Below are 71,743 nucleotides of genomic sequence, written 5' to 3' on the forward strand. Positions count from 1 at the left end.
AATGGATGGATACACCAAAATATTACAGACTAGCAGACTTAAAGCTAAAGACAAATTCATGTTCATATGAAAGTTGGAGATGCTGATTACTTCATAAACCTGTATAAATGTCTAGATAAATAAGATATAAATATATTCATAGCGATTTATATGAGTTTGTGTTTTAAATGGATAGTTCACCCAAAAATTCAAATTCTGCCATTAACATCCATTGTAATGAAAAAAAACACTCAGTAATTCCTCAAAATATCTTGTTCCAAAGAACAACAAGAGTCACGTACAGTTTCTGAATGACACAAATAAACGATGAAATCCCGTTTAATTTGTATAACCTGCACATTCAGATCTTGTCTTATAACCCATTAAAACGTTTTCATCATGACAGAGGTACAGGTCAACGTTCAAATAGTCCTTGAGCAACTTTTGAGCGAGAGAGGGTGGCGGCAGACTGTATCTCCGTTGAAAGCCACTGAATTTATGATGAGGGAGAAAAAACGTTTTTTTTCCAGAACATGCAGACTTCTGCCCAAGTCTTCAAAGCAGTTTCTGGCAAACAGAGAACGTCTTGTGTTCTGTACCTGGTTTATACAGAGCCACAGCAAACCTGTTGATTTACTGCCCCCAACATGTTTAAAGCTTCAGTGTATTGAATGTCCTGCTGTTTTTTTCAATCACAGATTCTTGTGTTAGTACTTGAAAGAAGGCATTATTAATATCCTACAGGAAAATGAAAAGTCGACACACGCAAAAGGTCTAAAGTACATCAAGAGTTGACTTGTTTGCAGTTTTTTTCTGCCGAGTCTACTTCCTCTGTGTATTGCATTGACCCATATTGCACTAATGGCTTTGAGCTGGACTATGCAAACACATTTTGTAGTCAAACATGACATGAGAGAAGACCGAAGCATACGTTTACCTACTTTGGGTAACATGCTAATGGGTAATAAATGTTGGTTATTTAACTGCCCTCTTTTTGGTGCACCACAATCTATTAGCAAGAAACTACAGAAGCAGCCCCCCCCCCAAAAAAACTAGAGGCATTTGATTTGAAAGTGCAGGAAAGTTGAAGGGTTAGTTCACCCAAAAAAATGTAATCTGTCATCATTTACTCACCTCGCCCTCTTGTCATTTCAACCCGAAACAAGATATTTGGAAGAATATGAATAGCCGAACAGGGTGGCACCCATTCACTTCTATTGTATAGACGCAAAACCAATGCATGTCAATGGGTACCGCCGTTGCTCGATTACCAACATTCTTCGATATATCTTCTTTTGTGTTCTGCAGAATAAAGGAAGTCAAACAGGTTTGAAACGACAAGAGGTTGAGTAAACGATGACAGAATTTTCATTTGGGGTGAACAATCTCTTAAAGGGCGGTAATGATGATAATCAGCATATAGAGAAAATTGCCCCAGTCCTGGAAAAATAAAGTTAGATTTTCTTCAAAAACCTGTTTTCCTACTACAATTGTAATAATGAACAAAAAGTGTTGGCGTTCCAGACGGCAACAACTCTGAATACATGTCAAGGTGACAACTGAAAGCTTTTCTTTATTTTTGTATTGAACCTGGAACACACCCATGCCAGTTAAAAAATACAAAAGTGTGTCTCAGACATGTTATTTTGTCTTATCTGATGAGTGTCGAGGGCGGCGTTGGCTATTTCTTTTCAGCGCAAAGATAAACATCAGGCTCTTAAACATTTGGTCAGATGTTGTATTGAAAGCACACAGATGCTTCAGTGTGGGTGCCAGCAAATGTTGATGACGTGCTGCGCTGGAGCCAAAGGTGTCCTACGGTGCGCTTTAGGCCAGTGAACAGAACAGTGTTGCCGTTATCTGATCAAGGGGGCCTTGCGGGGCCGGTATAGCCAGCAAAATGGGGGAGGAGGGCAATTTCTGCTCCATTAAGATTGCATGCAAGAGGCCCCATGCCACTCTGCAGTGAGGGGGCTTCTCAACCAAACTGCTTTCAAGAGCCTTTCATCTGCGATCACCCTGCACAACACAAACACGCAGAAGAGACTCATATACCTAAGTACACTTAGCAAGCAGACAAGCGGTTGAGATCAATGTCAAACTAAAACAATGACGATCTATAATATCTTGAAGCTGGAAGCACACTAAAGGGATGATGTTGGCGGGGGTGAAAATAGCCGGGTAGCGTCACAAAGGAAAATGACTCGGAGTTGAGGGAACGAGAGAGAGCAAAGTTACCTTCAGTCTTTAATACTGTGCCAGGGTGGCTCCCTCAATACTGGTTGATGAGTTCAGGCCTAACAGAGCTGTGCATTTAAAGCGAATAGTATTGAAAGCAGGATATGTATAGCGGTAGAGCTTGGAAATAAAATCCATTTCTACGTAAAGCCAGAACACAAGCACTTTACAGGGAGATGAAGGCCTCTGAGATTATGCAACAGACCCTCCGAAAGAACAAAGGGGCTGGCGCATGTTTTCACAGTGTTGGTTCACTACAGTTCTGAGCCGTTCGTGACATCATAACACTGCTGATATGTCTGTGAAAACACTCTTAAGATTAAGTAAATGCACAGCAGACTATAACGGCTAGATTTATGTTCCCTTTACAACCGGTACAGCTAGTTGCACTTGACTGGTCGCATCACTCCTTACATCCAGATTTCCTCCCAACCAACTCTGAAACTTAATTTCATTGAGAATCAACTTAGATACCAGTACTATGGTATATTGATATGATATGTGCTATAGTACAGAATGATTGCCATATTTATGTGCCATGACATTTGAAAAGTACACAAAAAAGAAGATGAATCCAGAGAATACATAATCCTATTCTATTTCTTATCAATGTTATAAAAATGCAGAAGAAACACAATAAAGAAACATTTCCTGCAATATTTTAAGGGTGTAAAGATTTATTTGCGGAATACCTCCTGCCTGCCCCCTTGATGAAATAACATAAGGGTGAGTAAATGATAAAAGATTTTTCATTTCTTTAACAATGTTTAGAAAAACACGATGGCATTCAGCATGTTTAACTTCTATATAACAGTGCCCCTTCTTTTCAGTCTTTTTAGTCTGAATGCTAAAAAGCTGTTGTTTCTTAACCTCTCAAATCCAATAGTTTTCGTTGCTGTTTGTCAGGGCAGTGCGAGCTAGCCCTATAATGTTTTGCTAGGCGAAGTCAGAACCACAGAAGTTACACTTTTCCTTGCTTTACTACGGTATAACCTAAGGTCTTTTAGTGTTTTTCTCTCTGGCTATATTTTGCCCACTTGTTGCTCATGTTTTCAGATTTGAAAGCATCGTGAATCCCGAAGCTGCTGGGAAAATCAATATGGAGCACTTGTTGAGATACAGAACAGCAACCAACCAAACCTCCAATTTACTAAGATAAATCGCCACAAGAGCACTGAAAGTAAATGGCTCTCCAGTCAAAGCTCATGGATCGAATTCACTTAACTTCACTCCACTTTTTTATGCCTCTCGTATCCTGCACCGAGCGTCTTTGTTCGAGGAAAGAAAGAGCATCAAGACTGCTTTTGAAGTAACCAGCTATGATGTGCAATGTTCAATGTTAAGACTCATAAATGGTTTCTTCAGAAGGATGTGGTCAGTTTCTGTCATCCTTAATTTTAAAACACTAGACTGTACTTGAGGGTGAGGGGACTTTTTGTTTGTCCCACAACAAACACAGAATAATGTCCCTGCTTTATCCGAGTGATGACAAGCGCTGGGTAAACGCCTGAAGATTCTCAGTCATGTGGTGACTTAACAATCTCTTTAAAAAGCTCCTTCAACTGAAATCGGGGTCTGCAGAATGACTGGACCAAAGACAATAGTTTGACTACAGCTTGAATAACAGATAAAAACACAGTCATAAGACGGCATAAGCATCTCCTAGATATGTTGCTGCCCATAAGCTACCAATTAAACAAACAATGAATTTGTTTAGTGCACAGGACTTCCTGGGGTGCTTGTACCACCCCATTCATCACAGGATAGTCTTGTGAGAACTCGATCATGCTTAAAGAAAAAATGTTCTCCGCTTCTATCAGCTGATGAAATGGAGGTCATGAAAAAAGCCACAATGTATGTACAGGTATATTATGTGCAACAAATTTAAGTGTACACTGAGTATGTGTGTTGGGTAAACAAGTGTATGTAAATATAAATAGTGTAGTGTATTCCACGGTTATATCAAGTTATAGATATAAACACATGCACACACACCCTTTGGCAAGCTGTGCTAAAGAGAGCGAGCCACAGGCTGTGGGCTTCAAGCCATAGAAGCCCAGCACAACCACACAATACTGAATATCTGTAATGAAACCCAGACCAGAGCACAGAACACCACAGTATAGGTCATAACAGCTGAGCGTGCAGCTAAACTGAAGAAAATTCAATTTTTACAGATTGTCCACGTTTAATGTAAAAAAACACCTTTACACACGTAAAATTACAGAAAAAGACGGCAAATTTACAGGAAAAACTTAATTAATAAAACTATAAAACTGTTAATTTAACAGTTTATTTCTGGCGGCCCAAAACTTTTTTAAAGATTTTTTAAATACAGTAGAAAAAAGTACATTTATAGAAAAATACTCTTATATACAAGAAAAACATTTAATTTTACAGGAACGTTTTTTATTTTACCACCCTGTGATATTTTTTTACATTTAATTACATGAAATATTTTGCTATTTACACCGTCACGTTTTGGATGTACATTACTGCCCTTTTTGTTGATGTGATTGCTTTTATTGTTTGCCTCCTATGTAAGTCACTTTGAATAAAGCTGCTAAATGAATAAATGGAAATAAAAATGGAAATATTCAAGATATGAGATTAATAGATACATTAAAGAAGAGCATTCGAAATAATATAAAAAATATTATTTTATTATTGAACACAAGTTAATTACCTCAATGCAGATTTTCTATAACAGTTTAACAAACACAGCAGTGGTTGTTGGGAGTAAGGCATTTTTGCTGTTGTTTAAATGGGTCTATACTATAAAACAATTTCTTATAGAAAACATTAGATGAAGCACATACTGCCAAACGTTACATTTTTCACCCATGTAAATAAAAATAATATTTTGTATAGCCGTCTATGAGTCGACACATGATCTCTTCATATAAACACAAAACATTTACATGCCTAAAACCCATGTAAACTACTGCCTTCATTTGTTATGTTTTACACTTTTTGAAAAGAGAGAACATAACCTCTGTTTACATTATTGCATTTGGTGTTTTCCATTGGAGAGGGACTTTGTCCACGGCCTTTGTTGTCAGTAAATAGGGGCTGTAACCAGGTATCAATGGAAGCTTTGGTGGTGGTGACACAACATTAGATCTCACCTGCCGACGGCACCAGAACAAGGGCTGCTTGTTCAGCCATGCAACGACAGCATTCAGACATCTGTTATATATTTCAAATGCCAATAACATTCACAGACTGTAATTTTCTAAAGCAACTGTAGGACGCACCCTTTGTAACTTCACCGCAAAGCTGATATTGTTAGTGACACAAATTTTGCTCATCCCCCAAGACTGCTTTGATTTGAGGCTTGGTTGCGTCATGAATTAATTTACAGACATGCCACAAACAGATGCCCTCGCTTGGGATGGCCCGGTGCGCAATCCCGAACATCTGCTTCCAGGCATTTCATGGAATCTCAGTTTCTCTATAGGGAGAGGGTACATCTGGAGATTCATGTTCTTTGACATCCACCATGCTGCCACAAGGTTTTGGGAGTTCCCGCTGAGGTCTGGGGAGGGTCAAAGTTGGAGAACTGGCCTGAGTCAGAACGTTATGAAACACAGAGACACACAGCTGGACAGTCTCTCACCGTTGTGGCACGGCAACACACTAATCTCCTTACATATCTGCCGCTCATGCCAGACGGAACCCATCCAGAGGTACAACCACATCTGGTGGAACCAAACAGTGGAATAATTTTGGCTCGTGCTGCGAGAAGCACAGGTCAGGGGCCCAGACGCGGATCTGACGGACGCCCCTGACTCCCTGCAGGAACGGCAGGGGAGGGGGTGGAGCCGTGATGAGATGATCAAAAATCAAAGAATGGCCCCACGTTATCAACCCAACCCCTTACTCACCTCATGGAAACTTCTAAAGTGAACTGTCACAGGAGTTTATCCGCATTAATGAGATCTTTCACAAATGTATGATGCTACATTATATGCTGTAGTTATGCACCAACAAAGGATTCATTTGTGAATGTGCAAACCTCACTTCGAGACAGCTGTATGCAATCATTCGGAGAGCATGATATGAATAACAAATCATTAAATATCCAAGGCCATATGGATTCACTGAAAGTCAGCGATCTCTTCCAGGAAGTCCATTCTTTAACACACATGTATAGACACACCACACACGCATCCTCTACTTTGTGATATTCATCTCTCTCTCACCTAGTATGCGATATTTATCTCTCTCTCACCTTCCCTGCAAATAAAACATATGGGAGCTATTTGCGTCTGGTTCTAAGCCCTCCCTTCACTCCCACATTCCTAAATTTGCTTTGGAGAACCTCCACAGAACTGCCTTATTGTTGCTTTCATAGTGTTTTTAAAATAGAACCAGGGTTTGAGACCCGGTGTATGAATTCAAGCCACATGCTCCAGTAGGTACGTGTTTACACATCAGGCTACTTGCAATCGGCAGGCACTTTTATCCAAAACAGCGTACAATACACCTGGGTATTGAACCTGTGTCTTTGGCATTCCTATAGGGCCAGTTCAAGCAAATGTTCCCTCAGTTTTTATACTCATGAAGCCATTATCTTCCCAAGGACATAATGAGTATTGTCAAGTCTTGATGCAACAGTCTTATTCCGGATTTCAGATAACGTCAAGCTGTTTTGCATGAACTAAAATTACTGTAATAAATAATCGTATGTAATCCAAAGAATTTGTGTGTAATGTGTAACTTTGATGACGTATTTTTGACAGTCTCTTCGCACACAGTGCTTCGTGGTCATAAATCGCACGTCGTGCATGTGCAGGGTTGTGATTGCGTCTGTAAAATGTCGTAGAATTTGAAGAAGTACTCTAACAAACAAACCCAAATGCCGTACTTGTAAACTGTCGTGGTCGTAGATTGTGGAATCCACGTCTCACAAAAAGCAGAATGACATACAATTGTTTTAAAATTAAGTAAGTAAAATAATATTACCCACAATTTATTTGGATTACGTATGTTTATTTTTGACAGAAATTTTATTTCACAGTATGTTGTACATAGTTACGGGCACCATTTATGTGTAAACGCATATTAATCAAATGTTTAGCTGCAATGGCGAAAAGATTTCGGCTGTGTCTCTGAGATCCTGTTTTTTTAGTGTGTATCAGTTGTACGTTGACCTTTCAATCAGGACACGTGGTTGTGCTTTCCCTGGCAACTGTATTTCTGTTCGATTCAGTTTGAAGACCTTCTATCAAAGTGAGAATGAAAATGTAGCTAATAAAATGTCTTGAAGCGCTTTTCCCCTAAGGATAATTTCTGTGTGCCAAAAAAATTATGATTGTTCTGCAAATGGAAACAATTTAATTGTCTCATTTTCTGATGTTTGGAGATTGTACTAAGTTTTAAGAAGTCGGGCTACAAACATACACATGAATGCAGGAATAAAGACATGAATGTTTGGTCAATGCACTGCAACAATTCTGAATTCTTGTGTTGATGACTGTGTTGATAACAAACCTCCTGTGCTCGCAACACCAGGGTAATGGATTCGATTACCGGGAATGCACAGACTGATTAGAAGTAAACTTCAAATGTAAGTTCGGCTAAAAGCGGCTCCCGAATGCATAAACGTAATGCACTTCACAAGTGCACAACACAAGCATTGTTTTCAAACGTCTATGCCATAAACAGATTATAAGTAGATATAATGCATAATATGCTTCAAATGGGCTCATCGAGCCTACCTTTCTTGCCTTAATAATTCATTGATCAGTTAGTAAAGGGAGTAAGTGCATGTAAAAGTGGATATGTGACATAAAAGAAAACTATACAGACAGAAAAAGGAAACAACTTGAGATACAATAAAACTGCCCAAAACCCAATACATGTGTAAGTGGATTAGGCGAGAGTGGATTATGGTGGTATGCACAGCTCAAGCGGCTCTTACACAAACTGCAAATGATGACAAGCTGAAAGTGCTCTGAATGATTTATGGATGTCAACCCACATGAAACAGAGCGAAGATGATGCTGATGCAGGAAATGGTAACGGCGTCCAGCACTGGTCAGCAGACTGGGAGTGGACCGCGGAACAATGCGGCCACGCCTAATGCTTTTATCAGACAGGAAGCGCTCCGGCCGAGGGGTGGCCACAACAAAGTAGTGACAGGAATCTCTGGCACTTAAAAACAGGATGTTATTCTTAGACCTCAGAGCTGGAACTCCACCTATTTTATGACGGAAGGGTATGTGCATTGGACACCCTCATGGGGGAATTTAGGAAAATATTATTTGGGCCATAAAAAACACTGTTAAAGAATGATGGCAGAAGGGGATGTTATTGATTGGCCACGTTACGGGGTGGATTTCAGGTCAGCCTTACACATAATCCACAGCAGGCCTGTGGGAGGCCGTGACTCGGACAGGAAACAAGAGCAGCAGATAGGCACAGCTGCCAACGGTTGTGTGCGGCTTTATTCTTATGAGTCAGATATACCGCAACCCCTGGATCTCAATTTGGATACGCGTGCCAGGGTCGGCAAGGTTCGCTAACACGTGGAATGTCTCCAGGCCTGTAATGTGTACGTGCATGTGTGACTTCGAATACCTCTTGACGTATTACAAAAGCCAAGTTTTGGTGGCTGTTTTTTTGTTGTTGTACACAAGCGTAAACCTGCGGTTTGTACTTGAGCTCCATCTGACAATCACTGAATGTTTGGTCCATTTAAGCTTATTTAGATCTCGAGACAGGAAGACCAAATAAAGGATAAGCCCAAAAAGTCCATTCAAGATTTTAGATTATGCATTCAGCTGGAGGAGACAAGGTTGCTTATCAGGAGACTTAAAGGTAGTGATGACATCATTTACAGGACATCAAAAGTATCCTGACCCCTATTGAAATACACAGGGAATGCTTTTATCATAAAAGTATCTTTAGGGTAGCAGATTTCCAGACATTTCAGATTATGATTATATTACATTTATGCACTTGGCAGACATACACTTATATCCAAAGCACTTACAGTTGGAAATTAACCTATGACCTTGGTGTTATTACTGCTAGCGATATCTATACGTACATTTTAATTCCACAAGCCCCATATACAACAAAAAACATTCCATCAATGTTTGAGCGTCTGTATCCAACCCTGGCAAAAATAGCAGCAGTCACACAGTTCGGGCCACACCTGCAGTCAGAGATGGGCAGACAGAAACTGCCTCATGTTGGTCCCTCAGGGTGATGTTTCTCTGACTGGTCTGACAGGGTGACAGGCCTCAGCATGAAGCCGACCTAAAATAATCACATGAGGGACACTGGTGAGGTGATTTGAAATGAATATGCCCTTTACTATTTTCCTCTTCTTTAGTGATGCTTGCTTAAGTAAACATCACAATAACTGAGGCTCAAACATAAGCCTGGGTGTTTGAACACAATACTTAACCCAGATAAATTTGGATGTGCTGGACTATGATGATTTGAACATGCAAGACTCACTTATAGTTGTAAAAAATCCCACAATTACTATGTGTTTGTAGGTAACAAACAACCAGATAGATTAATCTTGAACTGAATTTGTACTGCATCGTGACCAAAGCCTGGTAAAATCCAATAGGAGGACGTAGGGGGTGGTTGTGATTTGTCATGTGTGTCGGGGGAAGAAGAGTCAAGCCGCCCATGGACCTAATCTGTGCCACAGTGTAATGGGTTTACGGAGGAATACAGAGCCTAAGAGCTTACAGACATGGGAGGAGTGATCGGGTGCATTGTTGCTGGACAGAACTGCGACAAAACAAGACACTTTCAAAGATGTGTTTGATGCGTGCCGGACCACAAATAGAAAGTCTCACACAATGAACATGCCAGCTTTTCTAAAACAGGATGACAAGGAGAGCATCAAAGGCCACAGTTATGTCTGATCTCTCTCCTCAGGAAATACCAAAGGAACGTCAGTTTTGCCTCGGGAGGTGGATGTACTCTCAAGGTCTAATATTCAAAGTTTTATGGAGAATCTTGTGGTGGATCCGCTTCAGTTTGCTTGACATCGACATGTAATGATACAGACATGTGTGAACCACACACAGTTCGGATCACCTGAGACATCTACCAATATTAACAAGTGAGGGTTTGGTCGCCTTGACTAAGGGACTGGCCAACTTGTGAAGTCTAATTCCATCAGAGCCTGGTGGTGACAGATGTATGGTGCAGTGACTTCTAAAAAGAGGAATGATTTGAGAGGTTGGGGGATAAATAGCGATTTAGTCATATAACTGATTTCTCTATATCCTTTCTTCATATCAATGCCTGTCAAGCATGAGAAAAGAGATCTTTTTTTTTTTAAACTATTTGTTTTTGCCTCTCAAAATGCTTGCTACGGTTTGTAAAAATCCAATAAATCTTAAGCACATTTACAATCCACAGCAACGTTGAAAGAGTTGCACCAAGAAGATCTTTTCGTGTTTCACTCACTCACATTCAATGTATAGGATAATGCAATGTAAGTCGCTTTGGACAAAAGCGTCTGCCAAATGCCTAAATGTAATGTAAATGTACAACATGGCATTTCTGAATAGTAAAGCTTTCTAAGGAAAGTACGGCTCATTCTCTTGGATAGACAAATCCCTAATCTATATACAGTATACATTTTTAGTGTGTGTATACCATTTGTGCTACACGCATCAAAATATGTGGTGGGTTCAACAAACATTCAGAAGAGGTGTGCTATTTGTTTTATAAATTATTGGAGTCCCCTGGCCATCTATAAAAAGGGACCCAAGACATTCAGCAGAAGTTTTATAAATTGTGTTTAGCACCAACATACAGTAGGTATGTGTTAAAAATAACTCAGGACATGTTTGGAAAATCACAATGACTGTCGTCAAATGTACAAATCTTGTTTTATGATGCATTGCAGATGATTTTTCAACTATTTTTCTACAGTCTCCTGAATACCTCTGCAAAGATGCCCTCATTCTAACCACCCTGACTCAGACAAAGATACAGGGTTCAGTCAATGCATCTGGTTATCCGCACAATCTTGGATCAGATAAAATAATCATGTCCTTTTGGTGAAGCCCAATACAGCATACCTGGAAACATGTTCGTCAGTTTCCCATAAATGAAATGATGCATAACCAGAAATGAACAAAAGAGGACGGCTAATAGTAAAATATATGTCAAGCATGTCTAGCTTCAGTCAGTTTAGAGTCATTAGAAACACTGAAAGTGTTATCCTTAAACCACAAAACATCAGAACATGTTTCTTCAATATTTCATTTTCCACTGTTGACTCATTACCAAGTCTCTAACATTGTAAAACTGTTAATTACATTTTACATTGAGTCTTTGAAAGCATGCTCTTCGTTGGTCAGTTCAACAGGAAGGGGTATGCTGTGCATTTAATATTTTATAGTAATTACAGTATGAATGAAATCTCCTCATGTGCTGCAAGCTCTGTCAATGTAAAATAGTAATTGGAGATTAAACATACAATACAAATTATTTAATAACTCAGCAGCTTGAATACAGCCACATATCATGTAATTTATTACTGTGGTTTATGTAGCACAGTTCAGAAATGGCAACCAGGATTATGACCCATGTGATTTGCAAATCATTATTTTAGAAATACACATTAAAATGCCCACTATAATGAATCCTTAAAGAGGGTTTTAAATGGACAGTGAAACAGGTGTGCTTCTTCAACCTGCACTTCTAAAGTGAACACATGAAATCATCATAGATCCTAGATTTCTCTGTTAGTGGACTTTTGGTGAATGCATGTCAATCCACATTCAAATGTTTTGGCTTTGTAATCTTTAATCGAAATCTGAAATTGTACTTTTGCTATGTTGAGGGAATCTGATACAGTAAACAGATTGTCTCACTTGCTCTTTTAAACTTTTACAACACAATGAAACAAATGTATTTCTACTGTAGATTTACCCATGGGCCATTGTTTTATTGTGATGAAAATAAAACATTCTTGCAGTAAGAAATTGCAATTGAAAATTGCTTATATTGTCTTAAAATAAATTTAAAAATCTGTGACAAAGAAGCATATATGAAGAGTTTGGTTCCAAAATGAGAGAACTTCAAAATTTTCAAAACTGCCGTTGGTTTGTTTTAATTTAAGCCATAATAACTCAAAAATACAGCTAATTTACATAATAAAAAACATGATTTTTTGTTATCTCATTTTGGAACCAAACTCTTCACATGTAAAGTATAGCACAACTGTTCTCGTGTGTGTGAACAAATGTATGGTCAACTGTTAGAAAATAGTGAATTGGTCAATGAATATCTGCTATATAAATATACAAGTCTTAATTCTAAAAATAGCACCGTGATAATGAGAGTGAGTCTGTTATAAAACGTCTTTCTGATGCTTTGTGGGTCAGGATTAGAAAATGTGGGTCATAAACCGAGATGTACTTACAGTGGGTCTAACTTCTTGTAATCTTTAAGCTTCTTTCGACTAGTCCCATTATGACATACGCTTACTGCTAAACTTTCTTCATCTTCTTTTCTGTTTAAAAGAGAAGTGCAAAGCCCATAGTTCTTTAATATCTGATAAAAGATGAAACAGATCTGCCACACATGAAAAAGAATAACCAGTGACTATAACTTTACCGACAATCCTGTCAGTGGTATACTGAAGTTTGAGTCTGGGTAGGAATGCAAACATTATAAATGATAAATGTATAACACATTCAAACTTCATCTTAATCCTCGTATCCTAGTTTGTGTGTTCATATATTCTATATGTCGCTGCGTTATTATGGTCAAAGCACAAATATTTGCGTGAACACTGTAATGTTAGTAAACTATCAATATGTCGTGCCCATGTAAACATTCAGACATACGTCATACACGAACCCTATAAAAAGAGGTCCGATTAGGTTAGTTACCTCATCCAGGTCTAGATAAAACTGCGGCAATCCCTTGACCTGCACATATAAAGCTGCTTTTGTTGCATGTTTTTGAACTCAAGCGTGCGTGATTTTGAAAGTTAAATACTGCATGTCACCCCCCCTCCTCTGTGGTCGTCCAATGACAACGGTCCAAACGAAACTCCATTTCCTACTATGGCCCAGAGCCTGTTTATGAATATTAAACACGTCCCGCACGCGTTGCTAAGTTACCTTCCAATAGTGAGTGCTGTGCTCATGTATATTAATCGCCACAGGCAGGAGTTTTCCACGATCTTCCAATAGCGACCGCGTGCTCGTGAATATGAATCGCACAGAGGCGCGTGACTCTCCAATGGCGAACGTTTGGCTTATGAATATTAACAAGCAAACCGTTATCGTAGTAGGGTTGGCAAGAGTGCGGTCGGGCCCCTTGAAGAGGGCTGTGGGGGAGGGTCACGTGACGTGTGTACACACACACACACACACACACACACTCACTCACTCTAGAGTTCAGCACCAGTCGATTCGTAGTAAGATCATCAGCGTCCTCCCCTTTCCAGAACAAGCTTTGGCGGACCACAGGCGAATATACCGTATGCAAGTGTGTTTACTTCACAAATCGGCGCTTTAATCGATCGCATTTTGCGCGTTTAATCTCACACGGAGTCCGAGCGGCGCACGTAGCGCTTTGGGAGCTTTTGTCAAAGTATCTGAGGAGAAATGTCAATGGAAATACAGCAGAATCCGATGCCTCCGTAGAGCTGTCTCTCTGTGCCAAGAACCGGTCCTCCGGTGAGTAGCTTCGCCGATATCTCCTTATATCGACTTGTTGTTGAAGTTGAAGTTTGTTTTATCGTTACATTTTGCCCTCAGCGAAGAGAGAGCGCGTTTCAATATCCACACTTTTCAACTCTTCGCCGCGCGCGCCGTGTGACATATTTGTGACAGTTGAGTAAAATCAGCCAGGTTAAACTTCAGCCTGTTATCCCGTACGAACACGCAAAATGACGGCTAGCTCTTTCAAGACGCCCGCTACATCTCAAGAACGCTTCCTTTTTACAGATAAGTTAATGTATCAGATTTCGTCATCGTTTTCAATATGTTTAGCGCAAAGAGCGAAGGGATTTGAACGTCCTGTGCACATCAACGGTGAGTCTGAGGAACTGATGTACGGGGTGTACGCTGCTACCATTAACTTCTCGTTTTGTTAACTTATAATGAAACAAAGCGGAATATTTATAGAGCGAATAACACATTTATTATATTTAATATAGCATATGATATATACATCGAAATATTACACTACCTTTGACTTTGACTTCACCTTGCTCTTGGTGAGAACTTATGAGTGAATGTGTTTTTCACCAAGAGCAAGGTGAAGTCAAAGTTGGTTATGAACAAGATAACATTTCGATATTTTGATGTATACTATATTGAATATAATAAAGGTGTTGTTTGCTCTATAAATCTAGTGTTATTGAAATGTGACCGTGTTCATGTTGAGTTGTAGGGAAGCACATTCAAAACAACAACAACAACAAAATCCCAAGCATGTTGTTTATTGCGTGAGGTTTAGTCATACTATGAGGCATACGTTTATGTTGCAATGTAACCGAGTACAGATTATGTTTCTGGGAAGTCATCCCATCACTTATTACCCTAAACAACAAGAAAGCAGCATTTCCATCGGGTCTGTGTCATTGGGGGCTTGTAAGAGATATGGGGTGAAGATTATAGCATCATATGAGACAGCCGAGAAACATTTGCCTGAAGACGCTAGAGAGTGCTTTACACCCAAGGACGGTCTGGGCTGCCCAGCTGGACAGGAGAGGATTACATAACCTGTTATCCAATTTTCTCATAGATGTCTACTTTGAGGCTTGTTTGATGTTCTTTTTAGGCTTTACGCTTCAGTGTGTTTGTTTATCAGATTTAATGAACAAGGACTGGACTAATGGAAGCTGTTTAAGTCCACACCCTGACAACTCTGAATACTCCCACGAGGTCTCTCTGTATCCAGTGAGCTCTATCGAGACACGATGTACGTGCTAAAATGTAAGGCTCACCTGTGATGTGCCTCGCGCACCAGCGAGCGTAACCAAATCGTGGCTAAGCAAATTCTGAATCTGTTTGTCAAATCAGGGAAGCTCACAGCATTTGTTTTTCCATGCGTGCCATACACAAAACGGCGATCGCTCCTGCTGATGAGTGTGCAGAGAAAGACAACACGCCTTCCCAGGGGTCAGCCTAGCTGAGGTGATGGCGGGCAGACTTCATTTTCATTCAGCGAGGGTTTTCGTTGTGCCGTTAAATGTTTTTGAACTTCCAGGAAAGTTTCGCTGACCTTCTTAGACACATGTACGCTGCGTGAAACATGTTAGATAAGTGTCCTCAATGTCTACTGCTTATGAAGAATGAAAAGCATGTTGCTGTGGGTGGATAAAAGGTTGAAACAGGTATAGTCAGTCTTTAATAAAATAACTTGGCACTGCAAATTTTCTCGGCAGCACTTTCAGTTTATCTACAAGACAGCTGTGGAGTATCCATTTTTTTATTTGACTTAACTATTCAATATTTTGATAGATTCTTAATATTATAAAAAAATGATGAGGCACACTTTGATGTTTCAACCATGGATATATTGCCATCATTTATTTTATAATTAGCATTCATGGAATGAAGATGCTGCCACCTTTGGATATTATTGTAAAGAGTATTGTAAATTGAATGTTTTTATTTAAAGTGCAATTCTTTGGTTAAAAAACGATTATCGATAAAAACTGCCTCTTGATTCACAACGTTATCTTATAACAAAGATTAAGGATTCATATTTATTTAGTAGGAAATAAGCATGTAAATAATCTGCAGTTTTTGGTTTCCAACAGAGGTGTGGGGCAAAATGTTCGTTTGCATCATTGGTGTTGTAACATAAAAGCGGTAAATCCATTGCAACATTTTTGGTTAACTGGAAATGCTTGTTCCTCAGTTTGCTTTCTGTATCTATGTATCCTTGTAGTTGAAACGAAGTGAAAAATGTATCACCGCGCAGCAGCGCTACATGTTCTGACTGTAAAACACTCTCCATTTGTTATTCGTTACTTAAACCCTTACAGCTAGCACGCCCAAAGCTCAAAAAATGCAATCATGTGACATCACTCAGCAGATTCTGAGAATTTGCTGTACATTCCAGCTAGGATACGAGGGGTGTGGAGCAGCCCTCCTCACATCCTCCCTGAGGATCTCCTTAAAAACCGTCAAGTGCAGTTAGCTTTACTCCCACAACACCCATCACCCAGATGCACGGTCGGCCAAGATGTTGTTTTATTGAATAAATTGATCAATTACGGTGATTATTAGTATTTACAGAATGCGGTAGATGGATGTTTACATCGGTGTGTATGAGCCGCGAGCTGCAGGTGTTACAAAGCCTCTCCAAATGACATGCTTTGGGAGCGTGTTATCTTTTGCACCCTCTCAGGAATGCTTCAAGCTACCGGCCTAGGTCATGTTTGGTTAAAGTCCGTCGACAAGATGCATCCAAGTTTAAAAAACATGAGAGACTTTTGAATCACTAAACAAGAATCACAAAACAACGTCCACTGGCGGAGTAATTAAGAAACATTTTGTTGCAACTTGCAGCTGAAACGCAGCAATTCTGTGCGTATTTTGATCCGTCGGTTGCCACAGGAAGAATTGACGGGAAGATGACTGTTTTTAAGTGAGAGAAATTGAGTGTTAGGTAATGAATAGGTGTCGTAGGCTTGTCTGCCCAGTGGCAGTGAAGTCCTTTTGCAAAGATATTTCGTTTTTTGGTTATTTGAAGGTATTCAAGCGGAAAAGCCTGGCATGGCCTTCAAAGACACCTGCCCTTTAAAAACAATGTCCCCACGACTCGTAGCCAGCAGAACCAGCTCTAGATGAATTTGCCTGTAAAGCGAACAATGCGGCAGACCAAGCAAGATCAAAGAACCTTGAGGAGTTATTTTACCTCCAGATGAGAGTTTAACGTTCTTTAGAGGGCTGAGATGATACTTGTAGATATATACTGGTTAGACCGTGACATAAAATGCTCGTACAGACAGAACTGTTTATGCAATAGCAAGTTTTTAACTGTGGTTCGCTGCAGGTGTGTGACTACAAGGTGAAAAGGACAAATCAGAGTTTCCGCCCTCGAGACATAGAGGAGCAATCCGCGACTGTCTGTCTCCAGGCCAAAACAATTCTGTCTATGGCTCGGTTACATAAGCCGGCAGAGGAACCCTCACTCAACAGTCATTATTTATGCTCGACATCCTCTGAGAAGACTCCAGGTCTACTGATAAATACATCATGCTGACAAAACATCAAAGCCTTGCCGTCACAAAGATTAATACACATTTACATTTTTTTAAGGTTTTAGTTGACAAATAAAGTATGCTTTTTCATAACTGTAATCTTTAATTCCAGGAGCATACTGTATTTTTTGTAGAAAACATTTAATCAGTATTGGAGATTGTGTCCGTAATCAAATCCATCTCTATTTTCATTAGCTTTTAATCTATCCTTAAGCAAATGTCATTTGCAATTCACTTTCCTTTTTGGAAAACAGGCGAAGCGGTAATTAATACCTTATCTGGCATGACACACATTTTTGTCCACTCATATGCTCTCTAGGTAACGTTAGAGATGTAATGCTACGCCATCTTAGTACCAGGTAGCAAATAAACCTCTTTGATATGTCTCGCACAAACTTCCTGTTTCAATAGGAAGCATTCATACACAGAAAAGAAACAATCGTTCTACACACAGTTTCACTGGTCCTTGATTATAAGGGTCAAAAGAGCGAGCCGCAGAGATTACGTGTTTTTATAGGCCAACCTGGAAGGATATTACTGCAGTGGTGTCCCAGCGACTGAAAACGTGTGCATTTTTCCCATAGACTTTGGGAAGATCGCAAAAAATAAGCTCTGTTAACAAAGGTTTATGATGTTTACACAATTTGTCTATCAAGATAATCTTAACAAATTAACCCAACATTTGTTACTTTTGAAGCCGAAATACAATCGACAGAGGTAAAAAGCTAACAGGATGCTATAAACAGTCGGACACTTAAGGTCGCTCTATCATCGTCACCACCACCAAACCGCCGACGACTCTTTCAAACTTAAATAAAAATGTGTTTTCCCTGGTAAGTAATTACTCAGTGAATGAATCCGCATATACGTTTTAAGAGATTTGTGCCCATGTTGCATTATTTATTTGTGAGCTTTATATGCACGATGACGTGTAACGTCCCCGCCAAAGGAAGTAGTCACTTTTAGCAACTGTTTTAAAGGAATAGTTCACCCAAAACAAAAAATTCTGTAATCATTTACACACCCTCGTGTTATTTCATATCTGTATAAATTACTTTGTTATGATGAACACAGAGAAAAATATTTGGAAGAATTTACGTAATTTTGAGTTGACATCATTGGCTAACATAGTAGGAAAAATGTAATGGTAGTCAAGGGTGCCCCTGAACTGTTTGTTTTCGTGAATTTGTCAAAATATCTAATTTTGTGTTCAACAAAACAAATATAAATACAATATTGTTTTTCCTACTATGGTAGTAAACGGTTTCCCAGAACCTAAAATTGCTAACATTCTTCCAAATATATTTCTTTGTGTTCAGTAGAACAGATACATTTATACAGGTTTGAAACAGCCGAACTATCCCTTTGAGAAACAACAAAGCTTTAAAAAAATCACAAGCGGGTTATAATTGGTGTGTTTTATCTCATAGAATAAACGTGACAATATTTAGAGGTTTTGTTTACCACAGACCTTGTTTCAGGCGATTTACCAAAAACCCATTAAAGACCCATAGAATTTGGAGTGACGGAAAGTCTTAAAATGCTAACTCGCTTCCGGGGTTTACATACAAAAATCTCTGCAGCTCCCTATTGTGGCACATTCTACAGCATTTATGCTCACAGGGCCATCAGATAAAATAACAATAATGTAATTTAACCAAATACAAATGTCAGGTTAATGTTTCCATTGTCTTTGGATAAGGCGTTAGATAATTCATTCGTTCAAAACACAATAATGTTGTGACAAATAAACTGCAGTTGGGCTCTCTGCATGTGCACATGCTGTGACCTCATCCTGAACTCTATCCTCACACAAGCATCCACTCCACCCTTGACATGCTACATCTCATCCCATAAATCTGCACGATTTACAATCCTAGACCTGAATCACGGCAGCCTTTGGTCACAGCATGTGCATTGCCGCCGCCCAACAGGCCTGGATGCTGAGGCGCTTTCATTTTGGAATCCGTTGTAATAGAAAGAAGTTTGTCCGCAGTCTCAGACAGTGTTTTTTCACTTATTTTATGAAACATAAGCCTCACTAGCATGTACTGAGATGTTTTAGAAAACCCTTATTTAGCTGTCTTTTTGTTTGCTCTGTTTAAATAGCTTTCCAGTGGTGCAATACATGTTTTTCTACATACAAAAGTTTTTAATAAAGAAAGCACTTTTGACAAACGCATGAGTTCTTGGTCATATCAAAAAGCGCCCAGAAACAGATGTTTTTTTGTGTAAAGTTGCTCTGCCACATCATAGGGACCATGATGTATTCCAGAAAATGTAAATTTTTGTTGTTTGCTGGTCAATCTATATTAACATGTCATAATTTATCCAAGCATAAAGTGTAATATGGTTTCATTTCAGATTACAAAACAGTAAAACATTTATCTCTAAATAATTGTAAATGATTTCAGTGGGTAAAACTGATGTTGTCAACTGTTCATAAACACACAAAATTATCTTTTGCAAACCTTGCATTAATACAATTGTTCTGTCTTGCAGCTTATTCAGACAAACACAGTGGACACCTTTGGAAGTATAGCAATGTGGAGCTGCATGGTTTACAATGAGACAGACGACAGCGTGGACCTCCGGCTCTGCCAGGATTTTGGACTCATCCTGTCAGTCTTCTCTCTGGTGTACCTCATCGTCTGCTTTCCAGTGGGGCTGTGCTACAATGCCTTGCTGGTGGTAGTCAACCTTTCCAACAAGGTCACCATGACCATGCCCGACGTCTACTTTGTAAACATAGCCATCGCTGGCCTGGTGCTCAACCTGGTGGCTCCGGTGGAGCTGCTGGGTCCCAGTTTTACACGCTGGCCCATGTGGGAGTACAACAACGAGATCTACATCACCCTACTGATCCTCTTTAACATTTCTTCCCTAGTCATCATGTACTCCACCACCTTACTCAGTCTGGACTACTACATCGAACGGGCTCTTCCACGCACCTACATGTCCAGCGTGTACAACACCAAGCACGTCTGCGGCTTCATCTGGGGCGGTGCTGTGCTCACCAGCTTCTCTTCACTGCTGTTCTACGTGTGCAACCACGTCTCCACCAAGATCGTCGAGTGCACCAAGATGCAGAACAAGGAAGCGGCCGACGCCATAATGATGTTTATCGGGTACGTGGTGCCGGCGTTGGCCGTGCTTTATGCGTTCGTACTTATCCTCCGCATTAGGAAGGAATCCACCCCTTTGGACCAGGATTCTGGGCGACTCGACCCCTCGATCCACAGGTTGCTGCTGGCCTCCGTGTGCATGCAGTTTCTGCTGTGGACTCCGTATTACTTGACCTTACTACCTAACACGGTGGCCGCGGCTTCTGCGAGTCAGTCAATCACATACTTCTTTCTGAGATGTTTAGCCGAACTGCTAGCATTCTGTAGCAGCTTTGTCATTCCCCTCATGTACAGGCAAATGAATAAGAACTTCTCCCATAAACTCCAGCGGCTTCTAAAGAGGCTGCATTGCGGGGACCAGTCGTGTCCTCACGAACGGTCTGCAGTCCAGCAGGTGGTCACATGACTTCTGTCCAATCTCTGTCACTGGCACTTACTACGAAAGCCCCGGAAGTCGAGCCAGCCCATGACCCTGGATATATTGTGTGGTGAAAGGAAGTATTTTGCTCACCACAAGGAGTGGAATGTGTCTCTGTGAAAATGTGGAACCTATATAACACTTAAAGACTTAATTTTATTCGTCCATCTCTGCGGTGAATGGTCGACCAAGAAACCACTAAGTGCTGTTTGTGTGTAAGCTATGTCTGTTCTCTGGAACTTGAGTTCCTGGGGAAACGTCAGCCCATCTATTGTCCCTTTCGGTGGACGGTGGAAAGTTGAACTCATTTGTAATCTGTTACAGGAAATGCTGCAGAGCCTTTTAATGTGATGCTTACAGACCAATCCGTTCCTTTTTAGCTCAAGGCCATATTTCGCTCCAGGCATTCTCTGTTGTTATCCGCAGCGTCATAAGCTCTTCAGTCTGGATGGAGTTTTCTGGTCACACTTTCCATAAAAGCTCAATGGTAGATGCTAGTAAACGCAATATAATTACCTCAATTTCACACACCAACGGGCATTACATTGGAACGGTCTAAACAACCTTTATAACACTAAGAAATACCTAGTGAGACTGATGTCAGGTAGCGTTGAAGGTGCGAGTTTGTGTTTGTTTATGGGTATGTTTCTGAGTGCTTGCTGCTAAGGTGATCATAACTGCACAGCTGCTCAGCCATTTTATTCCCAACATTTTAAGATAAAGAAATAAAAAATCAGTATATCCAGAAAAATAAAGAGAATATCCAGTTTTTAGGTTCAGCTAGTTAGAGTTTCAATCTATGTTTTCAATCATTTGTCTGCTACTTTAATTATTATGTGTGGACCATAAGAAAGTTATTTGCTCAAATGTTTGAGGATCCAGTTGTCCAGTTAATCATTATTTGGATAGCGAACAAAGTTCTGTTGATACAGCTCTAAAGTTCCATTGAAACATATTTGAAAGCAAACAAAAGATTTGATTGACAGTGACGGCTTTATGAAACTAGATTATAATGTAAAACCATTACAATTTGTGCTGTATTGAACATCATTAATGATTTGTCAAAATATTGATTCGACTTAAAAATGTCTTTGTGCGCATACAAAAGAAACCTTTATTGAGATTAGTTTGCATGAGCGGTTTAATTGAATGCATTTATAGAGCGATATGCATAAATGCTCCCAAAGTGGGAGAATATCTTTTCCAGGAAATAATTCCCGGAGCGCAGATGAGGAATAGCACCGTTTAAGCTAGTAAATGGCATGTCATTACGAAAATGTCTTTTATTTTCTTGGCGCAAAGTCGATTGATGCAAAATGAGTATTCTGGAAAGAAAGCACTGTATCGGAGCAACGGAGTGCAAAGTAACATTGAAATCCACTCATGTGAGCAAGGGAAAGAATGTATTTCAAGTCATGAAGGGGATTAAAAAGGATTACCCTCAATCATAAACGTGGAAACGGCAATCGCAATGTTACGGCTGTAATTAGCATGCTAATGCCAGTGTGTATAATAATAAAAAAGATGTATATATTGTACTGCAGAGATTTACTGGAAGAAAACAGACATGCCATTTTAGATTACAGTATTATTTTCTCAGAGATTTATTTAGATACTAAAGTGTCTGTCATCCTTTGTCCCATACTGAGTCAAAGACTTGTTCAATAAACTAACATAAATATAAATCTGCTTGACTGTTTCATTGACTGACCAAATCTGACAGCGTCTTTCCGAATGACAAATGAAGCGTGTTTGTATCAACAAAACAGGTATGCATGAGTACACGCCTTCATTTATACCAAAGAAAATAAATATGGTTTGTGTACCAGATATTTTTCTAGCTTAGTTTGAGCCTCAGAATAGTGCCAGGCCCGAGGAGCAGAAACCACAATGAAATGTTCCTTGGCAGAATGGTTTTGTTCAGTTGTCCATCTGCAGAACAGCGGGAACCAGACACTGGTACTGTAAAAAGATGTTGTTTACTTCAATTGCCAACTGTCTTATTTTTGGCAGAACACATGTTAGAGCAAATTGAATGTTTAGACACTTCACTAAACCATTTTATTGAGGTTGCATTATAATCACTTGTTAGATTTGCTATTTTGTTTGACACTAGCGGCACCACACGGAATTCCACGAATACACAATCTTCGTCAAGGTTTCTGAAACGCTCCTCCCATCAGAAGCACATCTTCCCAAACCGTTGGTTGAGTTTACATTTCTATGTGGAACTGAGTACAAACAGAGAGGTGCTTGACACTGTCACACTTCCCCTTCAACATTTATCTTTTTACTTTACGTAGTTTTCAACATTGTTTACTTGCCATTACATCAACGAGTCAAACATCTTTAAATGTTCTGTTTAAACAGGAGCACCTCTTCAAATAGCAAACAAACCACCATGTTGTAAATGTGTCATGTTGTTAGCCAAGCGTGCTGTTGGTCCAGTGAACTATTTCAAAGACCCTGCGCCAAACGATTCACTGGGCTGAGCTTAGACGGCAACGGTGTTGACGCTAGCAAAATAAAAACTCACCTGGGTTTTGTTATATACTGACTCAGTGGGGGCACCTCCAGTCAACGGAGTCAGCAGTATGCTTGCGTGCATGCGTGTACGGGGTCAGAGGAGGAGTTGGTAGACCGAGGGGCCCCGTGCAGGCCGCAGCGCTGTGTGCAGTCTCTTCTAAGTGCCTGTGGCGGCTCCAAACCAAGCCACAAAACCCTTGAGAAAGAACATTCTAGACATTCAGAAAATTGTTTCAGCTTCTTAAACACCCCCGGTGCTGCATATCGGTCACAACACAACAACAACATTGTCCGATACAGAACAATAGAACCGTGGTGAGTCGGAATGTTATCCGGGATACAAGGAAAGTTCAGCGTTATGTGCGATAATACTCACAAAGTGTATTGTCTAGCTTTACAGACATATAATATATGTAAGGGCATTTCATCTGCACTCAGTCAAACTGATCTTGACTGGACAGATTTGTAATTACTTTAGAGGGGATGAAATTTGAGCTTAACCAAATTCAGGCACAATTGCATTAAAGGCAGCCCATTAATCTACTTTCAAGGGGAACCTTCGTCATCATTTCAGTACAGTCGTACGCCTTCTGTTCAAATATGCATTTTGTTTATTATTATTATTACAGAAGCATGCACGGTACTGCGACAATTCATGCAACAATTCACATACATGCTTAGTCTGCAAAAGTGTCAAAGTACAGATCTGCTCAGCTGCGTTTTTTCTGTTGAACATCTGTATAGAGTAAACGATACATCTGGATAGAATAAGAAAATAGAAGTGTTGGATGCCACGGATGCCTTTCTCTGTTAATAATTCATGAAGGGCAGAACCGAATGGAACTGCACAAGCCATAATCAATATGTCTTCTCTCTCTCTCCACTTTTACTGCGTTACAGCATATTCTTTCAAGCCGTGGAATTGAACGCATGCTTTCTTGAGACAGGTGGACAAGATGTTTGCCTCACCTCCCCCATCAAAACACCCAAGCATCACCTCTCTCTAACCAAGCCACACCTGCATGGTAGTTCCTGTTGTTAAGAGCCCCTGATGATTGAAAAGCAAACACAGTTGAGACAAGTGACTGCCTCAGTTCGGCTGATGCTGAAATTCCCAGCAGCATGTTTGTTTTCCGACCTCACGGAAATGACTGCACAGTTTCTTTATTCTAAACGGCTCTTGATGCTGACATTGAAACTCACCACCACACAGGCAGAGTTTATGACAACAGATTTAATCCTGTGCGTTGGGTAATCCGTCCCAAATAATGTTGTAACTCTGGACATGGGCTCCATTTAGTGCTAAGAAGACTTTCGAATGTTCTTTGGTCTTGTTTCAAAGTAAACTTGGGTTGAGCTTTACAATTGTTTGGCAGAGCGGGTGAGCCCAGCTTAAATCAAGACCACCAAGCTTGCGGCACATTTGGTTTGTCGCTTTAAGTTTTTGCTGTTTGAATTGGCGCTCATCCTAATCTCTCACAAAAATTAGGACAACGGTTCCTTTACAGGTTAAGGGTCGCACCCGGCAATGCAATTGATTCATTTAATATCGTGCGAAGCATCAGATCCACATGATCACTAAACAGCCCCTTTAACGCCAAAAAATCCAGACAATCACGACTAGACGCAGTCACATTTTTCCTATATCGGTGGCTTGACCTGGTTTCAAAATTGGCAAGTGTCTGAGATTTGACCTCCTTCTGCGACTGTGAAAATATTAAAATGGGTCGGGTGCTTTGTATTTGCATGTCTGGTGTGCCCAACCAAACTCTGAACCGGTAAATACTGAAAAATGGGATGTGGTAATTCCGTCATGGGAGCCAGATTTACAACTAGATAATTTTATCCACCAAAAATGTCTATGATGGGCACATCGTTTTGCACCGGTGGAATGATCTGGCACGAGCTGAACGCTTTGATAAATCAGACCCGATGTGTAAAGTCAGTCCCTCCCAGGGTCGATCTTGCAGGAGAGGCACAGACTACGGCAGATGGCTGAAACCCAATCCTCCAAGATCCTGCCAGACCGGCTCAGTGTTTTTCCTCTTTGCGAATGTAGTAACGTTTTAGAAATACAACAACATTGAAATCCTGGTGTCAGCAGAAATGCTGATTCTGGACCATGGGAACCACACAGGAGAGAGTGGCAAGGTTAGCCATGTTTGACGCTGCGGTCGTGTGGGTTGGGAATCAAAGAAAGTGTCTATAAAACAGTTTACAGAGAGGGGAAGCAAGAATGTCTCTCAACGCTACGTGTTTCTACACTCCTGCAGCACTCAGACAAGCGTGTCTCCTCCACTCCACATGCATGAGGCTCAAAGTCTACAAAACATCATGAAAACATCATCCTGACACTCATCATGCGCACTTTCTTTCTGAACTTGTGTGCTTTTCAAAAGTGTTTCCAAAAACAAAGACATTTCGAGTTTGCTAACTGGATGTATAAAACCCTGAAGAGACATTTTCAATTCAAATGTATTTGTAGTGTAGCAACTTTCACTTTGATTGTGAAAATAAACTATAGCGAGAAAAACTCACAAAAAAGAAGAACTCTGCATGTAGCAAAAAAGAGAGAAACACCTAATGTAAGACATTTTCTGCGGAAAACTTCTGCAGAGCCCTTGAAACCTTCTGGAGGTCCCCTGGGGGTTCCCGGACCCCAGTTTGAAAGCCCATGTACTGAGGTATATTAAAGTATTGTACTACAGTAGATAGTTTAATTATTAAAGTGTAGCCTATTATTCTGTAGTTAATAAAAAGACTGTGTAAAATGTAACGTGGGGAAAACTGTGGTATTTACAATAGTATATTATGGTATTTTATGTGGGAGGCTATAATTCATACAAGTAGAAGTCAATCAATTCATTTATTTCTTTTGGAAATCCGATTTTGTTTTATTTTAAGCTGACAATAGTTCGCTTTAATAAATGAATAAATAGTTAGCATTTATCATACCTACAGTTAATTTGATGGCCAAAACTAGCTGTATTTTGTTTTACTGCCATTACTGAAACAGTTTCTGCCATGTTGAAATATTGTGACTCATCCCAACCCATTAATTCACATATTAAAATGATCAATGATGTTCCCGGTCATAATTACAATATAAAGGGCCATTAATGATGAAACGTTGACGAAGAAGGATACTGGATCATTTATGAATAATGTGAAACATGAAATTAGATAGCTCAGGGTTGAGGATGATACTTGGTTAACAATACCAAAAGGCCTTAAGAGTGAAAATAACCAGATTATACGGATAAAATACTCATCGCCCATATCCCAGGGGTCGGGTAGCACGGCAGGGGGACAGGCGTGTGTTTTGCTGCTTGTTTTTAAGGAGACAGCTGGAGCACAAGATGTGAGGTCTGCTCCCACAGGTGCGAGGATCTGTCACAACAATCTCTGCTCCACTGACCTCTAACATGCTTGTCTTTGAGAAAGCCAATGCTGCTTATTCTTTTCTATTAAAAACAGCATCCGACTAAACCATTACACAAACCATTAGAGAAGGAGTCGGTGTAATGCTGCATGATGTTATTCATACATTCCCAGGGAATTGTTTTCTGTTAATTTTTTTATTGCAGCAAGTTTTTTTATTCTGTTTTGTGTGTTTTGTATTCTATTCAAGTGTGTTTTGTGAGGTTTCTCATAATGTACGCTTTGACTCCCCCCCGTGTTAAAAATGAGTAGTGCAGGGGACTTTTATCGAATGAACAGTTTCATAATAAAATAGTGTTCTTTTCTTTTTCACAGAATATCATAAATTTGGCTGAATCTCGCTAAATAAATCATATTTGCATACAGCTGCTATCTATTTACAGTCTAATAATGCTGGGTTATTTTCAACCCAGCATTGGGTCAAAAAAGGGACAAGTCGAACGGTTTTGTCACTCTCTTCGACTAAATTGAACAAATATAAACTATTGTTTGTTAAGGCAGAATGTGAAGAGGATAACACATGATTCATTCATGTATTTATTCTCAACAATGAGGGTTGTATCAACTCATTTCATGGATCATCAGACTTCACAGCAGGGCAGAGTGTGTAGGACCTACTTCCAAGAACTTCATGGCGTGAAATAAAAACACGACTGTGTGAGGATAGATCGTGACATCCAATTTGCATTCATGGCTAATTTACGAAACTCACGGAGCACCCAGCTTCCATGTTGCTACCTGGCAAATGTAATGCCTTCCCCGCAGAGGGACACGGACGGGCTTGTAACGCGAGAAAAGCAGTTTCATGCGGTCTGAAACTCATCCTTTGTCCCCGGCATCATAATTCATCGGTTCCCTTTAGATTATTCTGTGTGTCCCATGTGGAAATTGCATTGATTGGGCGCTTAATAGCGAGACACAAACAGCAGTTTACCTCTGAGGAAATGTTGCCTGGAAACACGTGGAGACCCAGTTATTGAAATGAACGAGAATGATCAAATAAATTTATTTAAATTCATTATTTAAAACGAACAAGTGGTGCTACACAAAGATATATATTGACTATTGCACACTTAAATGTTTGACTATAAAAGCATAATTCCTGGAATATTAGATACAGTACAGTATGATAGATCATGTATTTATCAATGAAAATAAAAGAGCATGAAAAGTAGCTGAGGCTAGAACTCATCTGAAAATGAATGCATTACAATTATATTATATTTTATTGTATTGTGTTGTATTTTTTTGTATTAAAATGGTTTGCATCAAAGAGTCTGCCAATGAAGTTATGATGAGCAGTATTTTATATTTTTATATATATTATAATAAATCGTTTCGGTAAGACTTTGCAATAGTTTATACATTACCTAACATACATTTGCAGTAAACAATCTTTCGACAGCATTAATCTATTATTATGGATGCACCGATACATTTTGTACATCAGACATTGTATTTTAACATTAGTTAACATTTACAACTGTATTGGCATTAGCTAACATTAACAAGGATTAACAAATGCTGAAAAACTATATTGATCATTATCAGTTACATGTTAGTTAATGCTTTTAATGATGTTAACAAATATAATGTAATAATGTAAAGTACCATGTTTACGAAAGAAACTATCATATTCAAAATCTACTTTGACATGAGATGATAGAATTGGTTTCTTCTCCAAAAATTGCTTTTTAGAAAGACATGCCACAGCCTATAATGAAGACAGAACTGTAAGCACAGTACACAGAAAGGGTCACGGTTATCCGGCCACACAGTATGCCTCACCTTTCATGCAGATGAAAGATGAATTATAGATCAAGCCAGTAAGGCCAGGTCAAGTCTGTGATGTGTCTACAAATGTCAATAGTGAAATAAACTTGAGTCGGTCCACCAACATATAGGACCCATAGGAGTTGCTTTAAAAGGAATTATCCCAACAAAAATGTATCCTTCTGTAAATAATTTTTCTGTATTTGTTAATTTCCTTCCCTCTGAAATGTACTTTGTACTTTCTTACATAACAAATAGGATGCTTGCAAATCACAGACAGTCGTACTACATGGATTCACGCTGAGCTATTGACTTCAGGGGATGTTCCACACAAACCTCTTTGAAGATGTAGTTGCCGGCACATAAAAGGGTCTTGAATCTTTTTGTGAATCCTTCTCGACAAAGAAGGACTGATATGGGGAACAGGATCCATCCCTGGTAAGAAAATCGAATTACTAGAGAAATAGTTTGTGCAACAAAAGCTTCTTACCCCTCGTTCTTCCAATAAAAGGTATCAGTCGCATATCTAACATTATACTTCATAAAATAATAAACATTCCTTATATAAGTGTTGCATGTTGTAAAAATATTTTAACTTACATCTAAAAATAGTGTGTTTACTATTATAACTATATAATAACTATACAGCGAAAATATTTGTTTACTTAGTACGACCATTAATTGAACACCCTACAAAGAGTTTTAAAGGTCCAATGTGTTATTTTTTAGAGGATTTATTGACAGAAATGCAATATAATATACATGACATTGTGTTCAGAGGTGTATAAAGACCTTAAATAATGAAGAGTTATGTTACGTTATGTAGAATGAGATATTTATACACCACGAATACCCGTTACTGCAGCAGCCCTAAACAGACAAACAGTTCTCCAGAGCGCATTTCATAAATACGTTACCCCCTTCGGCAAAGAAACATAAACATGAAGATATCTTGGTCCTGTGTCAGCCAACGTAGTGCTTGAAAGGGAGGGGAGGAATGATTCGTTGGTTGCAATTTGTAACCACGCAACATGTTGGCGCTAAATTTCTATACTGGACCTTTAAAGGAGATAAGTGACATTTATTCTTATCCAGCATTTCCTTTTTAAAGTGACTGTATTTAAGTTAAAAACATATAAATGTAACTTTAATAAACTCTTAAATAATCTTAAAAATAAGCACTATTTATATTAAACGTATCATACTTAAAGGGATAGTTACCTGAACTATCTGTCATCATTAACCCTCATGTCATTTAAAACCTGTATGATGTTTTTTCTTCTGCAGAACACAAAAGAAGATTCGAGGAACGTTGGTAACAAAACAACAATGACTCCTATTGACTTTCATAGTATGGAGACATTTCTCAAAATATCTTCTTTTGTGTTCACAGAAGAGAGAATCAAATACAAGGTAATAAATGATGCCAGGAGTTCAAACCTGACCAAACGTATTAAACATAGATTATCCACCAGGGTGCTTGATGAAATCATGGTTAAGGCACGTTTCATCCTCGGTCTGGGGCATTTCAACCAGCCTGCCCCCTCTTCATTTGTAGTCATTCTTTGATGTAGAAAAGACCACGGAGAGCACGGATGTCTCCGCGTTTGAGACCGAGATGAAATAAGCCGCACCAGCACCTACTTGTCCGGTGCTAAGTAACTGTCATTTGTGGCTCTTCTTCTCTTGATGCTATCCACATGCATGCTCGGCTGGGAGTCAGAGCAGAGGAGAGAGAGGAGGAGAGATTAGACAAGAAGGTGGGGGGTGGCTAGTGAACAAGTGGCCATGAAAAACTGAAGCTATAGTGATAGTCTCCTATGGACCCTCTCAGCTTCGCATCTAGTTTTGTATTGTCTTGTAACAGCAGGTGGCGTAGATGATGGATCTTGACCTGGTGAAAGGATTATCAATCTCTGGCAAATCCTACCAACTTTACACTGACTGCATCACAAGTCCTCGCCGATAAAGTAAGTGTCATTCGTTTTTGGCGTTTTGATGTACATTGTTGTTAATCGGATGGATTTATTTATAGACTTTTTTTATGGATTTTACTTGTGAGACGAGTACTGCTGAAGCCACCAGGATAGACGGTCAAAAACTGTTGTTTGTACCAAGCTTCACAATCAACATGTTGGTCTATGGGGGTCAGCTTGACTAGCAATAAACCATCACCACCATAAATCAGTCTGGTAAATTCTAGTGTCACCTGCTCCTTTCAGCAGAGAAACCACAGTCTAAATGTTCATCCAAGATGAGCTTAATGGATTTCAAACACTTTCATACAACAGAAGTGTGCAAGTATAGGCATTATTAGACCATTTCTGGATGTGTCTGAGCTGTGTTAATGTGACATGCTCCATCGCTGAATACACTGATGAATTATTGATGTTCATGTCATCTTGGACCTGTGAGAAAATGCAGAGATTCCTTTGAAGAAGGATTATTTTCCAATGGTTCAGATCAGGGAGACTATATTTTATTTGGTCAATAACAAATGCTTTTTCATCTATTATTGAGCGATAAAGTCTGAGCAGATCGTAGGTTGAGAATGAACTGCATTTAAATCACATGTATGCATTTGGCAGATGCTTTAATCTAAAGAGATTTACTTTTCATTATACTATACATTTGTTTCTAAGTATGTGCAACCCCCTGGGATCAAACCCATAACCTTGGCATTGCCAGCGCGCCATGCACTAACCACTGAGCTACAGGAAAGGAAATAATGTTCTTTCTGAAGTAAAAGAAAACCGTGAAATATGTCACTGGTTTTAAATCAATTTAGAATTCTTAAAGGGTTCTCAAATCTAACGTTGTGTTTACGGATCGAAGATAAGATTATTATCAGAATCTGTAAAGATTTGTATTTTTCAAAAGTTTTTCAAACTTCACAGTAAAGATTACATTAGATATGTATATGTGTAGACATAGATATGTAGACATAAGATTGTGTCCAAATACATTTTACGGTCCCCCGAGACTGAAACGTTTTTAGCTCTCGTTAAACCATCTGCATACATCTGAAAATAAGTTATCTAATTTTGGAATGCTGGCTGAACTTCTAGACTTTTCTGCTGCATGCCGACCAGTTTCTTTTGGAATTTTACCCAGGCTGACAGTTTTAAAGGTTAAGGTATTTAAAGTCAGAACCGGTCACAAAGACCTCAAAACGGCAGAGTTTCTTTCTCATTATTAAGTTATTCACACATTTTTGGTTCAGGTCTATTTAAGAATTGAAGTTTTAAAGCATTCCTGTAAAGATTACAAACTCAGACAAATACATTTGTCTACTAATAGAAAAGGTTGAACAAATAATTTTTAAAAAACTTGTAAAAGTAGACGTTTTCCCGCTTTTCATGCAAATTTGATGTTTTTTTATCTGTAATTTTAAGTATTTGACCGCATTTTTAAAAAACATGATAATTCTGTACAATAGTAAATAACTGTTTTTTGACATCGTACTTGGAAAATCTGTACAGAATATTGTATCACAGAACAATTCATTCCTCATCATGGCCTCTTTCAAAAATCACAAAACCTAAATGCAGTTATAAAGAATGAACATAAATGTATTATGCCATCGTTCTGTTAACTCTACGTAAGTGAGAAAAATCTAGTTAGATCCTATCCATCCCTATGAATGAGTTGTCGTCTTTAAGCCGTTTATTAACTGTGAGGTTAGCACATGGGTTGTCTGACAGCTCAGGGCGCTTCAATGCATCTGTTTAAGACATTGCTTTGCATTTTAATAAGCTAGTAGACACTCAATTCCTCCGAGGAATCAATTAAAACTCATATGAAGGCTACCATTAGGTGCAGAATCAGATAATATTAACATAATATTTACATCATTTTTCAGTCTTGCTTAAACAGTGACGCCCATAAAATCAGTGACCTCAAAAGACACGTATTTCCAACCTCAATGTTTTGTTCCTCAGATAATTATGTTCCTGATATGATTTCTATCCTTGTCCTTTTCCCAAGGTGTCACAGTGGTGGTGTCGTAATCCGCGGCAGACTGAAAATCATGCTCATGGCCTGGATGAGAACAAACTGGCCTGGATTGAACACGTGCGAGGAACAACATTCGCAAAGGAGAAAAAGAAAGCACGGCCCCTAAGGAGACGCTTGGTGTTTGGTACCATGGATCACACAAGTCCAGGCAGCTGAGAGACTGCCCTGATAATGGAGGAGCTGGCTTGCGTCTTCTCCTCTCACTCCATCTCAAGATCCGAATTGTCCCGGATGGTGTCTTAGAAACTTGTGGAAAGAACTGTCATAATCAGAATGCCAATTTAGCCTAAATGACGGTTCCTATCCATAAAGTGAACTTGGTACAAATGAAGTATGTAGCTCGATTTGAAACGCAGACTCGGTCAGTATGGAAGAGCAGACTACCGCTGTGATTCAGATTTACATGAATGGCACTGAGAGTCTGAATGCTTCTTATGACTTTAACGTCACTGATGTCAAAGAAAGCACCGACACCTACGAGTTCTACATCATCGGACTGTTTCTCTCCTGCCTTTACACCATTTTCCTCTTCCCCATCGGCTTCATCGGTAACATCCTCATTCTGGTGGTCAACCTCAACCACCGAGAGAAGATGACCATCCCTGATCTCTACTTTGTGAACCTAGCGTTGGCGGACCTCATTCTGGTGGCGGACTCGCTCATCGAGGTCTTCAACCTCAACGAGAAGTACTACGACTACGCCGTGCTGTGCACCTTCATGTCGCTTTTCCTCCAGGTGAACATGTACAGCAGCATCTTCTTCCTGACGTGGATGAGCTTCGACCGCTACGTGGCCCTCGCCAGTTCCATGAGCACCAGTCCGTTGCGAACCATGCAGCATGCCAAGCTCAGCTGCGGCCTCATCTGGATGGCGTCCATCTTGGCGACTCTGCTTCCTTTCACCATCGTACAGACGCAGCACACCGGCGAGGTGCACTTCTGCTTTGCCAACGTCTTAGAAATCCAGTGGCTGGAGGTGACGATCGGATTCCTGGTGCCCTTCTCTATTATCGGCTTGTGTTACTCGCTGATCTTTCGCATCCTCATGCGTGCTCAGAAGCACAGGGGGCTCTGGCCTCGACGGCAGAAGGCCCTGCGCATGATCGTGGTGGTGGTGCTGGTTTTCTTCATCTGTTGGCTCCCAGAGAACGTCTTCATCAGCATACAGTTGCTCCAAGGCACGGCCGACCCATCGAAGCGTAGCGAGACCATGCTGTGGCACGACTACCCGTTGACCGGACACATCGTCAATCTGGCCGCCTTTTCAAACAGCTGCCTGAACCCGATCATTTACAGCTTCCTCGGAGAGACATTCAGGGACAAGCTGCGACTCTTTATCAAGAGGAAGGCCAGTTGGTCAGTGGTCTATCGCTTTTGCAATCACACCTTAGACTTGCACATTCCCGTCAGGAGCGAATCAGAAGTGTAGAATCTCACAAGTGCGGGTGCTTGAAGTTGTCGACTGTCAAACGTGAGATCTGTGATTTTTCTTTTTTAAATGAAGCTTTGCAGAACCTTTTGAGTCAGGACAGACAATTTGGGTCAAGAAAGAGGGACTCGTGTGTTTGCTTTATTCTAAAAGTCAGCATGAGTAAAACCAGGAGTATTCAGGGTATCACATGTGGGTGAAATGGAATACAAGGCAAGGATTCACAACTACGTTTTACAGATAATGGAAATGCAAAGAGATGGAGTGACAAAAAGCAGGCTTTTATATACTCAATGAGCCCTTCCTTAGGGAACAAATAATGATCACCTGCGATCTTCTGCCTTAATGTGATTTATATTTTCCTGTTCATATATTCATGTTATTGAGACTGATGGTGTCAACCACTTTTTTCTGTTTCAAGACTGAATAAACAAATATTTTGTAGAATTTCTGAAGATGCTAAACTTGGTGAGTCTTTATACAATTTATTTGCGTTCATTTGACTGAATGTATTTAAACCCAGCTCCTTGTGGCGAACAGTGTCCAGGTTTACATGGAAAACATCATTAGGGAAACATTGAAGTAGATTCAGTTCAAAGCAAAACATATTTGGAGGATTACATTTCCTCTGGGCAAGTGTTATTGACACTAACTCCAGGTGTTGGCTCTTGTTTCCTTACGTCTGGAGCCGGTGGGCAGGTGGTGTGCAGGGAGCACACGAGGATATAAACACATTATTCAAGACTTCAGAAATTGGTCCATTGATGCTGTTTACTTGCACCACAGTAATATCCGCACGGTTATCATGTCCATTTATCTAATTTCTTTATACTGGTCGTAAGGTCATTCTACCATCCAAAACATTTGTCAGTAGATGGCTTTAAGCAGTGGGAAGTAATTCAACAAAGGTCTAATTCATTTAGAAAGCAAAGTGTCCGTTGTGCGTGGCAAGACGGCGGTTAAAAACAATGCGGATATTCAGTAAAACTCCAGCTTTATGGGCCATCATTATGTGTCAAGATGAGACGTTGCTTTGAATGTCATTTGAGCCATTTCCACAATCAGAAATGACAAACAATTATAAGCTGATTAAAACAAGGGGATGTTGATGACAGGAAGCCGATATTCTCCTCTAGAGAGAGTCCAGTCGTGCCCAGGGCTGAAATAATATATGAATGAAATTATTCATAAACATTAGTGCAGTCTGAGGGCACTTTCCCAAGTAAAATACAGAGTAGATAAACAAATAAAAGGAAAATGAGGATTTGAAAAGAATCCATTTTTGTCTTTGGGAAATGCTTTTTGTTAGGGTCATTCTCATTGAGCTGCATACAGCATAAAAAATGTTCAATCAATAAAGACAGGCGGGTGAGGAATGATGTCATGTATCTGAGTCTGAACGGAAGATTCTGTGATGCTGCATTTATGAGAGTCTGAATTTGGCACAAACATTTTGTTCCATAAATGTACATATAAATTGAATTTAAAATGCATACAAGGTATACAGTTTCAACCTAAATGTGTTCACGACCTTAGGGCTGTTGACACACTGTCCTCTACATTAACAGTTCATTAAAGATGAACAAAGATGGACACTGTTATTTTTGGCCATAATAATGTTGTGTTTTAATCACTGTATTGCAGAAATTACAATCTAATGAGAATCGTCATTAAAAATTACAAAGCAACCAAATAATGGTCATGTCTGCACTGTACTGTGTGCCCTAAGCATGTGACAGATCTAGACAAAAACTGACTCTTTTACTTTTCAAAAAGAAGCAAGCAACATGATTCTGCAATTCAGACAAGCAGGTATTCAGGTTCATATTATATAGGTTCGTAATATATAAGCCGCATAATACATAAATCTTTCCATGTTTTATTAATGAATAAAATAATAAACACAGTAGCTATGCAGAGATATACATCCACACTGTTATGACTTTGAATGCACTTTGTACTAAAATCTTAAAATGTGTCTATTAATTTATTCGGGCAACTCCTGTGGATGTTAAGTCAAAACATCAAATATAGATTCTCACAGAATATTTTTATTACCAATATATTGAATCATCTGTTTATATTTTACTAAACCCCTGATGATGGAGTCCAAACTTCAGAAAAAATATGCACTATGCACAAGTTTTATTTTTAAAAAAAGAGAACAATGTGACATGGATGTGACAAAAAGATAATACTTTGTAGGATCTCTGGGAATTAAGCAATCATACAAGGGACGGCTCTTTTCAAAAAACAATTTTGATTTTTTACTTGATGAATGTGTGAATTGAAATATAAATGGACTGTTATGGACGTGACAGTTCACTTACCAGACTAAAAAATGTGTTCTCTGGTATCAACCCCTGATTCTATTATTGCTAACACAAAACGTCATACCAATTGAGCTAAAGAACCACATTCATCATCAACATAACTGATAATCAAAAACATCATTCGTTATGAAGAGCTTTGTGATGATCGGCTTATATGAAATATAGCAATATAGTATTCAGGCCTGGTGTGGTCTACAAAACAATATTTACTGGTGACACCAAGATTTGTTGTTCCAGCTGTGATAACCCAGCCTGGGAAAGATGTGCAAGCACGGTTTGAAAAACAATTAATAAATGCTTACAGACATCAGTACCATTGTTGGATTCACATATCTCCAAAGAGACAGACTATGATGTCTTCTGTAATAAACAGACTTGTAGGGCATGGGTAAGGTTGCCTCTTATATAGAATTGGGAGTTTGTGATGAGAACAGCCCGAGGATGATTTATAACCATCACAGAAACACACAGATAAGTGATGTAATAAATGATGCAGTCAGGACCATTAGACAGCAAAGGTGACGCCACGGCAGATGGAACCCAGAGGATCCTCAGGTGAAAAAGCCAACAAGCCGTTCACTTTTATATCTGTGTAAATATGAATAAAAAGAGACGGGATGATTGAGGCAGACAAAGAGCCAGAGGTGAGGGAGAGAGGCCGAGACAGAGACTGTGAGAAGAGTGTGTGTGTGCAGCTGGAGTTGAAGGGTCTGACGTCATTGAGATCCACTGCATACTTGTGTTCTATTGGTCTGTGAGATTTCACTTTCATGTGGTTTAATGAAACTGTTTATCAGACCTCCTGCTGTCTTAAGGTTTTTAATGTTTACTGTTTGTATTCGCACACATTAACAAGTACAACAAGTAATACGTCTTAAAAAATAAATCAGGATAAACAAGAGCTCCTTGCACTTGACTAAAAAGAGGATGGGAAAACGATTCAAGAGTGAATAAAACAACAGAAAAGACAGCATCCATCACAAAAGGGTCACTGCCGTTTGTCAAGTGTAATTAGGGTGTTGAGAGTTAATGCATATGCTTACGAAATATACGTTTGAATAAAAGATCTGATGCACAATTACATTTGCCTATTAAAATTCTCTCTGAGAAAAAAGAAAAGGGAAGGCTTAGGTAACATCGGGAATATTATGCTTTAAAGAGCAATAGTTTAAAAACAACATTTGTGAATCCTAAACAAACAAATACAATAATATGAGGTTACAGGCCACGCAACAAAGACAAAACATTCTGAACCTCAAGGTGCAAACTGGCCACTAACCACTAGCGGGCGCCATCGTGTAGGAATAATTTAAATAGTAAATGTGTGTTTTAAAAATTTATCCTAAACAAAGACCAATTTGTCTATGCTTAAATCAAGTCAATCTTCGATACCAAGTTCCCTTAGCTTCATTACAATTTTTACTTTAAACTTACTATTGACTTTTAAAGCAATATGCTGGATCATTTGTTTTAGCAGACTCATATTACAAGATGATATTTAGAAAACATTCATTTTTAATAGTTAAACTCCTGGTATTGCTGCAAAATGACACCAGTTTGCCCCCTGGTGGCAAAAACGTGTAAATGTTTCTCATTTATGAACAGACTTTTAAGTATGACGTATGAATGTTTAGAAGACCAAACAAGCGTCGGAAAAGCTGAAACTGCAAATGTTGAATTACCCATCTTTCTAGTTATCCCGAGATATTGAATATTTCAGTGGATAGAAACAGAGGACTTCAAAGATTGTTGTGGACAATGTCAGAATGTGCTGGTTTATACAGCATCATGCATTGAATATGCTTTATGGACATTTAAAATTTGCTATAGTAGTAAACCATAGAATTTTAATTCAGTATGGTCTTTGTATAAATATAGTATACCTCCTTAAAGCAGTCAACTCAGACTATTAAGATTATGATGCTGCCATATTTCAAATGAAGGCAAAACATTTAACCAAAAGACAGAACACAGAACTGAGGTAGTGTAATTTTATTTACAACTCAAACGTAAAAAGATAAGTGATAAATACTTTGCACATGCAACTAAAGCCACTTTACAATGCATTCTAAAATGGTTATTCTAGATACACTCACTTGAAAAACCTGAGTCTGTAAGGAATGTTTTACAAAAATGACTCCAATGTACAAATCCAATTGCTTTTACACTGAGTGTTCATTAAAAGTTAAAAATAATGTTTTGAAAAAAGAAAAGGGGTGGTGAGGGATTGAATTATGCCCGTTCTCCTCGGATTCGCCGTGCCAGCTGGATGTCCTTGGGCATGATCGTGACTCTCTTGGCATGGATGGCGCACAAGTTTGTGTCTTCAAACAGACCGACAAGGTATGCCTCACTTGCTTCCTGTTTAATAAAAATTAATGTATTTATTAAGGTAAAATAAAACAATTGCTTATCAAACCTGAGTTTCATTTAAAGTCCCTGTGAACTGGAATTTGTGAAATAAAATTGGTGTTTTGATTGGTTGTATAAAAACAGCTGTTGTATTTTGTCTGATAGTTGAAGGGGAGGAGTTAACAGATGCTCCGCCCAAGCAGCCTACATACATCTTTTAAGATGTATAGTTATTACAGGGAAGAAGAGCATTTTCAGATTTTAATTGAAGATTGAGGGCACTCAAATGGTTAAGAGAACGACTCGCATTGCTAAATTATTTACAATAAACACTGCACTAGTAATTTCTGTAAACACTGTAGTCAGATTTACTTCACAGGGACTTTAGGAATATTGTACATGTATGTGTGTATATCCATTGGTCCCTAACAAATAAATTACCTGCAGTGCACCAATAGCTGCACTCTGGAAACGCAGGTCAGTTTTGAAGTCTTGTGCGATTTCCCTAACCAAACGCTGGAAGGGCAACTTGCGGATGAGCAATTCTGTTGACTTCTGATAACGACGAATCTCTCTCAGAGCAACAGTTCCAGGCCTTACAAAAACAAAATGAAAATCAATTAAAAATATATACATATATATTATACAAACATACTGAATGAGACTATTTTTATGCAATTTTGCAAGCATATTCACCTGTATCTATGGGGCTTCTTGACACCTCCAGTAGAGGGCGCGCTCTTTCTCGCGGCTTTGGTCGCCAGCTGCTTCCTTGGCGCCTTACCTCCAGTGGATTTACGCGCGGTCTGCTTGGTACGAGCCATTGTTTCTCAGTCTCTAGAATGAAAAAAGCAACAAAAAAAAACCACTTTAAAAAAGCGCCAAACGCGTAATTTTCATTACCTCAAAATGGCGGCTTCGTCCGGGTCTGATCATTTGTTATTGATCCTACCATTTCCGCTCCCACTGCATCTAAATTAACGTCTTAATTAAACCGCAGTGTTAAATTAACACTATTTGCCGTTGTAAGCCAAGTTAATAGGCCAATAGGCTTTTGTCTTAAACTGAACAAAATTCCAAAAATCATCAGAAATAAAATCGCCATCGGTTTCTCGATTATGACCGCTACAACACTCAGCAGCCGGCACCAAATACCCCTATGGTCGGACTCAACGAGTGATATACATTATAGTTTACAGATAAACGGGGAATTTAGTTAAGACAAGCGCGATTTCTTATGCAGTTTCGATCAACCGGCAACTCGAGATTTTCAGCCCAAATTGGATATACCGTTTACAGACTACAGACCATTGTCCAAAATGGCGGGCAAATATGCAAGTTATACTGATCAGACAAACCATGAATATCAGATACCACGCACGCTTCAAAACGCTGCTACGACACGACAGGTTTAACGAAATAAACAACATCCGTGCAGACGTTTAAAACGCCGTTCAAGACCATTTGAGCGCGCATCACAAGTTACGAAGAACGTAACGCTAAGCATTCGAGCAACTAGTTTGTTGGCTTCTCTTAAAATCTCTAGTCGGACAACTGGATTATTCTTCAATACCAAAATACATACAAAAGACACAAATCTAAACAAACCTCGTTGACTAGAGTCGAACTCCCACGTCGGATCCCGTATTTGAAAATACGAGGGTTGTGCTTCAATATATATCTGTGTGGGCTTCTGGTTAGACGCGCCCACACTTGACGTATTCATCTCTCATTGGTTTAACAACACACACTCCTCCTCCCGGTCGTTTCGCTCCATTTTCATTGTTTACATGTCAAAAACCGAAAGCGCGGCCTGTTTACTTTGTGCTGTAATTGATGCATTTGGTTGCTGGGCCGTAGTAAGCTATTAGCCTCAAATCCCACATACAATATAAAAAAACGATATTTTATAACGTAATTATTTGATTAATAAAGAAATCAAGAAGTACATCATTTGGTGTGCAGAAAACTGAGTTTATGGAAATGTACATTTAAATTGTTTTAAGTAGATGCTTATCTAATGGCTGGGATACACTAAGGTTTTAAACTAGACATCATACACTTGCAGACTCAAAGTTTCAGATAGAAACACACCCATTGAACTGATCAGATCTGCAGACTGGAACAGACTTTCTGCAACAAGTACAGACTTAAAATCTGAGCAGTATTTTAGTGTCATTTAAATCATTTACAGTGTCACGGTTTGCTTTTTGACTGTAGTTATATACGGTCCGTATTGAGTCATTTTTGTCTAAACAACCGCATTGGTCCAGGCATAATTACATTATAGTAGTGCTGCTATGCAGCATGGTCCGTGTCCCATATTTGTTTGTCCCGCCAGTTGCTCATATTGGCCTTGCAGCGGCGCGCGAGAGCATGAGTAGACGAGAGGGTCCCCGCGCACGCGCTATTATTGTTTTGACTGAAAATGCCGTCGGTTTCGAAAACGGCGGCGAGCGCTTCTCCTCAAACCGAGAAACCAACCCACTATACGTAAGTAAAGTTAACATCAAAGAGACGAAAATACATTTATGTACAATCCGATGTCTATTCGGCAGACGTTTGTCGGGTGTGTATTTGTAACGCTTGCTGTTTCTTCTTCCTTCGTGCGTTTAAAATGGTGCTTTTCCTTTTGTAAATTCTTCCGAATGCACGCGGCTCTCTCGGCTTAATGCTGATCAAATAAACATTTCGTCAATGTTAAACGGTGAATTGTAAGTCGAATCAACGCTTTTCTTGCGTTTTGCAACTTACAAAGGCGGTTTTCTTTTATTCGCTCAAAGCCTGCTTGTCCGAAAGCTTGAAGACATCAACACCGCGCAGCAGAAGGAGCGAGTCGAGACTCTCGCTAGATGTAGCTAGCAGGCTGGTTTGTTAGCTGCATCCGCCTCCTTCCTCCGCCTCGGCCCGCGTACTCTACGCTCCTTTTGCGCCGTACGCTCGAATGGTTTGAATGGAGCGTACGTCGACATTTGTGCGTAACTGCAAACGCTAATCGCGGAGCACTTAGCGTAAGCTTGTAGTGTTGCGGAGAGCCTTGACAAATAGCCCACGGTGGCTAGAGTTGATGCTATTGATATGTAATTGTGATTTAGTTTTTTTCCACTTTTGAACGCGCATAAGAAATACTTTTCGATGTTTAATAGACGATGAACAGGTGGCGCACGAAGCATAACATTTATTTAGCGCTAGTTTTTAGCTGTCGTGTGGTAGCGTCAGAGAAACTACGCAGTGAACACAGCCACGACCACGACTTAAAGTTGAACTTATTACAGCTCGTCGCAAAATGCGACTCGACACCGCCGCGATGCTTTATTGTTTACATCGCTCAAGTTCGGTGTTTGGCGATGTAAATAAACAATGATTTGTAACATCCCGTCACCTCTTTTTTGTAGATATTTGAAGGAGTTCAGGACCGAACAGTGCCCGCTGTTTTTGCAGCACAAATGCACGCAGCACAGACCCTTTACGTGTTTCCACTGGCATTTTCTGAACCAGAGAAGACGGAGACCCATACGGAGAAGAGACGGGACTTTTAATTACAGTCCCGATGTGTATTGCACCAAGTATGACGAAACGACGGGAATATGCCCTGACGGAGACGAGTGAGTAACTTTTTCAGTCGGACGGCAAGATAATAAACCTTTGCATAAAGCACGCTTGCAAGTTGTAGACCTTCTTTACTAATGCACGTTTAAATATATACTGTATATTGCAACACACGTGTGTTTAGGGGTCAGAATGAGACATTGTGTTTTTTATTAACCTCAAGCATCACCTTTCGTGTTCTGTGTGTTTTTGCCTCGCCTTGCGAGTGTGCTGCACACGCCCCTTTAATGCGATGTGATGGCAGTCAGTCCGTGAACTCACTGTTTGATGTAATGTTAATGTTTGACTCGCTCGTCTTTCGGATTGTCGAATCACTACATGTCTTTCTCATCGCGTTGTATCTCGCCTCTATCTTTACACTTTTGTCCAATTTTGGGTTTATCGACACACATGCTAAGAACGATGAGAAGAGTCGCGCTTGTTGTTTTCCTTACGCGCTGAGAGAACAGAAGGACACGCCCCCTGTTTTCTGGTTTGTGATTGGTCCTCCAGCCGCACGTACTTTTTCTTGAATGGTGCGATTCCCCCTCTTTTTAAAAACTCGTGTAAAGACTGATATTTGCTTGGAGTTTATTCAACTGTAGAGTAAGTTTGATCAATTATTTGAGATGATTAGTTTAATGGTGAGAACCGTGTTACTGTAAAACAATGCTCTTTATAGATGTATAGGTTTCTAAATGGTCCCCTATGGGAAATTGCATTTATTTTTGTATTGTTATTATTTTCTATGTATACCATATGACTACAATAGTTGAGTTCAAATAGCTCAGATACCATCTGTAGTGTCACCTCTTACTTTCCCTAAAGGCATCACTACTACTAGGCTTATGGGATTATGTGCATATGCATTGCAATTTTCTTTTCATGCTACAGATTTTCTTGCTACGTCCTTAGATATTGCATCTTTATTGTAACGTTATTTCTTTAAATGCAGCATTTACTCTCTTTGACATCTTTAGTGAATTGCTCTTGAACTCACATTTATGCTAATGTGTCAGCCTTTAAATAAGATTTGATCCATTCTGTGTCGTAGCTCCCAAATAGTGCACACTGCACAATGTATGTCACATCATTTCTTAGATCACACATCCATTCATCCAGTAGCAGCCGTTCAGTGCTGACATCATAGCTGTTGCCATAGTAACTGTTGCTACCTGAACAAGATGCAGTTGCTATATTTGAGAAGATTATTGGCTATGTAGCAGTTTCACTACAGGTCTGTGCACCTCCACAGTGCTGTCTGTATTGTCACAACCCAATTTTTCATGTGCCTTAAATATAAGTTTCTTTTTTAAATCGGATCTGTCTGCATTGTAGATACAATATGCGTGGCTCCTGTCCGTTTAGTGTTTATTGCATTATGAAAATGATAAAATAGTTAACTGTACGACAGATTTAGTGCTGTGCTGATGATACCAAGGAATGACTTGTAATCTTAAATTTATAATTTTAATTAAACCAAAAAATATTCAGCTATACAATGCTGGAACATCAATTCTTTTGGTGGGTGGTCTTATTTTTCTTACGTTTGATAGCATTAAATCTATGACAAAATTAAAATGTCATGAAATCTGTGGCTCCCCCTGGATCCATCTCGTGGCCCACAGTTTGAGAACCACTGTCTTGTTTTTTATCTTTTTATTGACATTGTAAAGACGGTTTCAGTGGCAGCAGGGCTGTTGGATAACTCTTTTGCACATAGCAATAGTTTTACAGAGGCTTAAAGTTTTGTTGTACAAGTATACATCACATAAATAGGCAGAGAGAAAGGACATTAATGCAACATACAGATGGATAAATTAGGGCCATATCATTTTTAGTTTTTTTCTTATTAATTATTCCGAGTTCTGTATTTTCAATGTTCTCCTATACAATAGTAAATACATTTGTCCATAAAAAAAATTATACTATAGCATTTATAATATAATAATAATATAATTGTAGTGAAATTCTTGGGTACTACAGTTTTATTCTGGTTTTCTTTACTTCAGTAAATATTAAAGCATACTAGTCTTTACTACAGTTTGTAAATTTACTACAAGTAGATACTTTTTTCATCTGGTTCAAATTAAGCGTCTTTTATTTTGGCTAGTTGTCGCGAAGACATTTGAGGTTCAGTGTGTTTGACGGTGGCTTCACTCAAACAGTGAAAATAGCAAAATAAATCCAGAACAGCTCTGTGGGTGAAGTTCATGTGTTCATGTCCTCGTGTAGTGAGAAACAGACAAATCCACGACTGTCAAGCTTGTAACATGTTAAACTGTGCAACTACGTTTACTCTTACACACGCAAATTACCTATTTCAATAGTAGAATTCTGCTTACGCGATTCCTTCAACGTTTTCCCACATCGCGCAGAAAATGGACTCAATGCAGCCAGAAAACAAGTTTTATTCGCAAAAACTAAATATAAAGGAAAATAAATAGTGGTGTGCCATTTAGTTAATTTCACTTGCGAACAAGCACAATGACAAACGCACTTCACACAAACATGCGGCTCTGTCTAATGCACGTGCACTGTATCGCACGCGTACTACACGATTACTTTTATTCTAAGCACAGACCGATTTTTTTCGTGGCATGTGCGACATATATGCCCTGGGCAGCAACATAAACAAATGTTATGTAGCCAACACTTAACTTCCGGCTGACCACTGCAAGGAATCAATAACTGTTGATTAGTTTTAATTTAATATGATTTATATACAATAACATTTTAATATAAACTAATATCAATATACATGAAATCTGAAATAAACAGTTACATTACTAGCCCTCCAATGAAACCATCTAAATTCTTAAAGCCGGGAAGTGTTTAACAAGTGTCTTGACTGTTTTAGTCAAGATGTGAAATCAGAACATTTGAAGTAACGTTAGAGCTTTGTTTTTTTTAACATTGCATCCCACTTACAGCCCAAGAAACAGTCTTTTTATTTTTATAATAAATGCTGTTCAAGTGGTAAACTGTCCTGAAATGCCAGTAATAAAATAAATTCCGTTCAGTGTGGCTGACTAGTGATTTAACGCAGGGAGACACAACAAAACGTTAACGTTGTTTTCCATGTATAATTATATGTTACAAATTGTGGTATGTACGAAATGGCTGCAAGGCAAGAGTGTGTAGTAGTTATTTTGCAACATGGTTATGTACTTGTTTTTCTCCCTACCACTTTCTTTGGCTCCAGGATGTGCAGCCAGTCAGCAGGCGGTAAATAATGAGACATGCAACCCTCAGCACAAGGCCAATGTTGCGTTACTTGCATCGTGTTTTTTTAGTCAAATCTGTGAAAATTTGTGGCTTTTTATTTATTCTGCACCTTTTAACCCTTCACAGTTGTCCCTATTTACACCGGACCACCGGTGACACAGAGCGCAAGTACCATTTACGTTACTACAAGACCGGCACCTGCATCCATGAGACAGACGCTCGTGGACACTGTGTGAAGAACGGCCTCCACTGCGCTTTCGCTCATGGACCACATGATCTTCGTCCACCAGTTTATGACATAAGGTATGAATTCTGAAGCACTTAGGCAATAGCAGGAAAGAGGAAGTCCTCAAGCTTGTGGCATTAGAATAGAGACAGGGGAATTTGCCACTGTGCCCAACCCCGACTAATGTAAATGTAGCCCAATATAACAGCACTTAACACTAGACGTCTTTTGGGTATATCAATTGTTTTCAATTGCATAAAACACACATTTTCGGTTAATTGACACCTAGGGTATTTGCATAACTATTCAATTCAGAAACACGCAGCCAGAGTGATTAAATGGGGTGGGGGTTAAACCTAACCTGATTTGCATGCAGCACAACATAGCTGCAAACAATTCTGATCTGGTCTGTAAGCGTGGCTCACAAGTGATTAAATAACCACAAATATGCCATCTCAGCAGTTGCCTAGCAACGTATATGTGGAAATAGCAGTTACATCAAGACCGGTCTTGTTTTTTACATCTGCTGTTCAGAGCTGTTGGTGGTTTGAATGGGTGGTCTCACTTGCATGAATACATTCACAGAGAGATCCAGGCACAAGAAGCGCTGCAGAACGGACAGTTGGGATCCGGGGAGGGAATTCCTGACCTGCAGCCAGGTGTGCTGGCCAGCCAGGCCATGATTGAAAAGACCCTCAATGAGGACCCCCGCTGGCAAGGTGATACAAAACTTCTGGGTTCACAATTATGATTGTATGTAAATTAATAAAAGCTGAATTGGTCTGTCACTGAAAAAAAAAACTTAAGCCATTGTGTTTACATTTTTTTCAGACACTAATTTTGTTTTGGCCAATTATAAAACGGATCAGTGCACCAAGCCTCCGCGTCTGTGCAGGCAGGGCTATGCCTGTCCCCACTATCACAACAGCAGAGATAGGAGAAGAAATCCCAGAAAGTTCAAATACAGGTAACGTGGCAAGACTTAAAAGTCTGTATACTGCTCCTAAAACATATTTTTGTATGTTCTTTTTAGTCTTCTATTCTATTATTAAATAACGGGATGACCATTATTCTCATGAATTCTCATTTTTGTAAAAAGGCGTTGTTTTGGTCGAGCACCTGTATGTTTTATGTGTAACAGATCGACCCCGTGCCCGAGTGTGAAACATGGCGATGAATGGGGTGAACCCTCAAAGTGTGAGAGCGGCGACAGCTGTCAGTACTGCCATTCCCGCACAGAACAGCAATTCCACCCAGAGGTGAGACTGCCACACCTAAACACTGTCGAATGCATATAGTGTCATCATTTTTTATATAAATGTTATTTTAAAATTCTTCTTATGTCTTTTTCTAGATTTACAAATCTACAAAATGCAACGACATGAGGCAAACTGGATACTGTCCAAGGGGCCCATTCTGTGCTTTTGCACATGTGGAAAGTAAGCACATAAACAATACTGATTGTATATGGTCAATAGCCGAAGTGTAATCATTTCATGCAGTGACTCTACACTCTGTATAGTTATGCATAGGATGTGTGTTTGTATGTGCAGGAATTCCATCCACAGAAGAGACCATGAGCACGTTGCTCACAGCCATGCAGGCAAGTTCTCAGTCCAAGCTGGGCTCGCAGCAATACCCAGAGTGTCCGATCACCGACTGGAGCAGCAACATGAATTCCATCACCAGCAGCGCTAGCAACAACGGCCAGACAGGAAACGTACGTTTTCACACACTTCACATACACCTGCTACACATATTCTGCACTAAAAACAGTTCACCTGTACGTGGTAGTGGTTGTGAACATTACTTAGAACGCAGCTTACCGATTGTGCCGATGCTGCCGTTTCTCATTTTATTTCAGCGGTGTTTCATTCTGTTCAAATTGTTTTGCTTTGCATTAATGTATATTGCAGTCTGTGTTGAAAGCGGAGAATACCTCAGATTCGGTCCTGATTCAAAACACACCAAAATGCACCCTATTCTTGAGACTTGAACGCTCTCGCCTTCGGATCGACAACGAAAAACACCACAAGACTATTTGGCTGCGTCCAAAACCGCATCATTAAGACCATCTGTGCTTTTCTTCTTCAGGTGTCTTGCTCTAATAGTCCGACTGTAACGCCAAGCTCAGGAAGCTACAGTTCTTTGTCCCCAATTGGACCCATCGGCAGGCCAAAATGCTTTACTAATGGTAGCTTATGTTCAGAGTCCACCACGTCCAGTGTTTCCTCTCCGACGTCTTACTATCCCAAAGCTCCGGGTTTTGAACGGGAGGATCAGGTACACATGACCGTTTTCTCTAGCCCTTATTTAAGGGAATTCCTGCGGAACTGCAGGCATGACACACACTGCAAACTTTCTGTTTCCATTTTATTTTGTGCCCTTGGTTCATTTCATTTGCTATCACCGGTTTTTCGTTCTGGCTTTTTTATGCTTTGCCAACTGAAAATCATTACCCTATAGCTGTCAGGTAAACGGAAAAACACATTTGTGAGATTCAGGGTGTGGTAACACTGTCTGCTTGGTATTATTACATCGCCTTTTGAAATGCATTCCACGTGAACTTGTATGTCAGCCTTTTTATTTTGAGTTATAATTTGTGTACCTGGATTACACATGCTAAGTGATGATAGATCTAAAGTAGTAAAGATCAGAGAACGACATCCTAAAATATTAAAATGCGTCATACTGCAATGTTATACTGTTACAATATTGACCAAATTGACCCAAAAATAAGTTTTCTGTAATGTTGTTTCAAACCCGAATTACCTCAATGTTAGGTAGGTTCCATCTCAGTCAAAAAATACTGAGCGCGGTGACTGAGAGTGTCGGTCTCCATCTTTCTGTCTTCTGGGTTCAGAATGAAAGCTGAAAGTGCTCGAAAAAAATGAGGGTGTATGACAATTTTCTTTTTCAATGAACTATCCATTTAACCGAAGGGTGTTTTACCTCTTTGTTTTCTCTCCTGAGCAGGTAGCAATTTCCTACATAATAACACTTCAGGTTGTCTTAACAACTTCTGTGCGCATGATATGTCGTATTTTCTGATTTCAGGCAAAGAACCAGAAGATCCAGTGTCTGGAAAATAATCCAAAGTTAATGGACCAAGACAAACAGGTAAAGCAGACCAGTCCTCACATATACACATGTTACAACTGCAGAAATATGGCTTGCTGGTGCCATAACATGTTAGAGCAACGGAGGAAGTTAACATTCATATTTCTTAGAAATAGTTAATAATAGAACCCTGTCTTAAAGTTGTAGTTGACTCAAAAAGGAGAATTCTGTCATCACTTACTCACCCTGTTGTCATTTCAAACCTCTGCTTCTTCTGTGTTATGCTGAAAACAACATCAGTACCCATTCACTTCTATTGTATAGACACAAAACCAATGCAAGTAAATTGGTACCACTAATTTACAAACATTCTGCAGAAGAAAGTCAAACAGGTTTGAAATGACAAGAGGTTGAGTAAATGATGACAGAATTTTCGGTCGAACCATCTCAACGGTGTTCTTGTAATTCAATTATGAATTATATTTGTTTGTACAAATGTTGAAGTACATGCATCCCTTCAAATAGAACAGGGACATATCTGAGCTGCGGTGTAATAATGATCCGGACAGTTATGCAGTTATACATGTTCAAATCAATGATTTAGGACGCTTGCTCACAGAAGTCCTCTCCGACCACTTTCCTTCACAGGCTCACAGCGGAGTGTTTTCAGTGGTGAACCCGCTAGCATCCAGCATAACATCGAGCATCACATCCAGCCTGGCTTCCAGTATTGGATCTGACAGTTCATCACCCACCACTTTATCAACCATGAATGCAAAAGCCACGCCTTTCTATCCAGGCAGCAATACCGTGGAGTCCGTAATAGGTAAGCACGAAGTATTTTGGGCAACACATGAGATTTATGAGACGGACCGAACCCAGATCAGAGTGTTTAGTTTAGTCTGTGGAAATAGGTGGTTTGTTTTGAAAAGCATACTACCTTTTTGCTTTTAGGATCTGCACTCGACCTTAATTTTAGTGACATCAATGTTGCCTCCCTTGATAAAGACTTCGAGGACCAGGATAACAATGGTCTTTGTTTAACAAGTAAGATGTTATCTTCGCCATTTTTTTGTCACTAATCTCAGACACTTGTTACCAGTGTTCATGTTTTAACTTGTTCTTCCATAGGTCAGAGGCTATTAGGAGGCTCCGCTCCTGTCAATATTCCTGGCTCTCTGGCTCGGTCTTCCTCTCTGCATTCATCCTCCTCTCTTTCCGCCTCCCCTCTCGGCTCACTGTCCCATTCTCTGTCCCAGTCTCTGCTCACTGGAATGGCCTCCCAGCATAGCCAGCCACATGTGCCGCCTGTTAATACCGAGCATGGCCTTCTAGGAACACCCACGTCTACGCAAAACTCATTAGGTATTGGGAATTCCATTTCACATATACAGTTTATATATACTGTATGTATTTAATATGTCAAACAGTAAAATCAAGTGGTATGTAAGAGAGCCTTTGTTTAATGTTTGACCTCAGGTCTGAATGGTGGAGCGGGGAGTATATGGGACTTTATGAGTGGCAGCTTCTCTCCCAGCCCGTCTCCAGTGTTCAGTAACCTTACCTCCAGCACGGTCGGCTCCAGCAGCACAGACATCGGCCGACTCCTGCGAGAACTGGACGACGCCAAGCGCAAGATAAAGCAATGGGAAGATGCCTGGCACCAAGTCAAACAGGTCAGATGCTTACTTAAAAAAGCTTGTTTATAAGAGGCAATGAAAAGTCTCTACGCATTTCTAAGAAAAGTGAGAGCCATTTGGGAAACTGTCTGAAATGCATTTGCATCTATCTCTTCGAGAAAGTCAAAGGGATTCCAGTTTCGTTGTAGAAAGGAAACAGAAGCAGTGATGATTTGTTGATAATCACACAGCGAAACCTCAAGCTATCGTCCTTAAGCTTCTCTACCAATGCAGCGATTAACAGGAAAGCCGCACGTGGGTGTAAAATCAATTAAGAAAATCCTAATTCTCATCAGTTTGCACTTGTTTATCACCTGTTTATCAGGCCTGCGAAGCGTGGCAGAAAGACGCTCACGAAGCGAAGGAACAAGCTAAATCAGCCGAGGCGGAGCGGCAGCTGGCGGAGCAGAAGCGCGAGGACACCGAGCGAAAGCTGAAGGAACTTCAAGGAGACTTTGATGCTTTGTGCCGCTCGCCGAACACACCCCTCCTGCGCAGCTACGGCGAGCTGGACCAACTGCACTTGCCAAAGCTGCGCTCCATCCAGAGCCAGCTGCGCTCCGACCTAGACCTCATAGACGGGGTAAGAAGGAGCAGGTCCCAACACGCATACGTCATGTCACATATACACACACTCTAATTATAGCCCTGTACTCTTCTCGTCACGTAGTAGACGTAAGCGCACGCCCATTCGGTGGCTTACGGGGAAGAGTAACGCCCACACCAGTCAGTCATGCATGACGCACTGCATTGAACGACTTCCTGTAAGGTGTGACTGACGTTAACTCTTCTTTTTCACAGGTTATATATCAGCTACAGTCAAAGAAATGTATAGTTTGCCAAAAGCATGATCGTTCCATTGTCCTGCAGCCTTGCCAACATTATGTACTTTGTCAGAACTGTGCGTCTGGTAAAACGGAATGTCCATACTGTAAGAGAAAAATCTTGAAGTGGTGATGTACAGCAATGAAAAGGTACTATTTAACGATTTAGCCCTTTGAAGAACTACTAATACATAATATGCTTACAATTTCTAAATAGCATTTTTTTGTGTCTTTCAGTATTTCATATAGTGATTAAATCCAATAGTTTTATTAGAATCTAATAAGTGGTGTTTGACTGATACGAATCACATACCTAAATGCAATATCTGCTAGATTTTCCACGAAGCATTAATCGACTTCCCCTTGGTTATTACCGTATTGGTAGTTTGATGGCCCTGATTCGACTGTTAAGAATGATTTCATCGGTCAGACATCATTAGCGCTAGTAGCTACGTGAAGACGATTCATTTCTTGTTAAAAGCACTTTGTCGACTTGGAAAATTGTCTTGAGGGTATTTTAGAAAATTAGCTTTGAGCTGCTTTGTAGTTGTTTTCTCGTTATTTTTTTTCTTCGTAGATTTATATATATTTTTCCCAAATACGCTAAAGTTTAAAGCTTTCGTGTGTACTGTGAAACATAATAGAGTATTTCATTTTTCTTACTGTTAAATCATGGTATAGTGTATATATCTTGTTAGTTTTCATATAAAATAGTACTAAATAGTAGTTATTACTTTTTCATTGTTACTTCAATTTTTCAATCAAATAAGTGCAAACTTTGGATGCATTTAGGCATAACCAGCAGCTGTAATATCAGTAAGGCACATACTGTATGCTAAGGCAGTTCGTAAAATCAACTTCTCCATCTTATCGTGACTATTATGTAGTTAGATGAGCACATGTGTCCTGAAGTCCTCAGCGACACAGTCGTTTTTTGATTTTTGGACTTTTCAGATATGTTAGGACGTATCTGTTTTCTGGCCACTCCCTCTTAAGTGCCTTGCCTTAAACATATTCAAAGCGTCTGTGAAGAGTTTAGGATTGATGTACAAAACCCATAGTTAAAGATTACTTGTGCAAAGTTTCGCAAAGTATGTCGTTTTCAGTAGTATAATGGATAACATAGATAATCGGAGCATATATTGGCCCAATTGAATACTAAAGTTTTTCCGAGGGTCGGCTAAAGTATGGTTCCTTCTTTCTTCATCAACGATGGTGCTTTTTGGGTGCAGCTTCATTATCTTTAATTGAAAAGTGTAGGGATATTCAAATCAGGAGATTGATGTATTTCTCCGATTGCACAAACTAAACTGGCTTAGTGCATTTCGGTTCATTGAAATGTTTAGAATTGTAATGCTCTGTAGTGTTTACAGGCAGAAGTCGTCCGTTTTTTTTTTTGTTCGTACCCAAATTCAACAGTGTAACGTGCTTAGGTTATCTAATTGAAATGACCTGCTACTGTGTTAACTTCGTTTCCATTGACTTTTGTTTCTTGTTCCTTTCATATTTACGGCAGCGCGGTAAATTGTCAGGTACACGGAGGTGCGAGTTGTTTTTTCTTTTGTAAACGGGATGTACGGTATTGTGCAAAAGGGATGGTTATCGAGGGTCTAATTGTCCAGTCCCTCATGTTTTATTTCGGCTTCACGAGGAACAGACAGTGTATATATTATTTCTCGCGTTTGTATCTGAATATACGAGGTCTGTATGTAGCTCATGTTCTCGACGTTCGGTCTGGTTTGTCAAATGAAAAAAAATATTAGAATAAAGTCCTTGCATGTGTCGGTGTGTGGATTTTGTTAACCAGCTAAAGCTCTAGATCACACTGCCAAATGTATTTGTGCGGAGCTGATGTGTCCAGACGATAGCTCAAAATTATTTCAAAATATTTTTGTACGATGCTTCAAAAGCATTGCTTGTCTTTTTTAGTCCGACCAGCGATCGATTTATTTTGTAAGAGGGTCGACATAGGTTGTAAATGGATAGGTCTGGAGCTTTGCAGATGTCACTTTGTCGGGGGACTAGTTCCATTGTTTGGTTATCGGACCAATACGAAGGACTTCATTTACTAATGAAATGTGGTTGAAATGTTTGGGATTTCACATGTACTTCTCAAATGAAGTCAAATGTGGACTTTATTCAAATGAACCAAAGTGGTATTGTAGTTTTTTGTGTCCGAGTTTAAATGAAGTGATGTACAATTCCTATGTCAGTTTTGCCATGTTAAGTTTGACAGGACAACTATGCCAACTCTTTCGCTGACAATATTAATGGACTGAAAGCCCATTTTTGTAGTTTCAACCAAAGACCTTTACTGTTCTTCTTTGATTTCTCTAGCTTCAATTTTATAACTGCGTTTTTTTTCAGCACTCTGAGGAAGTAGTTAGGAATAGAAAATGACCAAATCATTTAACCTTATTTACATAATGTCAAGAAAGTCCTAATGGCATCATAATTCTTTCATATAGAGGTTGTGTTTTCTTCAGTTCCTCGGTGAAAACATAGTATTGAATTGGCTGTAATCTACAATGGGGGAACGTCATAGTAACGAATGCATATTTGTGTTCATATAAGTGGCCATATGGAATAGTGCTTGTTTTAAGTATATATGATTTCTTTTTATACTAATAGTACTTATTTGTACAATTCTCAAATCAGTTTTGAACACATTAGTGGTTGTGCACTACTTGTATGCTGTCAGGAATTTAAATGAGTATACTTGGCCCCGTAAGGTGCTCTCTTTAGTTTCCATTTGACTGGTGTTTGTTTTTCTGTTTAGTTGTGATTCTTCAGAATTAGGATATGAAACGAGAAATCTAACTTATTTTTAATTTTAACTTAGAAGTCTGTTATTGTATTGTTAAATGTTGTCTGCCATGGCTTTGATTGTGATGTAAAACGAGTCCCTTGTTCACGCTAGTTGAAATGGCTGAGACAGACAGCGGTCACATTTACGAATGCATTTCTTAGCCTTAAATTTCTTGTTTTTGGCCTAGTGGAGCTTGCCTGTCGTTTAGTGAGTTAAACAGATTTGTATGAGTACAAAAACATACGCTTAAAAGAGACTTATGAACAGTTATGCTGCTTGTTAATATCGTTGCGTTTTTTTATTGATCAAGTCTCTTTGGAACAAATTTGTGCCTTTAATAAACCATCGTATTGAAAGTATTTTATTTGAACAAATTTAAGCTTACAAAATGAGCCGAATTTCAGTGCCTTGAGATATTTTAACCTGTATTTCTCAAAGCACGAGCATCCTGTTACAGATCTCTGTAGGCTTCACCACTGTATTAAAGTAATATTTTGCCATGTCTTTGAATAATATTCAAGTTATGATTCTAGTTTTCAAAAAACAATTCAGCATGACGATGCATTTACACAGTTGTGATCCATTGATGTTATGCGATTGTATTTCTACCAAGAATGTGTTTATAGCAGCAGTTTGTCTCAATAGTTTGTGAAGCATGACAACATTATAAAGGAATAATTACTAAAAGCTAGTCATTTCAAGTTTGGACTTCAAAGTGATGTTCTGTGTTTTTGATATTCCTAAAAGTAGCTTTTCACTACCATAAATATCTGTGTGAATAACAGATAGTACATTTTGTTTAGTACATCCAAACCACAGCCTGGTTTTATTTCACCTCTGTCTGCATCAGCCATTTTTATACCAACTGTAATTTTTTATGTAAAGTATTTTCATTTGTTGATGTAAGACCAGCCATCTGTAATTAAAGAAGCACCAAGAACTCTTTTGTCTAGCAATGTGTAAATTATATTGGAAATTTGTATCGGAAATGTACCGCAATGCTCTGCGGTGGAAATAATCAAAATGTCTTTATTTGCATTCATGTGGACTTTCTTTCAGTTGTATTCATTTTCTAATTTTGTTGTCTGTCGGTGATTATTGAACCTAAGGATTTATGCAATCTTGTATATACATATTACAGATGTTTAAACTGGTTAAATTTAGCAAACTAGCCAGGGAAAATACCTATTACAACAGTGATGATTCTCGCTAAAACAAGCATTAGAATTTTGTAACCACTGTTTCCTAGAATTAATGTTACGCTTAATCGAACATTAAATCCCTGATTATTGAATGTACCATTCAAATTAGATATAAAATGGGTCACTGGAATACGATGGAGAACAGTTAATCTATAATAATGTAGCACTAGTTTTGTGAATTGCGATACATTACAAACGAATACATTTGTAAGTTACACGCTTGCAGTTTTCAAGTTTGTGTATTTATCGGTGTTACAATTTGATGGAAATATGAGATGTATATTTCTCAGGGTTTTACAGGAGAACTGTAGAATAGAGAGACATGTCCAATTTTCAAAGGAAACTGCAACTCAGATTTATTTCAAAATGAGGAAGACATTTATATTGTAAGGAAGAAACATATCCCTTATTTTGGTACAGTATGCATCAATATATAGAACAGCTTATATTCAAATTAGTGTTAATACTATACAATTTGCTGTCATTATAATTCTTTGTGTTTGTGTTGTCAACACGAGACCTTAAAACTTTTACTGGGAGTTATGCGTTTTAAGTTATGGAGGCTTCTTTATGGAATAGTTTGTATTGTATGTTTGGATGACATGTATAAGGCCAGAGAGGTTTTTCTTCACTAGAATGACTTAAGATGGTATTATTTATAATGCATAATCTTTTTCTAGTAGTGTATCATTTAAAATTGTTAACACTTGTCTACACTACAGCAGTTATGCAATGGTTTACAGAATTCATGGAATTATTTTTATCATCTTGGGAATTAAAATCTTTTTGATCTTTAACCCGGCTCGAGTGTTTTTGTTTGCTTGTTTTTCTGTTGTGCATGTTACTCATCAGCTACGTAAGAACTAGTTTTTAATGGGTCGTTTTTTGTCAACACAGATGAATGTTATATAATGACAATATTGAGCTATACACAATCATTGAACCGTTTAAAATGTGATATTCATTGCTAAGCATCATGGGATCACTTATGATGGTACGGTCACGTGGTGACGGCGAGCATCAAACAGGTAACACAGCGATTGTTCTGTCTGTAGACTCACACACAAACATGCATAGGTATCATATAAAAAACAGTAAACATAGTTACTGTGAGACGTGTTTCTTTGTTTCTGGTGTGCTGAGCCAGCCGACCACCAGATGGCAGTCTGTCTTAAGCATTTAGTCTGATTCTGTATCAAGAGGTCGAAAGGTTTCAACAAGAAGGTGGTTTGGCAGAGAGCACTGCAGGCACCAAAACACAAACACAGTTCCCGTCCTCATTTCAAAGGTTGTTTGCGGCTAGTAAAACATCAACAAGTTTTGTTTCAAGTTTGTCTAGTTGGCACAGGTTTCCGATGCATTGTCAACAGGGTGAGGACAACACGACCATCTCGCCTTGACAGAATCCTGATGTTGAGTTCAAAGACTCTTTGACAGCAGATTTAAAAGTATGCGACTGTTTACGTTCCAAACTAGCCCCAGTATCTGAAATAAAAGAAGGAAAATGTCTAAAACCAATGTAACAGTGTGCTTTTATACAAATGCCATATGCCAAATGCATATACCATGGAAGGAAAAACTTGCTGCGATTGTTTCTGTGCTGCACACTCGCACTGGAAATACTAGTTTTATGTCTGGAAATGCCTTTTGATATTACAGGGGTCCTGTGCCAACACACAAATGGTGTCAAAAAGCTTTGGGCAGAGCTTTAACATCACATCTGCTTTTTTCTAGTAAGTAGACGAAGAAAGAGATAGAAACCTGTTGCTTGGATGGATATATCAGTGCATTTGCCACATCAGAAGCACACGTAAGCCTATGGTAAAGCTGTTTTGTTTGATAACGCTGAGAACTTGACCAAAGCGGTCTCTCCATACTCCAGAGTGAAGTGTTCAGAGAGAGGACGTTAGGAGAAAAAAAACACGAAGGACATGTTCTGAGAAGGACATGTTCTGAGGAGACATCGCTTACAGGCTGTCATGTTACTGTAAAGCCGCTGACTTCTGAGATCTGAAAGGTGTTCGAGATTGACAGACAATTATCAGAGGGACGTTTGAAGGGAAACAGGTTCTGTACATACCAAGAGTGTGAACTGGTGATGGGAATTTCAATGATGGACGACTGCTGTGATCTAAGAGAAAGGAGAATAAGGTATGCAAAAAGCATCAAACCACTCGAACCGACATGTGGTTCTCAACATTGCATTTTAAGCGTTGGCCCAACACAAATACAACTATTTGTGATTAAAGTGATTTTAAATCCGTTAATGTTTCGAAACATCTTTTTTGTGTTTTGCAGAAGAAAGTCATGAGGGTTTGAAATGACATAAGGGAGAGTTTTTTTTTGGTTGGGGTGAACTATCCGTTTATTACCCCGAGCACCTCTGTACAGCTTGACGTGTATGACTGGTATGACGTGTACTATCCACAGCGACCGAGTGCTTCACCTATAGGCAGTCTAGAAGACTGATCTTCTCTATCTCCTCATCTGCAGCATCAGGCAATGAGGGGACAGCTCAACCTGTTGTCCATCAAGAAACAGTGGAAGCATGACAGAACACTACAACCCAAAGCCATGGTCAGTGTTTGGACGCGGGCGCGATTCCTCCATGTTTCACATTTCTGTACCGAGAGATCACGCTGTGACGTTTTGATCTTCTATTGGTCTCACGCGCTCACGTGGTATGAATTCACAGGTCAGAGTTCACCAAACTTTAAATATTGTTGGACTGGCTTGTGTTTCCGGTCTTACGAACGCGTACGAATGAAGGGAAAGGTCAAGTGTTACCGTGGCATAATGCAGATAGATGGAGTTTCCAGACAAATTCAGTCAGCGTCGCGCTACCAGCAATGTGGCGCTTGTCTCCCACTCTCACTCTCAATACATCTCTGTACTTGAACTTGCTCACTGTTGGCTTTAATCACCTGCTCTGCAGTAAAAACCTATAGACTGTGGGAAATATCTGTCTTTCCATTTCTTTTGACTGCTTCTCGCAACAAGCCGCTCCATTACAGCATTTACACCCTATTCATTTAAATTGCCTGTAAAACATTCATGTTGTGTGTTTATGTTTGTATGTTTATGTGCATTCTGATAAGAGTGTCTGCAACCCATCCTTGAAGTTTTTCACCTTGAAAGGGCTTGACAAGAGGTCTGTGCTGTCGGAAGAACATGGACAAGGTCGCATGTACAAAAAGGCCATTTCTTTTATGCATTTATGCAGTAGCACTGACTGGTGTTATGTGATTGAAAAAGACAAACTCGCTCTCAGTGGCAAAAGAGAGCTGGGTCTTCCACTCAAATAAATATTGTTTGGCAGACCTCCGTGGAACTCTTGCCTTTGTTGACCCTTCTGTTTTTTGATCACTAGGACAGTCACCTTTACAGTATAGTCTTCATCAGTTGAGGACTTGAATGACTTCAGTGGATTCTGCAGCAAAGAGAAGAGTGATGTGAGAAATCATTTGAGATGACAAACTCTCTCACTCTCTTACACCATTTGGATTTCAGGCTTCTTCAGTCCAGGTCACCTCCATCTCCATTGGACTTGTTTCTGAAAGACGGAAATTACTTTTGCCATTTAATTCAGATTTCTGTCACAAATTCGTGTGAGGCCTTTCAAAAGAAAGAAAGAAAAATGCAAATATGTAAATAAGTAGTAAGTATTAAATTGCTTTTAAATCCGAGCTGAAATAATAACGGCACTTTGAAAATGTCACGTAAATGACCAAATTACGTACTGAACGCATGCGCAGGGAGTAAGCTTAGTCACGCAACGTAGCCACTGGTGAAATACACGGTCCCAAATAGAAATAGAGAGAGTTACTGTTTACATACGTCTTGGATCTAGGGGCAGTAAGAAACTGCACCAAAAGTCTTAAGATTTAGCTGAAAAATGGCATGAGAGATATTCATTATTCAACAGATCTTCACGACTGCTGGGTCTGGTCATGGCCGGTGTACAACATCATAGTTGGCCTTCAGTTGCTCATCTCTGCCCTAATAAGAACACAGAGCCCTTGAACATAAGGACATAAATTACAAAGGTAGAGTAACTATTTTCTTTTGCTTGGCAAACAGTTCACTGTTACAGCTCTGTGAACCCCATTCTTTTTAGTCCTAACCACACTGCATTCATTCATTTCTTTTTCTTTTTTTATTGATTGATTAATTGATTGACATTTTAACAAATTAGCTGACCTTTCATTATCCTTGTTCGTATTACAATGCATTAGTATTATACTAATGGTGTTTTTATGAGGCCATTTTGTTTGTATTGTCAGATATAGCTCGGTTTTAATTGCACCTGCAAAACGTGACCAAAACTTCACCAGCTACTATAACCAGATGTCAGCACAAAATGTAAGTTAATATTCATATTTTGAATAGAGCTATTTCAATTGCTATGTTAATTGGCCCCAGTGACACATTTCAGTATCTTCCAGAAGGTGAAAGAATCCAATGCAACAGATTTCCTTATATTCAATGATGCAGTAAGTGTCTAGTTCCAGCTGTTCAACAGATGGGATTTTTTTTATTATTGTTTCTTTCATTTAGGCTTTTTTTGAATACAGACAAATGATAAAACAAACACATTTACATTAGACCAGTCTGTTATTAAAAGCAGGTGTTCTAAAAACGTTATACCGGCTGTAACACAAACAGTTTCTTCCAAGCTCATATTAATCTTGAGTATATTGCATCTCTTAGCTCTTTAGTTTGATCACATATATTAAAGACAAAGTGTTTATTTCCAAAAACAAATGACCTCAGTGGCGTGTACGGGCGAGGGGTGTGTCTGGGGGGGTTGGGGTTAGAACTAAAGCACACACCCATTGCCAACAAAACACAAACATATGACTCAGTTTCACTTACCGCGTGCGTTTCATGTCCGGCATCTTTTAGCGCTCCATCTATCAGTTTCAAAGATCTCCGAATTCAGCATTATACCCATCGTTTATATAACATTCCTTACTGAAATGCAGTAAACAAACAAAGACAGCGGAACTTCTCGAATGCAGTGCTCTCTCTCTCTTGCTCCAGCTGGTTGACGTGTGCGCATTCTCCTTCTACCGCTCTCCCTGGATGACGCGTGGGCGTGCTCTTTCTTCTCGGAGATTGACCCGTGGGTGTGCTTTTCCGGGAGAATTGTCCAATAAGGCACTATGAAAAGTTGTTACCAAACAGATTTTCATGTTAAAAAAAATCTGAAACCTACATGAACTCTGGGGGAGTGTATCGATCACAGGAAAACTACGTCATACATCCAACTCATGAGACCGGCACGTTTAACATTGTTAAGAAGTCATAATGCATGAAACACTGTGCACCCCACCTATAAGTTTAAGTAACATTTAGTCTCCAGTTACTTCTTGATAGTTAAACTTGGAAAAGTGGAATTGGAAAAAGGAATTGTGGGAAATTGATTTGATTTGTGTTGTTGGACATTGCATGTAGCTGAGAGAGCGTCAGAATTTCTGCCACTAGATTGTTGGTTCTCAGTTGGTACTTTTTTTACCTATAAGCATTTTTCATTTTGTATCACTTGCTTAATTAAATATTTAAATGTGAAACCTGATCTGAAATAGACTTGGAGATGTCATAGACTATCAGGCAAAATTGGTCATAATCCTTTTGGATTTAATAACTGCAAATATTTGATCAGTTTATTAGATTAGGCTGTTTATTAAAGTGGACTGGCTTTATCATTTTATAGTGGCTTGTTGGGAAAAAGCCTTAGATGAGTTTTGGAAATAACGCTAAGATTATTCCATATTAAAAACGAATTGCTAAATCCTAAACTAGTTGCATGCCTATTTGATCCATTTCAAATGTAATTATTTTAAAATGTCACTATACTGGAAATTTGGTGACAAATAGAGTAATCGACTTATGTCCAGCTATATTAAATGCTATATTCAAACCTGAAGGTGTTGCTCAGCAGGTCTTTGGACTGGGTCAATATTATGTAAATATCAACATTTGGGTTTGAGTTATCGGATCAAGCAGTGTTCTTTCCCTGCCTTATGTTTATTTAAAGACCATAATCAAACACAATATGTTTATCCCCGTTGACCAGTGTTCTCTATAAAAAATATTCTTCTTTTTTAAAGGATACAAAAGCATTTATTAATCTTGCAGTCTTTTCTGAAGGAAGTTAGTTGACAAAAACTGGGAAGAAAATCCATGTTAGTTTTGTTTTAGTTGCACACAGTAATTTATTACTCTTAAAAGTTTATTTTACACAAAACAAAATATAAAGCAATTTTAGTACATTTGTTTAAAGTGATGTACACTCGCGAATGTTTCCAGTCAAATCAGTGCCCTCAGAAAACATTTTCATTTTGCGTAAAACATTTGACATTAAATGCATCTTAAATGGAACCAAGGCAAATGTTGCACTTTTTACTGCCTTTTCAAGTTTTATTATATTTTATTATGTCTACAAAATGTGTTCATCTGACTACATCAACACAACCATTATTCATGATTTTCACTTGCATTTAGGGAAGACTTTCATGTGTCCTATTAAGGTTTGTTTGCAAACGTAGGCAGTGCTGGAGAGAAATAAAAGTCATGGATTAAAGCGCTTACATGAGTTAGAACAGTGTTTCCCAATCCTGTTCCTGGAAGCACACCATCAGTACACATTTTTGGATGTCTCTTTAAACAAACACAGTTATTCAACTTATCAGCTGTACGTAGAACACTTTAAGACCAAAACAGGTCTGCTAGAATACCAGAATAGTAGTGTTGGAGTGCCTCCAGAAACATGGTTTGATTAGGATCATATCAATTGAAAATGTTTATAATGTTTAGTTAGATTGGAATTAAGTTCTTTAACAGTACCTAAAGTGTTCACTGATAGTGTTTCGCAAGTCAAGTCCAGAAACATTGGGTGGGCTGGTACAAGTGATGTTATTGTATATTGTGACAAGTGTATGAGGGTCCTCACCATCCCCAAGCATTTCGACCTGCAGCGGAACCACATGTGGCTTCTGCAAAACAAAATCTCTGAACGGTTTAGCACTACAGTCACATTTCCAGTTGTTCCCCGAGAGCCAAAGTTGGTCCAAGGTTTCGGGTATAGACCCCGGCAGGTTGATGAGCGCATTGTCTTTCAGGTTCAAGTAACGCAGGCGTGGCAGCGTGTATATTGTTGAATTGAGTATGAACTCCATCTTGTTTCCAGAGAGATCCAACCAAGACAGGTGTTGCAAAGGCAGCAATGCCTCAGCAGGAAGATGCCGAAGTAAGTTACCCGACAGCAGCAGGTAGTCAAGGTTTTTCAGGCCGTAAAACGTGTGAGATGTGATGGATGATAACTGGTTGAACCTTAGATCAAGCTGCTGTAGCCCTTGCAGTTCAACAAAACTTTGCCTCTCAACCACAGAGATGTTGTTGTGCTGTAGGAAAAGACGCCGAAGGCCGGTTAGGCCAATAAAACTTTGGGTTGAGACTTTTGCCAGACAACTTCTGTCCAGGTGAATGCTGTGAAGCTTGGATAGACCCTTGAAAATTTGATCTGGCAGGCTTTGGAAACAGCTACCGGTAAGTTTTATTACAGCAAGGTGATTTAGACCCATAAACGTTCCCATGCGTGCCTCTTGTAGCCGGTTATGCTCTAAAGTGAGAACCTCTAAGTGACCCAACCCTTCAAAAACTCTGACTCCCAATGCACGGATCTGATTGTGAGATAGGCAGAGTTCCTCGAGGTATTGCAGGTCACGGAAAGTCCCGGGTCGTAGGCTGCTGATTGAGTTATTTGACAGGCGAAGCACATGTAGGCTATGGAGGCCAAGGAAAGTTTCATCATGAAGTATCGATAGGCGATTTCTGCTGAGATCCAACCACCTCAATGATTTCATTCCTACAAATGCCCTAGGTGCCACTGTTACTATCTGGTTTTGCGCCAGGTAAAGCTTCTGCAGCTTTGGTAGTTTCAGAAACACATTTGCTTTTATTACCTTCAGAGAGTTTCCAGTTAGGTCCAATTCCTTGAGCTCAGTGAGACCCTGAAATAGTTGAGGTTGTAGATAAGCCAGTCGATTCCCAGCCAGAACTAACTCTCGTAATCCATGCAGGTCCTGGAATCCTGTCTCCGGCAGGACAGAAAGCGAATTCCACCCTAAGTTTAACAACCACATGTGAGAGAGTCCTGCAAATATCTTTTCATCTATTCGAGACAGCTGATTATTGTTGAGACTGAGTGAAGCAAGGTTCGGTGTGCCTTGAAAGGTTATGCCGGGTAATGAACGAATGTTGTTTCTCTCAAGGTGCATGTGAGCAAGGGAATGCAGGCCTTTAAATGCATGACCATCAACCGTTACCAGCAGGCCACTCTGTAGGTTTAAGAACTCCAGATTGGTCAGTTTTTCGAAGGCACCTGCTGGTATTGTAGTGAATAGGTTTCCGTCCTGCCATAGCGAACGTGTAGATGCAGGGATGTCGGAGGGCACCTGAGTGAAGTTGCGTGTACTGCAGTAGACGTTGAGCTCTAAGGTGTAGTCATCATGATGACAAGTACATCTCTTTGAGCAAGGCTCACTTTTTTGACCAGTGGGTTCTTCTGGAGCCTTTGGCTCCACCGAGAGCCTCGGAGCCTCTGAAGGTCTGGATTCCTCTTTGTTGGGGTCTGCCAGAACCACTGATATTCCCAGTGTGTACAAAAATAGCAGTGCAAAGGGACTCATCCCAACTAGGAGACAATAGAGAAAATTAGGACAGACAGTTATTTAAATGTTGGAGTTGCTGAACTAATCTGTCCGATTTCACATTTAGACTTCATCTTTCTTAATTTATGATCCCTTATAAGTAAACGCATCAAAAATATATGGTTGCACAATTGTAACTTTTGGAATTATGTTTCCAAATAAAAGAATAAAAAATAAGTACAAACTATGTTATATGTTAGCATCTTTAAAGTCTCTCCAATCTTTTCAGGGCTTTTATTTAAATGTTTTTCCGCATTCTTTGGTCTAAAGTAAGTCATCCATCTTTTTTTTTAAATAATGTTTTGTTTTCTAATGAAAGAATTTGATATGTTGGCACAATTTAACTTTTGTCTAAAAATAAATTTCAAACATTCAAGCACATACAGTACATTGAGATTAAAGGTACAGTTGTTAATGCTTCTAAATCCCATAACAAAATATCAACATTCCCTATTCATAATGAAGACTTGATTAGTTAGATGTTTGCTTTACCGTTTTTTTGTGACAGCAGTCCAGCAGGCGTTCACTACAAGAGTGGCATGTGTGTTTGACAGGTCTAAACTACCTCTGCCCCTATATATCACCTAGAAAAAAATTCAGTGTTCTGTACAGAGTTAACCTCTTCGTTTCTGCAGTTGTTTTTAGCTTTTTAATTTAACATTAATCCTTGCCAAAAAATAAGTAAATACATAATGAGTAACTATCAAAAATAGTGTTTTTTGTCAAAACTAGATTGAAGATTATGCATTTTATATTTTTCTTTCATTTTTAGGCATGAGATAGCATTACATTTTCCCTCAATGACACATTGGTAAATTAATCAAAATTTTTCTAATCTGATTAATATCTGCTTTAAAGTCCCAATGTGGTTTTTTTTAGCGACCACTTGTGGTGAGTTTGAGAATTGCAACCAATCTCTCAGTCCTCCGCTCACCCCTCCCATTCGATGCACGACGGTGGCTGCCACAGTACAAAAAGATGCTGTCAGCAGAGACAGCAGATAGTAGCCATTCAAGCAACCATGTTTCTTTACAAAGGTACATAAAGAAAATATAGGGTTGGGCCGATAGACGACGCCATAGTCCACTTCTGATGGCTGACAGGCTGCATTAGGTCTTTACACACCTCTGAAGACATAGTTTTTATATTATATTGCATTTCTGTCAATAGATGCTCCTAAAAATCCCACAATGCTCCTTTAAGAAATGTGTGACAGGAACATTATATATTTATAGGATGTTGTTGAACTTGTTAAAACAATTTAAATATAATAATGTAAGCCTATACTATAACTTTAAAGCTGTATCACAGACATTTCTTTTCAACAAGCACAGGCCAAATTACTTCTCTGAATAGTGTTCAAAGTTCATGTATATCTGCCGAGCCATCAGTGACATTTAACAGATGGAACTTATTGCAGTTTCAGTTATCTGTTGGTAGATGTCCAAGTCTAAAACATGATTCAGCTAAGAACAAAGCCCAAGTGAAAGCAACATGTAATGAAACGTGTTAAATTGATAACAGATTAAAAAGCAGTAATATTTAGAACGTGAAAACTAGAAGTGTTTGTATGAGTAATTAGCGTTTAGTGGAATTCGAAGAATTTTTGGAAATTACATCTAATGTAAAAGCAAACAGAGATGGGACCCTGCTCTGGCAAACATTGCAGTCCCTCGTACTGATACTGAATCAATACAGACATCTCATTCACAAACTGTACTGTAAGTTTTCATTGCAAGGTGGTTTTTCGTCAAAGGGTTAAAGTGAAACTTCACCCAAAAATGAAAACTCTGTTAACATTCGCTCACCTTTGAGTTGTTCCAAATAGAAAGATATCTGGAAGAATACTTATAACCAGACAGAGTTTGCCCACCATTGAATCCCATAGTAGGAAAATTTACTTTATAATTGTTCTGTTGAGCACAAAAGACATTTTGAAGAATGTAGTTCAAACAGTTTTATGTTTTCCTACTATGGGGGGGGGGGGCAAAATCTGTCTGGTTATAAGCATTCTTCCAAATATCTTTCTCTTTGTTCATCAGAACAAATAAATGTATACAGATTTGGAACAACTCGAATGATGACAGAATTTTCATTTTTGGGTGAAGTATTACTTTAATGACCACTATAGACCCTTGAATCCTGTAGAGTATGTATAAATGCTCATTTGTATTGGCTAAATAATATAGTAGCGAGGAAAAAGCTTCTTAACACCATTGCCACAATAACTGCTAATCTTACTTGCAAAGTGCAATATACTGTGTAATGTATAGAAGGATATACAATTGAGAATAGTTTTAAGAATTGGGTTTAGGTTGCATTATGATATCTTTCTGCAGTATGAATTCTTATTTAAGGACAAGGAATGAGCACAAAATTGTATTTAAAGACATATTTCTCATGTCACCAGTAGAGGGAGATACAACCTCTTGCTCTCAGGACTTGATCAAGTTAGTTTTAAGAACTAAGGAACCCATATATTTTCACTTGCATGTGTATTTGAAATCCCTCCCCAATAGGCCACACACGTTTAAAAACAAGCAACAAATTGTATTTTATTCTTATGTAAAACGGCTGGTCGTCTGCTTGTTTTACAGTTGGTCAATTCGTTTTCTCTTTAGTAGATCTAAACAAAGATAAATCTTCAAAGCGCTACTGATGATGCCACGTCATCAAATTTGCCTTCTCTGCTTCCCACCGCTTACGTTGTTTTTCTCTCATGGTCCTTCTTTATGTGGGATGATCATCTACTCAAGACAAAGAGAAGGACTTCTCTTTCCACCCACAGCGTACAATACAATCGTGTGAAAGAATTACAGTAAGCTACCCAGCAGTGAAAAAGTCCCTTCCCTTTTAAAAATGCTTACATATTCATGAAGAATATGCAAAGGAACAGCTCAAGTAAGGAAGACGCTCAGTACTGGAGGGTAATCTGCCACACTATGGCATTTAATGCCCGCTTCTCCCCAGACAAACAGCTCTAATTGGCTCATTCTCCGACAATCAATGATATACAAAGGTATGGAGCGATGTCATTTGGCTGAGACTCGAGCGCAAGAGGTGTCAGTCTGAATGACAGTGCCAACTGCTTGAACACAGTCCGCCTGTTCGACAGAGGTGCCGCTCAGAGCTGCCAGAGCGCTTGACAAACAGCCTTGAACGTCAGCCGCCTGAGATAACTAGCGGTGGAAGTTGCTTCCTCTGCGCTCGGAGAGGTGAGCGAGCCTAAAGGGCATGATGTTGGAGAAGCAACACCTGTGATTCTGATGTTCATCCCCCCTCTCTGGTCTTTCTTCCAATCCACATATTTCAACGACAGATGATTCTTTTTGTATCTGCTTTCTCTTGTCACTGTAGATATCCATATATAGCTCAAGTTAAAGCCTCTGCAAAAATAATAGGAGCAGTTCTTGTGTCATTTTCAATATGTTTCCATATATATCATGTATGCTATTTTTATGTGTTCTTGCATTAAGAGAGAAAGATGAAACTAAGTTCAACGTCCTCCATCTGAGGATATTGCATAAGTATTTAAATACGAAAATGCTGGTCATGTGATATAAAAAAGAACAAGAGTGTTCTCGGAGTCATGAAGATGACTGGGAATACTGTACTTTAGAAAATGTACAGGGGTGTCGTGGGATTGCGTGCTGTTACACGGAATTGCTAACTGCTTGATTAAAAAAGTGCAAAGCAAGAAATGGAAAAAAGTTAGTGCATTGGGTGGAAAGACGCTGACGGTCTTCTGGGTATTTAACTGTCTGGTAGATGTAATGCAACTGGAGTGAAGTTAACAACCTTTTACTTTTATAGAATGTAATAATACAGCGGAAACATAATCAACCACCAACTGCATATCTCTGTACTCTGTATTATTGCTGCATCCCAATTCGCCCTGTACTGTTTCTGTCATGAAAAAGTATATACATTTTTGTGCGCAGCAAAATGGTTTGGACGCACTGGGACACACAAATGAAAAAGAGAAGTGACTGCTGTTTCTTAGATGACACTGTGATTGTTAACAGTCACGATTATCAAAATACAGCATTTCTACAGCAATCATTCGTATTTAAGTAGCCTATGTATTTATTGTTTATTTAATTGTATTAATGCAGTGTAGCGTCACTAAACCCCGTCAACTTGTGGTGAATATCAGCCGTTGGAGTCCAGAAACAACAGACCATCCGGGAACTTTAAGAATATTTATTGTTAGCATACCGTGGTTTGAGACATAATTCAAATTCCGAATCCTATAGGACGCGAATTGGGATGCAGCATACAGTATGTCTCTAACCATTAGCCAGATTTTGCATTGCATATATACGTATATAAGGAACAGTTCACCCAAAAATACAAATTCTGTCATCATTTACTCAACCTCAAGTTGTTCCAAATCTGTTTACATTTATTTGTTAGGTAGACACAGAGAAAGATATTTGGACGAATGCTTGTAACCAAACAGTTCTTGGTCACCAAACATTATCCATTTTTTGAAAAATTACATTGGTTGTCAAAGGTGCCCCAGAAGGCTTTACTTTCCTACATTCTTCAAAATATCTTCTTCTTTTGTGTTCAAATTAGTCCAAATGAGAATAAACCAATGGCTATTACAACTTTATTGTTAGATTATATAATGGTTCTCACATTTGCACTTCAGACCCACTTAAATATCTCTGAATGTCACAGCAATAAAGAAATAGACTGACATAGATAAAACAGAGTAAATATTTTCCTCTACCCCACCTTTTACACAGCGAGTCTGAGATTTCATTGCAGGCTTAAACATTTCATGCTGAGGAATAAATTGGAACAGCAGTTTGTTTCTCATCACACAACAGCAAAACCTTTGTTGCTAGGCATGTACGCACCCAATACGTACACTAACTCATTCACACAGAGGTAATGAAGGGAAGAATTTGAGAGATAACCATTTGTATCTGACCTGTAACCACCTATTAGATCCCCACATGTGGACGAGTGCATATACATGAATAGTTGTTTTCCGTGCACCTCTAATGCTGTGCTTCTAAATGAATGTCCAATATGTCAATAAACATCCCTTTGGTAGCGTGACACAGTCTGTTAGTGACAGGTGAGGATGGTAAGCTCTTACCAAATGATTGCAGCGTTATTTACAGACCTTTAAGAGCCAGACAACCTCAATAATAGAATGAGAAACCCATTATCTCCATTACGCTCATTTAGATGTATTAACTACTGCACAAATGGTCAGTGTATCTCTGATCCCATTCACAATAATCACATCAATCATCATGTCTCTGTTCGTTCTGGTTGTCTTGGTGCATGTTATGTCTCTCACATTGTATTGTATACTGTAGCTCAGCCTTCGTAAAGAATTGTGATTGCTTTCACTTTAGATTCATTACATGATAACAAACGTGGCCTTTAGACCGGCTTTCCTATTGAAATGTTTTGAGATGCAGGCAGCTCTCTTTCTTTATGCTGTGATCTCTCCGTTATAAGGTTCATGCCTAATAAAAGAATGTGATTTATTCTGCAGAACCGTTCTGCCTTTTCACCATAGCACACACAGGCCTAATAGTCAGGGGGTTTAGGCTGAACAATGTACGGGTGACGATTTGTAATATCACGTCTTATTTTTAGGCACAAGCAACGGGTAAGTGTCATTTGAAACATTTGCTGGATCGACTTTGCAGGCCTTTCTTTGGCTCTTCGTTGTCATGGTTTAGTCTTTTCACAACCAAGTGGCAGTGTGGCTTTCTTCTAAGTTACACAGCGTGTCGGTCTGTGTGTGAAGATTGAAATGCAATGCTCTGATTAGTCAATCTGTGTGGAAGAACCTCTCCAAGCTTTATGCTGAGGGAAGATATCTGTGATAAAATTAAAGATTGGCAGCGAAATGCTTTTAATAAGCATGTAGTGATTAACATGTTCATTAGTGCAGAGTGAAACAGATTGGATCTGCAAAACTTCAGGAGGCTAAACTCCCAAGTGCTATCCCCTCTTTTGCTCACTAATAATAACTGATACGTTTTAATTGAACTGCTGTTGTGGTGGTTTCATACACTCTAAAATGTTGGGTTGTTTCAATCCATGTCTGGGTAAAATATGGATAAACCCAACGATTGATTTAAGTAAACTTTGAAAATGTCCATATTTGACACAGTCATGGGTTGAAACAACCCAGCATATGTTAATCTAATAGGGATAGTTCACCCAAAAGTCGTTTACTGATCTTCAGATTGTTCCAAACCTGAATAAATAAATGTCTTTGTTCTGCTGAACACAAAGGAAGATATTTGGAAGAATGTCAGTAACTAAACCGATTTCATCCTCCATTGACTTCCACAGTATTTATTTTCCCTACTGTGGCAGTGATATAGGAATAAAGAGTATATTCCTCATGGTTAAATTGTGCTTAACACCACCTTGTTTCGAGGTTGTTGTAAATATGTCATAAGTCAAAGAGTATTGTCACGTGTAGTGTGTGTAGAGAAGCCCACCACAACGGAGTATATTCCAAAGGGTATCTTTTATTAGATCCACAAGGAGACAGAAATAGAAACACAGGTTAACATTAACATACGACAATGAACAAGGGAACAGATTGAGTATATAAAGTTCATGGGTGATGAGACTGATGACGGGCAGGTGTGGGGATTACATACACGAAACAGGTGCGAGAGCATGTATAATGAAGTCCATGGGGAAACCCGGGGAGAGACAGAGGGAAACCGTGACAGAACACCCCTGCCTATGTTTAAGAACTCGGGAGGGGGGATAGGCGTCCTGGAGGCTGACGTCCTGGTGCAACGTGCACCGGGGTTTAGGAGGTCCATGAAGGTGCTGGGAGCTCGGGATGCCTGGAGGGTGCAGGCTGCATGGGACCAGCGGGGACTTCGAAGGGCCGGAAGGGACCTGCAAGGTCTTCGATAGGCCGGACGGGACAGGCGGGGACTTGGAAGGGCTGGATGGGACTTGGAAGGGAGCAGCGGGGACTTGGAAGGAGTCTCTAGGGCCTTGGAAGCAGTCTCTGGGGCATTGAAAGCTATTTCTGGGGCCTAAGAAGCAGTCTCTGAGGCCTTGGAAGCAGTCTCTGGACTGTCTGGGATTTGCAAGGGCCGGAAGGGACAGGCAAGGACTTGATAGGGCCGGGAGGGACTAGCGGGGCCTTGGAAGGGCCAGAACGGACCAGCAGGGACTTGGAAGGGCCGGATGGGACTCCCGGGGACTTGAAAGGATTCTCTGGGGTCTTGGAAGGAGACTCTTGCCCCCTGGAAGGAGTCTCTGGGGCTTTGGAAGCAGTCTCTGGGGCTTTGGAAGTAGGTTCTGGTGGCACTGAAAGCGCTGCAGGGTCCCCTTTAACATACAGCGGGTCGAACTCCCACAACAACTGGGTGCGGGAGTTCCCAGATGAGATGCCAGCTCCAGTGCCGGTTCAGGGAAGCCTCAGTGTGCCGGTCTGGCCTGGTATTCTGTCACGTTTAGCTTGTGTAGAGAAGAGCACAACAACGGAAAATAATCCAAATGGTATCTTTTATTAGATCCACAAGGAGACAGGAACATAAAAACACGTA

General features: G+C 39.4%; 5 protein-coding genes across 9 annotated transcripts; 3 read left to right on the forward strand and 2 right to left on the reverse strand.

Annotated features, from left to right (window-relative positions):
- The first annotated feature begins 13,565 nt into the window (after positions 1–13,565).
- gpr146 (G protein-coupled receptor 146) lies at positions 13,566–22,659 on the forward strand. 3 transcript variants are annotated; one of them, XM_079457221.1, is made up of 3 exons: positions 13,607–13,898; positions 15,037–15,161; positions 19,943–22,659. In XM_079457221.1, exon 3 carries the CDS (start codon positions 19,985–19,987, stop codon positions 20,969–20,971), a length of 987 nt encoding a protein of 328 aa, XP_079313347.1. In that variant the 5' UTR covers positions 13,607–13,898; positions 15,037–15,161; positions 19,943–19,984; the 3' UTR covers positions 20,972–22,659. The 3 variants fall into 3 exon arrangements, with proteins under 3 accessions (XP_079313346.1, XP_079313347.1, XP_079313345.1); XM_079457220.1 differs by lacking the exon at positions 15,037–15,161 and having other exon boundaries at positions 13,566–13,898; XM_079457219.1 differs by lacking the exons at positions 13,607–13,898; positions 15,037–15,161 and adding an exon at positions 15,511–15,562 and having other exon boundaries at positions 19,943–22,653.
- A 10,442-nt stretch (positions 22,660–33,101) lies between these two features.
- On the forward strand, positions 33,102–34,169 carry gper1 (G protein-coupled estrogen receptor 1; the record flags this gene model as incomplete). Its single annotated transcript, XM_079455762.1, has 1 exon — positions 33,102–34,169. The coding sequence occupies exon 1, from the start codon at positions 33,108–33,110 to the stop codon at positions 34,167–34,169; it is 1,062 nt and encodes a 353-aa protein (XP_079311888.1). The 5' UTR covers positions 33,102–33,107.
- A 4,309-nt stretch (positions 34,170–38,478) lies between these two features.
- h3f3a (H3 histone, family 3A) lies at positions 38,479–41,772 on the reverse strand. Of its 2 annotated transcripts, none has more exons than XM_079456767.1 (4): positions 41,609–41,772; positions 39,551–39,691; positions 39,296–39,449; positions 38,479–38,863 (listed from the first exon to the last, which is right to left on the reverse strand). In XM_079456767.1, exons 2-4 carry the CDS (start codon positions 39,676–39,678, stop codon positions 38,735–38,737), a joined length of 411 nt encoding a protein of 136 aa, XP_079312893.1. In that variant the 5' UTR covers positions 39,679–39,691; positions 41,609–41,772; the 3' UTR covers positions 38,479–38,734. The 2 variants fall into 2 exon arrangements, with proteins under 2 accessions (XP_079312893.1, XP_079312892.1); XM_079456766.1 differs by lacking the exon at positions 41,609–41,772 and adding an exon at positions 40,463–40,541.
- Positions 41,227–56,265, forward strand: unkl (unk like zinc finger). 2 transcript variants are annotated; one of them, XM_079456764.1, is made up of 16 exons: positions 41,241–41,347; positions 42,250–42,459; positions 45,797–45,973; positions 46,482–46,615; positions 46,728–46,863; positions 47,038–47,155; positions 47,251–47,335; positions 47,450–47,616; positions 47,991–48,179; positions 48,954–49,016; positions 49,605–49,782; positions 49,911–50,003; positions 50,088–50,321; positions 50,436–50,632; positions 50,961–51,218; positions 51,437–56,265. In XM_079456764.1, exons 1-16 carry the CDS (start codon positions 41,283–41,285, stop codon positions 51,590–51,592), a joined length of 2,460 nt encoding a protein of 819 aa, XP_079312890.1. In that variant the 5' UTR covers positions 41,241–41,282; the 3' UTR covers positions 51,593–56,265. The 2 variants fall into 2 exon arrangements, with proteins under 2 accessions (XP_079312891.1, XP_079312890.1); XM_079456765.1 differs by lacking the exon at positions 47,991–48,179 and having other exon boundaries at positions 41,227–41,347.
- Positions 56,266–61,579: 5,314 nt separating this feature from the next.
- On the reverse strand, positions 61,580–64,747 carry igfals (insulin-like growth factor binding protein, acid labile subunit). Its single transcript, XM_079457186.1, has 3 exons — positions 64,677–64,747; positions 62,320–64,168; positions 61,580–62,027 (listed from the first exon to the last, which is right to left on the reverse strand). Exons 2-3 carry the CDS (start codon positions 64,161–64,163, stop codon positions 61,964–61,966), a joined length of 1,908 nt encoding a protein of 635 aa, XP_079313312.1. The 5' UTR covers positions 64,164–64,168; positions 64,677–64,747; the 3' UTR covers positions 61,580–61,963.
- Positions 64,748–71,743: the final 6,996 nt, after the last annotated feature.

The sequence above is a fragment of the Barbatula barbatula genome (genome assembly GCF_947034865.1).
Source record: "Barbatula barbatula genome assembly, chromosome: 5".
Lineage (NCBI taxonomy): Eukaryota > Metazoa > Chordata > Actinopteri > Cypriniformes > Nemacheilidae > Barbatula > Barbatula barbatula.

Excerpts from the sequence above, each read along its gene's own strand:
- gpr146 (XM_079457219.1), top strand. The coding sequence starts at position 15,521 with ATGAAAAGCATGTTGCTGTGGGTGGATAAAAGGTTGAAACAG. Across the intron at positions 15,563-19,942 it reads TGGATAAAAGGTTGAAACAG|CTTATTCAGACAAACACAGT; the intron begins GTATAGTCAGTC and ends TCTGTCTTGCAG.
- h3f3a (XM_079456767.1), bottom strand. The coding sequence starts at position 39,678 with ATGGCTCGTACCAAGCAGACCGCGCGTAAATCCACTGGAGGTAAGGCG. Across the intron at positions 39,450-39,550 it reads AAGAAGCCCCATAGATACAG|GCCTGGAACTGTTGCTCTGA; the intron begins GTGAATATGCTT and ends TGTTTTTGTAAG. Across the intron at positions 38,864-39,295 it reads CAGCTATTGGTGCACTGCAG|GAAGCAAGTGAGGCATACCT; the intron begins GTAATTTATTTG and ends TTTATTAAACAG.
- unkl (XM_079456764.1), top strand. The coding sequence starts at position 41,283 with ATGCCGTCGGTTTCGAAAACGGCGGCGAGCGCTTCTCCTCAAACCGAG. Across the intron at positions 46,616-46,727 it reads TGAGGACCCCCGCTGGCAAG|ACACTAATTTTGTTTTGGCC; the intron begins GTGATACAAAAC and ends CATTTTTTTCAG. Across the intron at positions 49,783-49,910 it reads TACCGTGGAGTCCGTAATAG|GATCTGCACTCGACCTTAAT; the intron begins GTAAGCACGAAG and ends TTTTGCTTTTAG.
- igfals (XM_079457186.1), bottom strand. The coding sequence starts at position 64,163 with ATGAGTCCCTTTGCACTGCTATTTTTGTACACACTGGGAATATCAGTG. Across the intron at positions 62,028-62,319 it reads ACTATCAGTGAACACTTTAG|CACTGCCTACGTTTGCAAAC; the intron begins GTACTGTTAAAG and ends ATTTCTCTCCAG.